General features: G+C 37.8%; 1 protein-coding gene and 1 pseudogene across 1 annotated transcript; one reads left to right on the top strand and one right to left on the bottom strand.

The window, feature by feature from the left end:
- Positions 1-30,328: 30,328 nt before the first annotated feature.
- On the bottom strand, positions 30,329-69,104 carry LOC108402594 (P2R1A-PPP2R2A-interacting phosphatase regulator 1-like). The gene is made up of 8 exons (XM_073228208.1): positions 68,914-69,104; positions 68,550-68,738; positions 63,670-63,745; positions 44,779-44,835; positions 36,244-36,287; positions 36,086-36,140; positions 33,311-33,403; positions 30,329-31,484 (listed from the first exon to the last, which is right to left on the bottom strand). The coding sequence occupies exons 2-8, from the start codon at positions 68,663-68,665 to the stop codon at positions 31,434-31,436; spliced, it is 492 nt and encodes a 163-aa protein (XP_073084309.1). The 5' UTR covers positions 68,666-68,738; positions 68,914-69,104; the 3' UTR covers positions 30,329-31,433.
- Positions 48,460-49,520, top strand: LOC140847508 (annexin A2-like; annotated as a pseudogene).
- Positions 69,105-72,089: the final 2,985 nt, after the last annotated feature.

The following is a 72,089-nucleotide window of genomic DNA, read 5'->3' as shown; positions in this document are numbered from 1 at the left end:
TACTATTTTTACATACAATTTTCTGTAAGTTGCAAGTATTTCCAATTACAAGTTTAAAAATGTATTATTTTGAGCATTTAAACCATGTACCCAGTGCTGTGCTAGGTGGGAGATATTCAAGGGAGAACCAGACACAATCTCCTTAACCGGAGAGCTCACAGCCTGGGCAGGTGGGACAAATAAAGGGGCCAGCACAATTCAGTGGGATAAAGGCAGCTGGGAGAGCACAGAGGCGGCATGCCAAACCCAGACTTCTTGGGAAAGGGGGCCAGAGGAGCTCTTTACATTAGAGGTAAAGGGGAAGCTTAGTCAGTGGAACTAATGAAGTTTGGGTTGCTGATTGTGGGATATAAGGAAGGTGCCCGGGCCTGTAGGCAGCAAGAGGAAGCCACCTGCTTCCTGGGGACAAACAACAGGCATGGATTAGCAGGTGCTGGGGGCCAGGCCAAAGTCACCATAGCCTCTGAAGTAACATAAGAAGTACAGATGTAAGCGAAACAACTTAAGGCCGAAAGGTTGAACACAATATGCTTACTGATGGCGGAGGATGGACTCCACGGTGCTGCGGTCTGCGTGTCCTAGAGACATCAGCTTCCAGATTGATAAATACTAGTAACTTGGGTAAGAGCATGGCCCAGATTAGTTAGGATTGCTAATAATAGACTGTGAGGCAAGACGAGAACATCAAGGGATTGTAAGGAAATAAAGAAGTGTTTTTTCAAGAACAGGATGAGCGTTACAAGCAATAAGGATAAGGTAGTACCCAATTAACACACAACAGGATGGGGAGAGATTGTTGTTAATAGGAAAAATTCCGAGAACAGTACCAGGTCCCGTAATAAAGGGAAATCAGCGAGGCAGTACTGCTGTTTCACAGGTTGATGGGGGAATGGGAATTTCCACTCAATTATGAGATACAAGAGCCAGGAAGACAAAATACATGAATGTTCCTAGCAAGGGCCTGGTGGGAGTTCATTTTTTTTCTTTCTCTGAAAAATTTTATATTATGGAAAAATTTACAAAAATAATGAGAACAGCATTAGCTTAAACCACACAAAATTGCTGAAATGTGACCATTTTTGACCTACAGAAATGGCCATTTCATGGTTCAAATGAAAATGAACCCCCATAGAAGGCAGTACTTCACGGAGAAGACAAGTAGTGACTCTGTAGCATCTTACTATGCTGATGGACAGTGACTGCAATGGGGTGTGTGGGGGGGACTTGATAATATGGGTGAATGTTGTAACCACAGTGTTGCTCACGTGAAACCTGATATAAGGTGATATATCAATGATACCTTAATTAGAAAAATAATGTCATTGCACACTTAATAGAATATAATATGGAACACATATAACTTTTCTATACACTGGGAAACCAATTCATTCGATTTGCTTTATTGTGGTGGTGTGGAACTGAACCCACAATATCTCTGAGGTGTGCCTACTAACAACCCAAAATGCCAGACTGTCCACTCCACATCTACAAATGTATTTATAAGAACAGTTTAAATGGCACAGAGAACAAATAAAGAAGTAAAACATTTCCCACAAGGAAAAGAAACTGAACCCCCATATACCCATCACCCAGCCTCAGCAATTACTGACACATGGTGAAATGCATGTCATCCAAATTCCCACCCATTAGCCAGGCAGACTGACTGGTTAAAGCAAACCTCTGGTGGGGGTTCTTGTTGTGCTTTCTGTTTAATGATTTAATATCCATAAGAGAGATTCAAATTATATATAGATATAGTATACATGTATATTTAATGTTTTTAGTTAATTATTTTCTCAGTAAGTAGTATATTCACATGGCTCAAAATTCACACTGTATACTTTTAATGTACACAATTTTTGCCAATTATACTTGCATAAAGCAAAAAAGAAAGGTAGAAAACAAAAGGACAAATGGAAAGTCCCCTTCCAAAAAAATCCAGTCACCTAGCCATCAGCTCTCCCTCCTTGGAAGCAACCAGTGTTAACAATTTTTTATGTATCCTTCTGCAGATGTTTTATGTATATGTTAGCAAATAGACTGCAAGCTATTCTTGTTGATATGCGCCTTGCTTTTTCCACTTAACAAAAGGAGCTTCTTCCTTTTTCCATCTAGCCAGCATTCCGTATGATGAACCACAATTATTTAACTAATCAAATCTCTATTCATGGACTTTTAGGCTGTTTTCAGTCTAGGACTGTTATAGACAATGCTGCAATGACTCACTTTACACATCATATTGCACAAAAGTGAGTAAGTGTATCTGTGTGAGAAACTCCTCAAAGCCCAACTGCTGGACGAAAGGGAACATGCGCTTGTAATTTTGATAGCTATTGTCAAATTGCCCTCCATCAGGTAGGAGTCATTTTAATGACATCGTCACCTTTTATCATGCATGGTGTCCTTGCTGCCCCTTTCCACTTACTCCCAGGGCCCCATCGGGACCACTTCAACATCTCAAACTCAGAAACAGCCCTCTCGTCCTGTAAGTCTCTGTCTACATTCTCTAGACCCCGTGGCCACCAGTCAGCCCTCCTTCCCCCCTCCTTTTCCAGAGGCCACCAGTAGCCTACTGGCTTCCTTCCTTCTAAGTCGGCTCCGTGATCACTCATTTCAGCCATGCTAGTGTTGACCCCCCGACTCACTCTTCCCTTGACCTTCTGCAGCACCTGCTCTGTCAATTCTCAGCCCTATGAAAACCGCACCATCCATTTTCTCCATCCCCCACTCCCAGACTGCTAACTATTGCTGGAGAAGGTCATGAAACTGGCTCCGCTACAAAGCCAGGCCAGCCAGCCTCAGCGGGGCCGAAGGGCTGCAAGGCAGTCCTTTTATATATCTGTATCAAATTTCTCTCAGTGGTTGTTCCAAATCCTCTCTCCCTCCTCCGATCCCCTACCCCACCCTCACGCTGATCCCTCAGTGGGGAGCCCAGCTTTGGATTTCAATGACAGGACACAGGTCATCAAGCAGGAAATCCCGCAGTTCTCCCCTCTTCAACTTGCTCTCCCCCAGTTCTCTGCATATTCACTTGTGCCTGTTCACCTCCCCATCCCCCGCCCAACCCCATGGAAGCAAGGGACTTCCTCTTCCGGGTTGCCTCTTCCATTTGTGTGTGCCCTTGACACTAGGTTCTCTTGTCTTCGGCAGTTGACCTCAGGAGCCATCCTCTCTCCCTTTGGGCAAGCTCTCCCTCCCCGCTAGATTTTTCCTCTCAGCCTAAAAACACTTCCCCCATATCTGTGTCATTGTTCCACACTACCACCAAACTTCTAAACTGTAGTTATCTTTAAAATTACACAAGTAATTCATGCCTTCTAGCTTCACTTTCTTCTTCCAAGTCAGCCCCAAAATTTAACAAAATCAGAAAATAATAAGCAAAAAAGAAAATATAAACTACTCATAGTCATAATCATCCAACTGTTAATATTTTAATGTATTTCTTCCCAAATTTTTTAAATGGACATACGTACATTTATATATCTATATGTATTTTTTCTTACAAAAGTGGATCATAGTACACTATTTTGTCAAATAGATCATGGATATCTCAGTTTTGCTACTTATTTGTGGTCTGACACTGAGTGAGTTAGCTTCCCTGAGACCGTTTCCTCCTGTGTAAAATGAGGACTATTATAGTAACTACCTCACAGGGCTGTTAGGTGGATTAAATGAGATAAAAATACATAAGAACACTTATTACAGGGCCTGACATATAGCAACTTGAATTATTGTTAGCTATTACAATCTTTCCACATCAATGAATATAGCTCCACACAATAATTTAATGAGTTCTATCACTGCTGCATCTAATAGGAGTGACAGAAGCACGCAGTGATTCACCAACACACATTCATTTGCCACACGAACAAGTATATCTGTGGGATAAACTTCTAAAAGCAGAAGTGCTGGTTCAAAGGCTATGTGTATTTATAATTTTGATAGCTATTGCCAAACTGCACTCCATTAAGGGGGAATTACCATGATCTCTGGATGGATATTGAGGCTGGAGGGAAGGGGGCAGCAGAGAGCAAAGTGGGAAGAAATGAAAGACAAACGGTATCAATTCCAGTTGTCTCTAATTCAAGTCCTTTGGGGGAAGAAGTGGAATATAAATACAATAATACCCTGGTAGAAAGACAGTGCCTAGATTCTGTTAACCTGCTTAGTCTCTCTCCGTACTACTGCTATTCAACTCCCTGAGAAGTGTACTTTGTTTCTTTAAAAAAAAAAAGCCATTTTCATTCACAGGAAACAATATGGACTGAACCATTCAAACAGAGAATCTGAACCACAGATATGTCTTTTCCTAATTTCAGCTACCATTGAATAATGAGAATTCCACAGTCACACAGATGAACCTGAAAGGCTTTTACAACCAAGAAAAGCTGAATCTAATGTAATAATCCTGGAATGTGAGCATTGGTGCAAACTTTCAATATTTGATTTACAAAGGGGAGATGAACACTGGTATAGAGTAAATGATAATATTTTCAACTGGCTTAGAGAAAAATTGAGACTAAAGAAAGCTCATGCAGACAAAAAAAGCAAGGAACAGAAGGAGTTAGATTTCTGGTGCAGAGCAGGCATTGTTTAATGACTCCAGACAGCCCACAAGTGTGATATGTTATGCGGGTTCTAAGCCACACTGGATCTGTTTAGTACAGACCCTCTATGGTGGGGTAGAAATCTCTAAAGGCAAGCACACTACCCCTGATTTGGTGTGTATGAAAGAAGACATCCTTTAGTTAATGGCCTGCTGAATGTGGCACATTTTCTTGTACACAAATGGCTTCTTCTTCTGCCCAACATCTGCAAAGTCCCAGACAAGATTCAGACCACCCTAGAATTTATGCTGGACTTCCTATTTGGTAAAGTGAGATTAGCGAAGTTTGTTGCTTGGTAACACATACTCTATAAAGCTTTGGGTCTTGGGTATGGTGAAATAGAACAAGTAATCTACTGTTTTGTTTCACTTTTTAGAATTTAAAAAAAATTTTCATTTATTTCTTGTTACCAAGATCCAGAGGCTGATACAATGCTTCTGAGCTTTCCAGGTACAAACTGCCCCTAACCAACAGGACACTGGCAAGTATCTATGAAGTCAGACTCTTCTCCTGCCAGCAAGTGAGGGAGTTCGGGAGGCTACATACTCGTTTGCTATGTCATTAGGATTTTAGCAAGCCACAGCTTCTCTTTCACTGAGTGTGATTTATCTACAACTTCATCCTGAGTCAACTAAAAGAAGTGGGCAGTCATATGAAGCTATTCCTACGAATTTTAGGAGCTTCTGGAGAAAGTCATGTCAGCTTATTTTCTAAATCAAATAAGATTATATTTTGAAGGAAATATGCTCTTTAGGGGATCACTTTAAATAGTAATAAATAATTGCATTTGGTCAAACACCAAAACCCAATATATATACAAGGTAAATTCTTTGAACACAAATATAATTTGAGGAATAATTTTGATAAGATAAACATATTTAAACATATTTCCTCACACTCATTGATGGCTTTTTAATTTGAAATAACATCTAACACAACAAATCCTTTTGAAAAGTAGGATCTCAAATTCACAATATTGTTTAAATGAACTACACACATGAGCTACATGTTTGAATATGCATTGCTGGTGGGACTACAAAATGGAAAAATCACTTTGGAAAATAGGCTGGCAAATTCTTATAAAGTTAAACATTTAAATGCACTCACCAGATAATATTATTAACGATTCTACTAGGTATTTACTGAAGAGAAATTAAAATGTATGTCCACACAAAATCTTTTTTTATTGAAATATAGTTGATATACAATCTTATATTGGTTTCAAGTATACAACACTGTGGTTGAAGAGTTACCCATATTATTAAATTCTCACCCCAACTAGTGCAGTTACTATCTGTTAATACAGGAAGATGTTACAGAACACACAAAATCTTAAACACAAATATTCATAGAAGCTTTATTTGTAATAGCCCCCAGTTGGAAACAACCCAAATGCCCTTCAAAAGATGAATGGATAACCAAACTGTACCATATACATACAATGAAATACAACACAGCAATAAAAAGTAATGAACTCTTGATACAGGAAGCAACATGGATCAATCTCAAGGATTTTCTACGCAAAAGCAACCAGATACACAAGAGTACATACTGTATGATTCCATGGGTGTATATATGAAATTCTGTAAAAGAGTAAACCTAATCTGTAGTGATGAGGTAAAGGAGATCAGTGGTAGTTGTGGGAGTGGAGGAAGATTAACTACAAAGGGGCAGTGGGCATTATCCGTGGTAATGGAGGTGGTCTATGTCTTGATTGCAGGCTTAAAATGAGTACAATTTGAAGTAAGTATGTAAATTATATCTTAATAAAGTTGACTTAAAAAATAGCATAAATGGAAAAGTTTTCAAAAGTTCTTTCTGCTTAGCAAGTATAAGTATTAAGCATCCCATGTAAATTGTGTACCAAGATACAGTCCCTACAATTAGGAAACTACTCTTTTGAAAAAAATAAGTACACAGGCATATATGCATAGTGGAAGGCATTGGGCTAGGTGCTGTTTGGAGCTTGAATATACAGTTTACCAGGTTCTTTTAAAGAGTGTCTACCATGTAGGACGAATAGCAAAAGGAATAAAAGCTAAAGGATTAATTAGGCTGGAAAGAAGACCAATGTATCCACCAGATTGGTCAGGAAAACTGGAATCAGAACAAGGACAAGAAGTGATATTCCATGTTACCACGAACCCTGGCTTGTCACTGTCATCTTGTAAGATGTCTCTCCACAGAGAGGCCAATCAATCTGGATTCAGCTTGACCTTCTCTAAAAACTGGCACCAATGACTGGGACAAAAAACAGAAAATGGTATAGAAGAAGAGGTTTTTCATATTCTTTGGCCAGACTGCAGGACATCCCTTTCTCTTCTCATCAGTATGGAAGGTCTCTCAGTCTCCTTTCAGTCTTTGGTAAAAAATTCTACTAAGGTTTTAATAAACGCAGGAGATTAGATGGGGAATTGATCTGGAATATTTTATTCATCTGTATCACTTTAGAAATTAAAAGATGGGAGAAATAGAAAATTGGGTCTCTCTTATATATAATCCTGGAATAGTATTCAGAGCACAGTCACACTGAACAGGGAGGTATTCTGAAATTACTTTTTTAATCAGAGGAATATAATAATATCACAGTTTTTTAAGAACTGATAATGATATGTGAAAAAAATAAGTGTGGAGTGTTGTGGTCACGTGAAGGATATTGACAAAATGGAAAATGTTCAAAGGCCAGTTGCCAGAATGGTAACAAGGTCTGGAAGCCATCTCGCAGAAAAAGGACTAGAATGGAAACCTAGAGGAGAAAGTGTTGGGGACATGGTAGCTGTTGCCAAATATCTAAAAGTCTGTATCTATGGGAGAGGAGATGGAGTTTGCTTGTTTTGTGGCATTTCTTACGACAAAGTAGGACCAAAGGATGGAAGGTAGATTTTAATTCAATATTAGAAGAATTTTTGAATGAGCAGAGCTTTCCAACAGTTGAAAGGCTCCTTGGCTTTCCTTCAGTTAAAGTACAAATAGAAGCAAGTGGAGAGTCCAGTAGTGGTAAGGAAGCCTTGATCCTCTCAACCCCTCCCTCATATAATTACTAGCTGCATATGAGTTTCTAAAGCATGTTTATTTTAACTTCTATTATTTCTTGATTATACAAGTAACAGATATTCTATGAGGAAAAATAAGAAAATACATATATGCAAAGAGAAAAGCAAACGAAAACAGGTTCATCCGTTTTCCCAACTACCAAGGACTTAAACATTTTGGCATAAGCCTTATAGACTTTTTTCTGTTATATATCCCTATAAAATATATACATATGTTTTAAAAACAAAATGAGATCCCATTAATCACACTTTTTTACTTTACAGTATAAACATCTTTCCATGTCAAGTGATATATGAGCATGTCATCATTCTTAATAGGTGCAGAGATTTCCATGAAATGAATGTACTGTAATTGGTTTAACCCAGTGTTTCACAAAGGTTATTCTACATAACAGCAATAGCAAAGATAACCTTCAAAAACAGAGAACTTCGGTGAAACAGTTTTAAAATGCTTCATAACATAGCCCCTTTCTTGTGCTTTCACGATGTTCCAGAAACAAGTTTAACTGAGTTGCCCAAACTTAATCAACCATAGATGCCCTGTGGCCTACCACTTCTTTAATTCTTCAGGACACTTATTCACATTTTATAAAACACCCTGAGAAATGATGGCTTAACTGATCATTTATTATTAGATACTAGATTTTTTGTTTTTTATATAAAACTTGTCACTGTAATGATTTTTAAGTACACAGTTTGGTGGCATTAATTATATTAACAATGTTGTATAAACATTCCCATTATCTATTTCCAAAACTTTTTCATTATCCCAAACAGAAACTCTACACCCATTAAGAATAACTCCCTATTTCCCCTCCCACCAGCCTCTGGTAACCTATAATCTACTTTCCGTGTCTATGAATTCATCTGTTCTAAATATCTCATGTAAGTGGAGTCATGCAAGGTTTGCTCTTTTGTGTCTAGCTTATTTCACTTAGCATAATGTTTTCAAGGTTCAACAATGTTGTTGCATATATCAGAACTTCCTTCCTTTTCGTAACTGAATAATAGTCCATTGTATGGATATATCACACTTTTACCCATTCATCTAGTGATGAACACTTGGGTTGTTTCCACATTTTGACTATTGTGAAAAATGCTGCAAGGAACACTGGCATATGAGTATCTGTGTGAATCATTTTGAAGTAGAATTGTTGTATCATATAATTCTATGTTTAAGATTTTAAGGAACTTCCAAACTTTTTTCCCTGGTCACTGTATCGTTTCACATTTGAACTAGCAATGTACTAGCATCCTATTCCTACACATCCTCACCAACAATTATTATCCGTATTTTTGATTATGGCCGCCGTAGTGGGTATGAAGTGATAACTCTTTGCAGTTTTTATTTGCATTTCCCTAGTGGCTAATAATGTTAAACATCTTTTCATGGTCTTGTAGGCCATTTGTATATCTTCTTTTGGAGAAATGTCTATTCATAAAGTCCTTTACCCCTATTTTAGTTGAGTGTCTTTTTGTTGTTGAGTTATAGTTATTTATTCTGGATTAAACCTTATTAGATAGGATTTACAAATATTTTTTCTTGGCAGGAAGGAAAAATGATATTGGAGTAGAAAGGCAAGGTGGAAACCTCCTCCCACACACACACACCAAGAAGCAACTACAGCAAATACAACTAATCCTGAAAACGACCTGAAGACTGCAGAACAGACCACCTACACCTGGGGAAGAAGAGCCCACACAGAGAAAGGTAAAGTGGCAGAGCCTCAGTTGAGTGGGACCCAAGCCTTTCCCGTATCCCAGACCACAAGCAGGAGGAAGAGGAACAGAGTAGGGAGGGGGATAGGTGCTCAGGAACTCTGCACACCTGGCCCTGGAGATCTTCCCTGGGAACATGAGTCCACATTTGCATCGCACTTTGGTGATTAGTGGGGATGGACACCAGGGAGAGCTGGAGCATTCTGGAGGCTGTGACTCCTACGACTTGTGGAGGAAAGGCATGCTCTGTCAGTCTCCCTGAAATGCAACACAGAGGCAGCAGTTTGAAAGATTTGCCAGCCATGGGAGGGGTGCCAGAGGAGTGAGGGTTGGACAGAACTCTCTCTGTAGGAGAAAAGGTAGGTAGACTATACTTCTCCAGCCCTCCCTTTGCCCCCACAGTTCAGGCATTCACAGGAACCCCAAATGCTCCATCTCCCTCACTGGCAGCTCAGCCCCAAGGTGTTTTCCTGTGCACCTACCCTTCCACCCACCCCCCCCCTCAGCCCATCAGTGTCATACTTTGCTGCCTGGGAGGCAGAAGGAGGCTTTAGCAGCTTTCTTAGCCCTGTCTCAGCCCAACTAGGGAGGTGCCTGTGGGAGCCAGCTCCAAGCACTCCTTCCTCCTCCTGGGAGGCCCAACCAGGTGCCCAGAGCCCCTCTGCCCACATGTGACTGCACGTCATTACACCCACTGCTGTGTGAACTATAGTAATTTGCCTCTGGGCACCGCCCCAGAGCTGAGTGCCTGCCCCACACACCCTGTTAGCCAGTAGCCCTGCCATCACTGCAGGACAGGCAGAGGGCAGCCTCACCTATGATAATCCCAGCAGAAGCTCTGCTGCTCTATTCACAAAGGACCAGCTGACACAAACTACCCTCTGTGGAGGACTGAGATAGACCACTGGAGGCAGACAGACAGAAAGGTGGCCCCACTCAGATCCCACCAATAGCAACTGGGACTCTACCATAAAGGAGAACCAGGCACTGGAGAGTAAAGAGTCTTGAGCTTCTGGGCAACACAGGAAACCCTCTTCATAAAGCCATTATTCTCTAGATCAGTAGACCAGGAAGCATAGAAGGTCTATCTAATAAAAAGTAAGAAACACAGAAACCCTGACAGAATGAGGAGGCAGAAGAATATGTTCCAAACAAAACTACATGATAAGACACCAGAAAGAGGGCTAAATGAAGTGGAGATCCCCAATCTTGATAAAGATTTCAAAGTAAAAGTCATAAAAATGCCCACTGACTTACAGAAAAATATTCAAGATCTCAGGGAGGACTTCAACAGAGATAGAAGAGCTGAAAAAGAGCCACTCAAAGCTGCAGGATATAGTAACTGAAATGAAATATGCAATGGAGGGAATGAATAATATTACTAGAGAGAGAAAAAAGATTACTTATAAGGGAAACCCCATAAGGCTATCAGCAGACTTCTCAGCAGAAACTTTACAGACCTGAAGGGAGTGGCATGAAATATTTAATGTACTGAAACAGAAGGACCTTCAACCAAGAATCCTCTACCTAGCAAGATTATCATTCAAATTTGAAGGAGAGATTAAATATTTCCCAGACAAATGAAAGCTGAAGGAATTTATAATGACTAAACCAGCATTACAGGATATGTTAAAGAGACTTCTGTAGGTGGAAATGTTCTCAAGCCTAAATAGTTTTTAGCAGTGAAAATTAACCCATGGTAAAGGTAGTTGACCAATTATTTACCAACTAAGTATGAAATTAAATCAAAACAAAAGTAGTAAGACCAACTATACACAAAATCAATCAAGGGATATGCAAAAAAATGTAGATATGACATCTAATACATAAAGTGTGAAGGAGAAAGAAGAATAAAAAAGAAGTACTTTTAAATTGTGTTTGAAATAGAGCAATCATCAACTTAACATAGACTGCTGTATAGTTAGGAAGCTATCCATGAACCTATGGTAACCACAAACATAAAGCCTATAATAGATACACAAAAATTTTAAAAAGAGAAATCCAATCACAACACTAAAGAAAAATCATCAAATAATGATAAGAGTGTAAAAGAGGAACTACAAAAACAACAAGAAAACAAATAATAAAATGCCAATAAGTACATAGCTATCAATAATTACCTTAAATGTAAATGGACTGAATGCATCAATGAAAAGACAAAGAGTGGCAGAATGGATGAAGAAACAAGACCCATCTATATGCTGCCTACAAGAGACTCATTTCAGACCCAAAGACATACACAGACTGAAAGTGAAGGGGTGGAAAAAGACATTTCATATAAGTAATAGGGAGAGAAAAGTAGGAATAGCAGTACTTACACTAGACAAAAGAGACTTCAAAACATAGGAAGTAACAAGATACAAAGACAGACATTATATAATGATAAAAAGGGGTGAGCACAACGAGAGGATATAACCATTATAAATATCTATGCACCCAACTTAGAAGCACCTCAATATGTAAAATAAATACTAATGAATTTAAGGGGGAAACAGATTGAAACTCATTCATACTACATTTTAACACACCACTGACATCAATGGACAAATCAACCAGACAGAAAATAATCAAGGAAACAGAAGTACTGAACAATACATTAGATCAGATGAACTTAATAGGTATCTACAGAACACTCCACTCCAAAGCAGCAGGATACACATTTTTCTCAAGGATACATGGAACATTTTCCAGAATACATCACATAATAGGCCACAAAAAGTGGTTCAATGAATTCAAAAGATTAAAATTTTATCAAAGCAGCTTTTCAGTCCACAATGGTATAAAACTAGAAATCAATTACACAAAGAAAAAAAAAGCTCACAAACACATGGAACTAAACAACATGCTTCTAAATAATCAATGGATCAATGAAAAAATCAAAATAAATCAAGTAATACATGGAGACAAATGAAAACAAAAATACAATAGTCCAAAATTTGTGGGACACCATGAAAGTGGCTCTGCAACAGAAGTACATAGTAATACAGGCTTACCTCTGGAAACAAGAATAATCCAAATAAACAGTCTAAACTCACAAGTAAAGAAACTAGAAAAAGAGCAAATAAAAGTCAAAGTTAGGAGGAGGGACATAATAAAGATCAGAGCAGAAATAAATAAAATAGAAAACAATAAAACAATAGAAAAAAATCAATAAAATCAAGAGCTGGTTCTTTGAGAAAATAAACAAAATAGACAAACCCCTAGACAGACTTAGGGAGAGAAAAAGAGTCCACAAATAAACAAAATTAGAAATGAAGAAGGAATAGTCACAATGGACACCACAGAAATAGAAAGAATTATTAGAGAACTCCATGAAAAATTATATACCAGTAAATTGAACAACCTAGAAGAAAAGGACAAATTCCTAGAAAAATACAATGTTCCAAGACTGACACAGGAAGAAACAGAAAATCTGAACAGACCAATTATCAGTAATGAAATTGAATTGGTAATCAAAAAAGTTCCCACAAAAAAAATTCCAGGACCATATGGCTTCATAGCTGAAATGTACCAAACATTTAAAGAAGAGTGAATACCCGTGCTTCTTAAAGTATTCCAAAAAGTAGAAAAGGAGGTAATACTTCCAAACTCATTCTATGAGGCCAGCATCACTCTAATACCAAAACCATAGGAAGATGCTACAAAAAAAGAAAATTACAGACTATATCCCTGATGAACACAGATGCAAAAATCCTGAACAAAATACTAGCAAACAGAATTAAAAAATACATCAAGAGGATCATCCATAATGACCAAGTGGGATTTATTCCAGGGAAGTAAGGATGGTCCAATATCTTAAATCAATCAACATCATATACCACATTAATGGAAAGATGGATAAAAACCACATGATAATTTCAGTAGATGCTGAAAAATTCAACATCCATTCATGAGAAAAACTCTCAGCAAAATGGGTGTAGAGGGTGCATATCTCACCATAACAGAGGCCATATATGACAAGCCCACAGCTAACATCATACTCAATGGTGAAAAGCTGACACATGAAAAGATGCCCCACATCACTAATCATAGGGAAATACCAACCAAAATCACAATGAGGTATCACCTTACACCAGTTAGAATGGCCACTATCCAAAAGACAAGAAATAACAAGTGGTGAGGATATGGAGAAAAGGGAACCCTCCTTTACTGTTTGTGGGAATGTAAATTGGTACAGTTCCTGTGGAAAACAGTATGGATGTTCCTCAAAAAATAAAAATAGAAATACCATACAACTCAGTAATTCCACTTCTAGGAATTTACCCAAAGAAAACAAAATCTCTGATTCAAAAAGATATATGCAACCCTATGTTTATTGCTTCATTATTTACAATAGTCAAGATATGGAAGCAACTAAAGTGTCCATCAATAGATTAATGGATAAAGAAGATGTGGTACATATACTCAATAGAATATTATTCAGTCATAAAAAAGAAAAGAAATCCTGCTATTGCAACAACATGGATAGGCCTAGAGGGTATAAGTGAAGTAAGCCAGCCAGAGAAAGACAAATACCACATGATTTCATTTATTTGTGGAATACAAAAACAAAACACAACAAAATGAACAAAAGAGCAGTAGACTCATAGACATGAGAAATGATTGGTGGTTATCATGGGGAAGGGTTGGGATATGTGGGTAGGGGGTGGATAAACGGGCACAAAAATTCCTAATCATAATATAAGTTGGTCACGGGGATTGTAGTACAGCATGGAGAATATAGCCAATGATTCGGTAACATCTTCCTATGTTGACAGATAGTAACTGCACTAGTGGGGGTGAGGATTCAATAATATGGGTAACTGTTGAACCTCTGTGCTGCATACTTGAAACCAACATAAGATTGTATATCAATGATACTTCAATTTAAAAAATTACCTTCTGAAAAAAGTATTTTTCTCATTCTATAGGTTATCTTTTCACTGCTTTGTTAATGTCCTTTGATGCACAAATGTTCTTAATTTTTATAATGCCCCATTTATCTATTTTTTTCTTTTGTTGCTCATGCTTTTGGTGCTATATCTAAGAATCCATTGTCAAATCTAAGGTAATAAAGATTTACCCCTGTTTATTTCCTAGGAGTTTAATTATTTTAGTTCATAACATTTGGGTCACTGATCCATTTTGAGTTAATTTTTGCATATGGTGTGAGGTAGGAGTCCAACTTCACTATGTGGCATATGGATATCCAGTTGCTCCAGCACCATTTGTTGAAAACATTAGGTTTTTACTATTACAAATAACACTAAATATCCTTTTTAACTCGTCCCATATTTTTTCCCTAAGAAAAATTCCTAGAAGAGTTGCTGTATCAAAAATGTATACATTTTGAAGGCTTTGATGCATACTATCAAATTTCTTCCAGAAAGGACATTAGGAGTCCACCACAGTGAATTCAAATCGCACTTTTCTCACACTCTCAACAGTCTTATATATTATAAAAAACTTTAAAATCTCTGCCAGTCAATGTGGCATGGGAATGTATTCCAAATCAAGCATAAGGGAGTTTAAGCTGAGGTTCCCTTAATAACCCCAACAGGCTAGGCTCAGCACCTTCCTTTCTAAAAACCTCACACTTATGAAAAGATTATCCAAGAATAGGGCTTGATATAAACCCTTGCAGAATATAACATAAGCCTGGATAAAGAAGCAAACTAAACCCTTCTTCTCAGAAGAGTGAGATTAGAAATGGAAAATATAATTAGGTTCCTCTTCTGGATAATGTAATTTCAAAATACTTCCTTCCACAGCGAAGTCCCAAACCAGCTGTTTGCAACTTCGAAGTGTGTCCTTTTTCTTTGTGCTCAATGGGGAGTTACCGAGCACAAGACCCATGCCAAGACATCAACTAAAGTTAGAGCAATTTTTCTTATAGCCTAGTGATGATTATCGTGGAAGAAGTAAAAGCTGTTTTGCTGATAGACTGCTTTTCAGTACTAGTTGAGCACTTCCAAATGTGTATTAGGACAGAGTTTTTATAGTTGATGCAGCTTTTGGCCTGTCTCCTTTGTTTCTCTGAAACAAACACACCAAGTACATCTTTATTTTGTTTTGTCTCAAGCTGTAGTTACAGAAGAAAGAACGTTTTATGGTGAATGCTTTGTCAGTGGGAACTTGTTATTAATATAGAAATCCAGAGAGGGCCATTTATCCATACAAAACAAGAAACCAGGGGGAAATTAGCTTTCCACATTTCATCATAAAGCATGAATAATTCATGGAAGAGAGGAAACTATTGGTGAGGCTGAACAAAATGAGTTTCTTGTCCCCAGAAAGAATAAAAATATTAGGTATCAAGCTTTCTAATTTCCTAAATATTTTCTTAAAGCCTTCTGAAGTTTAATGCTGTCATGACTTTCACTGTCATGCTAGCAAAGATGAAGGCAGATGTTTTTACAGAATCAACAAAATTTTAAGAGACAGGAAGGAACTTATAAGTATCTAGTCCAGCTCCATTTTACAGATTGCAAAGAGGTGAAGTGACCTACCCAAAGTCATACAGAGCTAGGGACAGAGCTGGAGCTACAAGTCAGGTCTCCAAACTCCTGTATTCACTAATAATGTAGTCTTGTCACTACCCTAAAAGGTTAGTATGAACAATTGTGTTACCAGTGTGCTTTGTTGTCAATAATGCCACAGAGAGCTCCAATTTCCTACATATACCTTATGGGTCAATTTATAGAATTCAGTTAATAATTTCATTAACTTAATGCATTTCTCTTTAGAGACTGTCATTAAGTCTCTCACTATTAAGAAAGTCTAGCAACTTCCCAAGATTTCTGTATGATGTATGATTCTCTTCACCTATGTATTATAAATATCAGTCTTATTTACTTTAGAGTTAAGAACCATATTTTTAAAAATCTGTGAGATATCACGGAATTTAAGGGAAGCAAAGCTACTTTTTTGCCAGAGTCCTTACTGTTCTCTGGCCTTTTCTATATGCACAATTTCAACTGACAGCAAAGTCTACCTCTGTGAAAGATTTTCAAGCACAATTTATTTATTTATTTATTTTTTTTCTACGGTCTTTTTTTTTTTTTTTTTTTTTTGAGAGGGCATCTCTCATATTTATTGATCAAATGGTTGTTAACAACAATAAAATTCAGTATAGGGGGGTCAATGCTCAATGTACAATCATTAATCCATCTCAAGCCTAATTCTCGTCAGTCTCCAATCTTCTGAAGCATAACGAACAAGTTCTTACATGGTGAACGAATTCTTACAGAGTGAATAAATTCTTACATGGTGAACAGTACAAGGGCAGTCATCACAGAAACTTTCGGTTTTGATCATGCAATATGACCTATAAGCCATCAGGTCAAATATGAATATTCATTTGATTTTTGTACTTGATTTATATGTTGATCCCACATTTCTCCTATTATTATTATTATTTTTATTTTTAATAAAATGCTGAAGTGGTAGGTAGATGCAAGATAAAGGTAGAAAACATAGTTTAGTGCTGTAAGAAGGCAAATGTAGATGATCAGATGATCAGGTGTGTGCCTATGGACTAAGTATTAATCCAGGCTAGACAAGGGCAGCAAGACATCCACAGATGCAGAAGATTTCTCTCAAAGCAGGGGGGGGTGAGGTTCTGAGCCTCACCTCTGTTGATCCCCAAATTCTCACCTGATGGCCCCCCTGCGACTGTGCCTGTCTTAGGTTGTTCCTCCCTTGAGGAATCTTACCCGTCTCTGGCTAACCAGTCATCTTCCGGGGCCATACAGGGAAATGTAAAGTTGGTAAGTGAGAGAGAAGCCATATTGTTTGCAAAGGTTAGCTTTTTACTTCTTTGCAGATTTATGCCCTGTGGCTTCTATGCCCAGCACTTGTCTCGAGGTATCTTTACCACCTGGAGGAATTATGATACTCGGTAAATTCGATATGAGGCACGAATTCTATTTAAAGTTTGTAATTAGGAAGGAAGAAGAAAAGCTATAGATGTAGCATATGGAGGAAACTTGGGAGGATTGATTATTTCTTTGACATATCTTCTTGTATAGTACCTTAAGTATGTATAGGTTTTAAACTACTAACTAATTTGCACACACATATTGACATAATAGGAATACAGTGACATAAACAAAGCAAATCTATAATTACCAGCCATCTCCAGTGAAGCCAAGAAAACCATTTAGGCACCCTAGGCATTTGTGAAAATTTATCTATGATATGATGGATATTTTCCAACTGTACTTGAACCATCAGACAAATTAAAGCAGCCCATTTCTGGGATCTGTTCACATCCCATATGTTCTTTTAACCATAGATAGTCTATAGTCATGAGATTTTGGGGTGCTACAACTTGCACCCCTCCCAACTCCTGGTTGAGTTCCAACAGTACAGATCCAGTCAAATTCGTTGTCTCACTGTATGCACATGCCAGCCTAGACATCTCCCTCCTCCTTCTTATGGCAAGTCCAGGAGATGGTGGGCTGGATGCAGCCACAACCGCAGCATCGTCCGGATCCCTGTGGAGGCTTTTTGATGATCATCCCCCGGCACGAGTCCTCCAGAGAGTGCTGATGCCGGAAGCTCCTCCTCATATCGTATCTTAGTTCATTTTCTGGGTATCCAAGCTAGGCCTTGATCTTCTGCGTAGAAACAAACAGACCCTTTGCCCACACTTTGACATGCCCTCTATACCACTGTGCAGAACTCATTGGAGGTCAGCACACAGTAACTGCTTTTTTTTTTTTTTTTTTTAATTAAGAGAAAGGAATATTATCAGAAAAGAGTACCTCCATAGCTGATCATCTGACACCCTTTAAGTGATCAACATTAAGGATATTTAAAGCATGCGTTGATCTTTGATTTACCAATAGTTTTATCCTGTTAAGGAGTAATCCCCCTTTTCTTTCTTTCTTTCTTTTATTTTTTTAAAATTTTTAATCTACACTTACCTGAAGAATACTATGTTTACTATGCTCTCCCCTATATCAGGTCCCCCCTAACAACCACATTACGGTTACTGTCCATCAGCTTAGCAAAATGTGGTAGAGTCACTACTTGTCCTCTCTGTGTTGTGCAGCCCACCCTCCCCTTTCTCCCTCCCCCCCATGCATGCTAATCTTAATACCCCCCTTCTTCTTCCCCCCCCTTATCCCTCCCTGCCCACCCATCCTCCCCAGTTCCTTTCCCTTTGGTACCTGTTAGTCCATTTTTGGGTTCTGTAATTCTGCTGCTGTTTTGTTCCTTCAGTTTTTCCTTTGTTCCTATACTCCTCAGATGAGTGAAATCATTTGGTATTTCTCTTTCTCCGCTTGGCTTATTTCACTGAGCATAATACTCTCCAGCTCCATCCATGTTGCTGCAAATGGTTGGATTTTTCCACTTCTTATGGCTGAGTAGTATTCCATTGTGTATATGTACCACATCTTCTTTATCCATTCATCTACAGATGGACATTTAGGTTGCTTCCAATTCTTGGCTATTGTAAATAGTGCTGCGATAAACATAGGAGTGCATCTGTCTTTCTCAAACTTGATTGCTGCGTTCTTAGGGTAAATTCCTAGGAGTGGAATTCCTGGGTCAAATGGTAGGTCTGTTTTGAGCATTTTGATGCACCTCCATACTGCTTTCCACAATGGTTGAACTAATTTACATTCCCACCAGCAGTGTAGGAGGGTTCCCCTTTCTCCACAGCCTCGCCAACATTTGTTGTTGTTTGTCTTTTGGATGGCAGCTATCCTTACTGGTGTGAGGTGATACCTCATTGTAGTTTTAATTTGCATTTCTCTGATAATTAGCGATGTGGAGCATCTTTTCATGTGTCTCTTGGCCATCTGTATTTCTTTTTTGGAGAACTGTCTGTTCAGTTCCTCTGCCCATTTTTTAATTGGGTTATTTGTTTTTTGTTTGTTGAGGCGTGTGAGCTCTTTATATATTCTGGACGTCAAGCCTTTATCAGATCTGTCATTTTCAAATATATTCTCCCATACTGTAGGGTTCCTTTTTGTTCTATTGATGGTGTCTTTCGCTGTACAGAAGCTTTTCAGCTTAATGTAGTCCCACTTGCTCATTTTTGCTGTTGTTTTCCTTGCCCGGGGAGATATGTTCAAGAAGAGATCACTCATGTTTATGTCTAAGAGGTTTTTGCCTATGTTTTTTTCCAAGAGTTTAATGGTTTCGTGACTTACATTCAGGTCTTTGATCCATTTTGAGTTTACCTTTGTATATGGGGTTAGACAATGGTCCAGTTTCATTCTCCTACATGTAGCTGTCCAGTTTTGCCAGCACCATCTGTTGAAGAGACTGTCATTTTGCCATTGTATGTCCATGGCTCCTTTATCAAATATTAATTGACCATATATGTTTGGGTTAATTTCTGGGGTCTCTAATCTGTTCCACTGGTCTGTGGCTCTGTTCTTGTGCCAGTACCAAATTGTCTTGATTACTATGGCTTTGTAGTAGAGCTTGAAGTTGGGGAGTGAGATCCCCCCTACTTTATTCTTCTTTTTCAGGATTGCTTTGGCTATTCGGGGTCTTTGGTGTTTCCATATGAATTTTTGAATTATTTGTTCCAATTCATTGAAGAATGTTGCTGGTAATTTGAGAGGGATTGCATCAAATCTGTATATTGCTTTCGGCAGGATGGCCATTTTGACGATATTAATTCTTCCTAGCCATGAGCATGGGATGAGTTTCCATTTATTAGTGTCCCCTTTAATTTCTCTTAAGAGTGACTTGTAGTTTTCAGAGTATAAGTCTTTCACTTCCTTGGTTAGGTTTATTCCTAGGTATTTTATTCTTTTTGATGCAATGGTGAATGGAATTGTTTTCCTGATTTCTCTTTCTATTGATTCGTTGTTAGTGTATAGGAAAGCTACAGATTTCTGTGTGTTGATTTTGTATCCTGCAACTTTGCTGTATTCCGATATCAGTTCTAGTAGTTTTGGAGTGGAGTCTTTAGGGTTTTTTATGTACAGTATCATATCATCTGCAAATAGTGACAGTTTAACTTCTTCTTTACCAATCTGGATTCCTTGTATTTCTTTGTTTTGTCTGATTGCCGTGGCTAGGACCTCCAGTACTATGTTAAATAACAGTGGGGAGAGTGGGCATCCCTGTCTGGTTCCCGATCTCAGTGGAAATGCTTTCAGCTTCTCGCTGTTCAGTATAATGCTGGCTGTGGGTTTATCATATATGGCCTTTATTATGTTGAGGTACTTGCCCTCTATTCCCATTTTGCTGAGAGTTTTTATCATGAATGGATGTTGAATTTTGTCAAATGCTTTTTCAGCATCTATGGAGATGATCATGTGGTTTTTGTCTTTCTTTTTGTTGATGTGGTGGATGATGTTGATGGATTTTCGAATGTTGTACCATCCTTGCATCCCTGGGATGAACCCCACTTGGTCATGGTGTATGATCCTTTTGATATACTGTTGAATTCTGTTTGCTAATATTTTATTGAGTATTTTTGCATCTACGTTCATCAGGGATATTGGTCTGTAATTTTCTTTTTTGGTGGGGTCTTTGCCTGGTTTTGGTATTAGGGTGATGTTGGCTTCATAGAATGAGTTTGGGAGTATTCCCTCTTCTTCTATTTTGTGGAACACTTTAAGGAGAATGGGTATTATGTCTTCTCTGTGTGTCTGATAAAATTCCGAGGTAAATCCGTCCGGCCCCGGGGTTTTGTTCTTGGGTAGTTTTTTGATTACTGTTTCAATTTCTTTGCTTGTAATTGGTTTGTTTAACTTTTGTGTTTCTTCCTTGGTCAGTCTTGGGAGGTTGTATTTTTCTAGGAAGTTGTCCATTTCTTCTAGGTTTTCCAGCTTGTTGGCATATAGGTTTTCATAGTAGTCTTTAATAATTCTTTGTATTTCTGTGGAGTCTGTCGTGATTTTTCCATTCTCATTTCTGATTATGTTGATTTGTGTTGACTCTCTTTTTCTCTTAATAAGTTGGGCTAGAGGCTTATCTATTTTGTTTATTTTCTCAAAGAACCAGCTCTTGGTTTCGTTGATTTTTGCTATTGTTTTATTCTTCTCAATTTTGTTTATTTCTTCTCTGATCTTTATTATGTCCCTCCTTCTGCTGACTTTAGGCCTCATTTGTTCTTCTTTTTCCAGTTTTAATAATTGTGATGTTAGACTATTCATTTGGGATTGTTCTTCCTTCTTCAAGTGAAGCACAATTTATTTTTATATTTTTATTTTGATATCATTAATGTACAATTACTTGAACAACATTATGGTTACTAGACTCCCTCCATTATCAAGTCCTCCTTACATACCCCATTACAGTCACTGTCCATCAGCGTAGTAAGATGCTATAGAATCATTACTTGTCTTCTCTGTATATACTGCCTTTCCCGTGTCCCCCCTGCTACATTATCAAGCACAACTTTTAAGATCTAAAATATTTAAAAATACTTCAGGCAAATCGTAATTAGTTTTCTCCATAGATACATAAAGTACCATACATGCATTTTCACCATGGGTATTTATATATAGTTGCTTCCAGGTAAATTTTAAAAATTCATTTAGGAAATGAGATTAAATATATCCTGCAGTGGGAGTACTAATAATTCAAGGAGCAGGGACAAAGATTAATGCAGAATTAGAATCCTAACTCATGTGCTTTTAATAGCTCATTTGATTTGCCTCAGTTCTAAAGAGCCAATGAAACAGGTTACCTAGATACAAGTTTTAACCCCATCCCCCCTTTTAATGTAAGAGCTTCCTAATAGTGAGAGTTGCCCAATGGTAGAATGAACTTTCATGTGAGGGAGTGAGTTCATTACTATAAGATTTTAAACAAAGGCTAAAAGATAATCTGTTTGGAATGCTTAAAAGGATTCCTGTATTGAGAGGTAGATTAAAAAATGTCTAAAATCCTCAAGGTCTAAGATTTTATGATTCCTATATTATCTTTCTCTTCTGCTTTTACAGCACAGAGGTCCTTTCATATGCGCATCCATAATTATATTATCTTAGACTGCTCTGTATCATTACTGTTTTGTTTGAAGTAATACGCTTATCCAACTGGGATTCATTAACTCAATTTTTAGTTAAAATATTATAGAGGGAAAAATAAGTCAAATGTATAGGATTTGTGCCACTGTGAGGACATTGGTAAATGGCTTAGAACACAACATCTACTGCCCCTCGTGTCACTATAGTCCCTGAGCTCCCAGATCTTGTAATGGTCTATGACAAGGTCGAGATGAAGTACAATTACTTCTGAACTTATGTTATCCTGCTTGAAGATAGAGGTGGTATCTCACTCATCTTCATATATTCTGTAATTTTAAGTATTGCTTCCTATACACAGAAAGTACTCAGTAGCTACTTATTAAATATACTTGAAATTACAGGCTTGATTGATTTAGTCATTATAAATTTTAAGAACCATATTTTCTTTTTCCTGATCTGAGAATATAACTTATTACAGCAGCGGGTTTTCATGTTAGGATGAATTTGGAGCACTGTTCTTTTATAAGGTTCTACGTAAAACAGCATCTGATTGAACATGAACACGTATTTAAGATTTAAAGATGCTTTAAAAATACATGAAAAACAATTTCCTCTTTCATGTATCCTTTTATTGACAATGTGAAAACTAGCATATATGTAATACATCCATATATATTTATAAGTACTTATATAAGGAGACATAACACTTATGCATAACATGATCACCTCTTGTTCTCATGTTTTTAAAAATGGATTATAAGGTAGATGATTTAAAAAACTAATATAAGAAAAATGAAACAAGCAACATAAAAATTCCAAAATTATCTTGTTATGGGTTGAGCTGCATCATCAAAAAGGATGATGTTGAAGTCCTAACCTACAGGACCGATGAATGTGAGTTTATCTAGAAAGAGGGTCTTTGCAGGTATAATGAAGTTAAGATGGGGTCGTACTGGAGTAGGGTGGGCCCTAAATGCAATGACTGGTGTCTTTATAAGAAGGCCATGTGAAAACACAGGGACCCAGGGAGAACCCCATGTAATAACCGAGACAGAGATTTCAGTGCTATGTCTACAAAGCAAGGCTTTCTGGCAACCACCAGAAGCGAGGAGTAAAACATTAACAGATTCTCCCTCAGAGCCTTCAGACAGAACTAACTCCACTGGCAGCTTGATCTTGGATTTTTAGCTTCCAAAAATGTGAGAGAATCCTTTTCTACTGCTTTAGGCTACCCAGTTTATGATACTTGGTTATGGCAGCTCTAGGAAACTAATACATGTCCTTCATTATGGAAAACTGACATGACAATTACTTGGCATGTTTAGGATGACAAACTCTAGGCTTACCATAATTTAAAAAAATCAGCCACAAAATACTAGCACGTAGAACTTAGAATTGCTTTGGTCTGAAAAATCAGTAAATGGAAAATCATTTAAGAACTGGATCCTCCCTATATGTAAGCTCAAAAGGCAATTGAATGAAAGCCAACTACAAAATCCTTAATTCTGAGCATAGTATATAGTGAGCTGTGGTATCCTAGGGTACAACCAAAACAATAAGGACTAACTGAATAGAGTAAAAGAAATTGTCTGAGTTGAGAGAAGTATTATTGAGATAATCAGGATTACCAAGATTTACGGATAAAAGATCCTTATGGAACTAAAGTAGTCTCACCCCTACTGGTCACGTTCTCTATTCTTAGTCTTTGCATTTAAACATTCTACAAAACTTTTTTTTCTCTAAATTGTCAATAGTACATGAGGACCTTTTGGTCCACACCTCATTCCATGAGGGCCTCCTTACATGTTCACAGTTGGGCCACTAAAAGTCTGACGAGTAAAGAAGCTCAGTAACAAAGGCAATTTGTTAGTTCACTTGTCCTTAGCCAATGTGTAGAATCCTGTCCCAGTTTCAGGAGACCATCATGATCCCAGTCATCTCACAAATATTCAATTTCATTTATTCATAGGTGAATAGAGTTTCCCCCCACACAAACAATCATTTTAATCAATTTCAAAAAAAAAAAAAAAATTCTTTGTGCTACCGTCTTCTTCCAACATGGGGCATACCGTCATCAGATTTTCCTCATTCTGATTATTTCCAATGACAAGGAAAAACTTTTAATAAATATTTTAAATGACCATTCTTATTTCATTAGCTGAGGAGATTTAAACTAATTTTCAACTTAATTTCATGAGGATACATTTCTATTTTTCAAAATGGTAATATTACTCTGTTACTTAAAGCACTTACTTAAGATTTAGAATTTTTAACACATGATTTTTCTTATTCAAAAACAACCCTTAAAGCTTTTGAATAGAAAATTAGGGTTTAAGCAAACATTTATAGTCCTTAGGGAACAACTAGAAGCTCATGATTCTTGCAGAAAAGTCCTAACATATTAAGCCTGTATTTAATCAAATCAGTAGTCATGTTGATGAATAAAGGGTGATTCATAGAAATGTAAAAGACCACAATTTATTGACATTGTCTTTTCCATGCTAATAATCAGGTTACATACAAATTGAATGATGCCCCGAATACATATTACTTTCCTATTATTCAATTAGCTTTTATTCATCTTGCTTCACCAGCCTATTCCTTCCCAACAAATTAAACACACAAGGATTCATGTACAAAACAGGCAATACTTGAATCAGTATGGTGTAACTAGCTTAGTTTTAAAAACTGGTTTTGATGGGTGATTTTTCCTTACCAAGTGGAAACTAACAATTACTGAAAATATTAAAAACTAGCATGGATATTCAGTATATAACTTTAAAAAATCATTTTACCTGTTGATTAATGGAACAATTACATTTCATCAGAACTTGTAATTTTATTTATTACATAGAATTCTCAATTATTTTCTTAAAAGTTAAGGTTCAGCAGGTTTCTATACATCAGCAGTTTGAAGATAATATGATTTTATCTTTGACACAGTTCTTATTTGGAAACATCTTTGAAAATATTACTATATTGCTTTTAAGGGAATATCCAGGAATTAGACATGCAAGTTCTGTAGATAAACATAATTTTAGGAAACTGAGAAAAAAAGCTAAGAAGGAAATAGTCTAAATTGTACAATTCTGTTATTGCTCCAACTTGTGTGTGTGAGGGAGAGAGAGAGAGAGAGAGAGCATTGGTGAGAAAGTATTGGATGGTTGAATCACTTATTGAAGGTTCATCTACTAGAAAAATGGAGAACCAGAATCAGAAAGCAACACAAGAGAGTTTGTGACAGTGCTGATTTTAGCTGGTGAATTATAAGAAAATCCTGCACCTCTCCAGTTTCTATCAAGAGCACCTGAAGATAGACTAGGAGAAGAAAATGCCCCTCATTGAGAATGGAATTCAGGAGATCACTGCACTCTCTCCTGTGTCTACAAATGAATGTAAAATATGTGAAGCAAAGAACTGGCACTAATTACAAGAGCAGTTTCACAAGAGGAGTGAAACAAAACCAACAGTAACAACAAAGAACAATCTATTCAGTCTACGACCCATTTTGATTATTAAACCATGCTTTCTTGGTATGAAGATGTTCAGCCTAACAAAGTACACAAAAATCCAAGGTAGAAAAGATGGGCAGAAGGTGACTTTTTTCCAAGCTTGCATTTTCATGTATTTTTCTAACACCTCTTAATCTAATGCCAAAACCTCACTTCTAAAAATCACACATCAATGTTAGGGAGAAAAACTAAAGTTATTAGTATCCACTTGGGATATTCATTTTATAACTTCCCAAAATATTTAATAATGTACAATACTTTTGAATATACACAATAGCTAAAGCAAATTGAAAAACCAAATGCTAAGTGGCCAATTAATGTTTAAAACCTCATATTAATACTCATCACACATTCATATCAGATGGTTGGGTAGTATCAGAACTAAGTATGTTGGTTGTACCTTGGAAAAATCTCTTTGGAGGATCTTCATTTGACATGCCACCTATGGCAAAAAAGCAGATCAAGATAGACATATTTTATTTAACATGTTTATTATGCTTTTAATTGCAAAAGCAAAGCTGGCCCATTTGCAATTAATTCATAAAATACATAAAAATACATGAAAAATTTTACATCATCATTACCTAGAAACAACCACTTTTTAGCAATTCCTGAATGTGTGTGTATACATGATTGTTTTAAACAAAATTGGATTTGTACTGTATATAATACTAGTATGTGATCCACTTCTTGCTTTTAATGATGACAATTTTCTGATATTTTTAAATAAATTCTACAACATGATACTATATAGCTACATAGTAAGGCTATACCATAATTTAATCTCATTCCTTATTTTATACCTTTGGGTTGTTGCCATCTTTATTTTGCTAAGCATTGATGAACTAAATAGATCAATTTTTTATAGTATACAATGAACAAAGAAAAATATTTTCAAAGGTTAAGGAGAAACAGTTAATTTCAAAATAGTGCATTGCTATAATCTTCATCACAAGTAAATGTTAAAATCTACACAATGTCACACATTCATGTGATAACCGTGTCTGGATGTGAGAAAAATGAATGTTCAAACCCATAACTTCAAGGGTGGAATATATTTGAATGATAAAACACTAAGGCTATCTATTCATTAAAAAATATCCCTAGGAATAGATTCCACAGACCTTCTTAGGAGTATAATCATAGCTCATAAAGCTCAAAAGAGGTCTGGGCATCCAGGATCCTGCCCCATGCCAGAGTATGCTTGAACAACTATGGAAAAACTACTCATCTGTCCTGTTTGGTTTACATTCAAAGCAAGACAAATCAAAACAAATTCATCATTGAATTAAAAATTTCTTTGCTAAAATCATTTTTACTGTAAAACAACATTTACACCTGCCCACTTTCTGCAGATATCTCAGAATTCCCACTTGAAACCTTATTTGCTCTTGCTTAATCCTAATGGAAGCAACTGCTGTTTATCCTCATAAAATATGTCTTCATATTCTTGGAGACTCTCAGCCTTTATCTCACACTCTCCTCTTCTTTACAGAGTCCTTGTTCTTTTTCCCTTTGTCTCTCCTGCCAGGACCTCTTTTTGATTTTTAATAACAATCTTCTCCTGCATTTCACTTGTATTAGTAGACTCCAAATAGGACACAATTTGTTGTTTCCCAAATGAATACTCATATTCCAAAACATAGAAATAAATTAAATTTTTATTTAATCTCTTATTGCATCTGAAAGGCCAGATAAATTTTGACCAAAATATATAGGCTATATTTGGGAGGGTCTGACTTAAAATACAGACTATGTAGTATATACAAAATTTGCTTTGGAATTCTTCAGGACACCTGGAAGAAATGAGGCAGTCATCCTCTAGAGCAGCTAAGAATCAGGAACAACAGGCTTGTGAGACATGCCACAACTGCTAAGATGCTGGACAGAACCTAAATCTGACCAAAATTGAAATATAAAAACAATTTTCCAAATCATAAATTCTAAGCAAATTCCGGGCATTTTCAATGTTATAAAACATTTTATGTGTAAATGTCTTAAAAGGAGAATTGTTTAAATTCAGTAAAACACTGTCTTCAATTTAAGCATATTTAAAGTACTCAGATGATCCCAATTTTCCTAACAGCTCTTAAACTGTTAATATATTTGAATGTTTTTTCAACACTAGTATAAATTCACTGCACAAGCAAAAGAGCCCTAAGCTAGGTCATTGATCCATTGTCATAAAACAACGTGCTTAGAAACTAGAAAAAGAAGAACAAATGAAGCCCAAAGTCAGTAGAAGGAGGGACATAATAAAGATTAGAGCAGAAACAAATACAATTGAGAAGAATAGAAAAATAGAAAAACTCAATGAAAGCAGGAGCTGGTTCTTTGAGAAAATAAACAAAATAGATAAACCCCTAGCCAGACTTACCAAGAAAAAAACAGCCTACACACATAAACAGAATCAGAAATGAAAATGGAAAAATCACTATGGACACCACAGAAATACAAAAAATTATTAGAGAATACTATGAAAAATTATATGCTAACAAACTGGATAACCTAGAAGAAATACACAACTTTCTAGAAAAATACAAATTCCCAAAGCTGACCCTGGAAGAAACAGAAAATCTGGACAGACTAATTACCAGCAATGAAATTGAATTGGTAATCAAAAAGCTACCTATGAACAAAACTCCTGGACCAGATGGCTTCACCACTGAATTTTGTCAAACATGTAGAGAAGACCTAATACCATTCCTCATCAAAGTTATCCAAAAAGAAGAAGAGGAGGGAGTACTTCCAGACTCATTCTATGAGGCCAGCATCACTCTAATACCAAAACCAGGCAAAGACACCACAAAAAAAGAAAATTACAGGCCAATACTCCTGATGAACATAGACGCAAAAATTCTCAACAAAATATTAGCAAACCAAATTAAAAAATACATCAAAAAGATCATCCATCATGGTGAAGTGGGATTTATTGCAGGGATGCAAGGATGGTACAATATTCGAAAATCCCATCAACATCATCCACCACATCAACAAAAAGAAGGACAAAAACCACAGGATCATCTCCATAAATGCTGAAAAAGCATTTGACCCAGTTCAACATCCATTCATGATAAAAACTCTCAGCAAAATGGGTATAGAGGGCAAGTACCTCAACATAATAAAGGCCATATATGATAAACCCACAGCCAACATCATACTTAACACTGAGAAGCTGAAAGCTTTTCCTTTAAGACTGGGAACAAGACAAGGATGCCCACTCTTCCCACTTTTATTCAACATAGCACTGGAGGTCCTAGACATGGCAATCAGACAACACAAAGAAATAAAAGGCACCCAGATTGGTAAAGAAGAAGTTAAAATATCACTGTTTGGAGATGACATGATACTATACATAAAAAGCCCTAAAGAATCCACTCCAAAACTACTAGATCTGATATCTGAATTCATCAAAGTTGTAGGATACAAAATTAATACACAGAAATCTGTTGCATTCCTATACACTAACGATGAACTAGCAGAAAGAGAAATCAGGAAAACAATCCCATTCACAATTGCATCAAAAAGAATGAAATACCTAGGAATAAACCTAACGAAGGAAGTGAAAGACATATACCCTGAAAACTACAAGACACTTATGAGAGAAATTAAAGAAGATACCAATAAATGGAAACACATCCCATGCTCATGGATAGGAATAATTAATATAATCAAAATGGCCATCCTGCCTAAAGCAATCTACAGATTCAATGCAATCCCTATCAAAATACCAACAGCATTCTTCAACAAACTAGAGCAAATTATTCTAAAATTCATAGGAACCACAAAAGACCCCAAATAGCCAAAGCAATCCTGAGAAGGAAGAATAAAACAGGGGGGATTATACTCCCCAACTTCAAGCTCTACTACAAAGCCGCAGTAATCAAGACAATTTGGTACTGGCACAAGAACAGCCCCACAGGCCAATGGAACAGACTAGAGAGCCCAGATATAAACACAAACATATATGGTCAATTAATATACAATTAAATAGCCATGGACATACAATGGGGAAATGACAGCCTCTTCAACAAGTGGTAACTAGACAGCTATATACAAGAGGATGAAACTGGATTATTCTGTAACTGCATACACAAAAGTAAACTCGAAATGGATCAAAGACCTGAATGTAAGTCATGAAATCATAAAACTCTTAGAAGACAACACAAGCAAAAATCTTCTGAATATAAACATGAGCAACTTTTTCCTGAACGCATCTCCTTGGGCAAGGGAAACAAAATCAAGAATGAACAAATGGGACTACATCAAGCTAAAAAGCTTCTGTACAGCAAAGGACACCATCAGCAGAACAAAAAGGCATCCTACAGTATGGGAGAATATATTTGTAAATGACATATCTGACAAGGGGTTAACATCCAAAATATATAAAGAACTCACATGCCTCAAACCCCAAAAGCAAATAACCAGATTAAAAAATGGGTGGAGGATATGAACAGACAATTTTCCAAAGAAGAATTTCAGATGGCCAACAGGCACATGAAAAGATGCTCCACATCGCTAATTATCAGGGAAATGCAAATTAAAACCACAATGAGATGTCATCCCACACCAGTTAGGATGGCCAGTATCAAAAAGACTAAGAACAACAAACGCTGGCAAGGATGTGGAGAAAGGGCAACCCTCCTACACTGCTGGTGGGAATGTAAACTAGTTCAACTATTGTGGAAAGCAATATGGAGGTTCCTCAAAAAACTAAAAATAGAAATACCATTTGACCCAGGAATTCCACTCCTAGGAATTTACCCAAGGAATATAATTTCTCAGATTCAAAAAGATGTATGCACCCCTATGTTTATTGCAGCACTATTTACAATAGCCAAGATATGGAAGCAACCTAAGTGTCCATCAGTAGATGAATGGATAAGGAAGATGTGGTACATATACACAATGGAATACTATTAAGTATAAGAAAGAAACAAATCCTACCATTTGCAACAACATGGATGGAGCTGGAGGGTATTATGCTCAGTGAAATAAGCCAGACAGAGAAAGACAAATACCAAAATGATTTCCCTCATTTGTGGAGTATAATCATGAAGCAAAACTGAAGGAACAAAATAGCAGCAAACTCACAGACTCCAAGGGATTAGTGGTTACCAAAGTGTAAGGGTTGGGAAGAGCAGGTGGGCAGGTAGGGAGAAGGGGATTGAGGGGTATTATGATTAGTACACATGGTGTGGGGGGGATCACAGGGAAGACAGTGTAGCACAGAGAAGACAAGTTGTGACTCTGTGGCATCTTATTTCACTGATGGACAGTGACTGCAATGGAGTATAGAGGGGGGACTCGATAATATGGGTGAATGTAATAACCACATTGTTTTTTCATGTGAAACCTTCATAAGAGTGTATATCAATAATACCTTTATTAAAAACTGTATATAAAAATAAATAAATAAATAAATAAATAAATAAATAAATAAATAAATAAATAAAACACACTTAGTTTGGAAAAGACTATTCTTGAGATCTGATCTAGTCTTACTCTTAGAATATAAGTGCCTGCTGAGTTGGGTATGTTGTTAGGATGACTGCCATTATTTAATCCAAAATACACAGGAAATTGAAGTACATTTCAACTTCTTTTCCTGTAGTTTTACTTTCCTTCTTCTTCTCCCAGCCCGTCTTCTCCTCCTCTTTTTCTTTCCTGTTTCAATGGATTTTTCACAAATAAACATTTTTAAAGTTTAATCTTTCCTATTTACCCATTTCCCTTCCCTATTATAGTTAAACTTGGTACTAAGCCTATAATTCAGCAGTGGTATTAACAAAAATGGAAGAATATCATAGCTTAGAGTTAAAAAAAATGTCTTTTTTTGACTGCCTTTTTATTACTGAGTACGTGGGTCATTATCCATATATTTAACCAAAAACAACCCCCATAAAGAAGTGAAACCTCAAAGAACATACACCTTACCATATATTTTTAGTATAGTAACTAGATTAATTTGTGTCAACTTCTTCATAGGCTATCACCATGTACGTGTGGTGGTGGTGCAGGACTGGGGTTGAGACTCAGCAGAACATTAGATGACGGACTCTATTTGTTCATTCATTCATTCATTCCCCACCTTGTTTCACAAAGTATTTAAGGTAGTTAGCTTGGTGAATTATACTTACGTGATCAAAATCATAACAGTTGACTACACTGGAATTAAATTTCTCAATTCATATTTATATGGCACTTTATAGCTTTTAGAATGTCTTTACATATAGTTTTGTTTGAGTAAAATGAAAGGTCTCTTGTACCTCAACAAATATATTTTAAACAAATCCTTTACAATGAATTTTTGTAGGACACTTGAGTTTATATGATAGTTTATTGAAATAATTCAGGGTTATATATATTTCTTCTGGTAGGTGAAAGAATGTTTTCTTTTTAGTGGTCCAAAACTGCTTGGTCTAATGGTGTATGTGGTGCTTTGATTTCTTCTAAAACAAAATTATCACAGCTATTACAAGAGAATTTTGAACAAAATCAGCTATGACTGTTCATTATAACAGATCTAAGGACATACACTAAAAGAAGGTTCTGTGTAGGATCCCACATCACATCACCTTATCACTTTTCTCTAAATCTAGGGAAAAACAGGAATTCCTCAGGACTGGAAACTGTCTTGCAATGTATAAGGATTCAGGATTTTTCCAAGCTGTGGGGAAAAAAGCTTGAAGGACCTGTAGTCCCAGCTGTGGCTTTCCTCGAATCATGAGTGAATCAATGAGCACGTACAGTTCTTTAAAGTTCAAGAGTTAGCTCTGATCAGAGGAACACTCTTGGTCAGAGGAAAATTATGGTCAACAGGGTTAATAAGCTACTGATTCTTCATAGGTTGACATGTTCTCACGTGTTCTTAGTCACTTGGTTCTTTTCAATACACAAAATGATAATGCAATAAAGTTTTAATTTAGTGAAAAAGTCATTACTTCTTTGGTTGTTACAGAATGTGGAGCTATAATTTCTTTTCCAAAAAGTCTCATTTTATAAGCGATTTGGTATTTTCATACAACATAAACTTAAATTGTAAATTGTTGTGTAGGACTGGAGGTAGGATTTGGACGAAAAGTGGTGCAACTCACACACGTTTGTGATGGAGAAAAATACTGCTAAAACCAAAATGGAACAAAGGTTTTAAAACCACCAGTTTTCTCAGAAAGCAGATCAGTGGCTTCCTAGGTTGGGGAGGGTTTTGGTGGGGGAAGGAGACTGAGTGCAAAAGATCACAAGGAAACTGTTAGTGTGAGAACTGTTCTATATCTTGATCATGGTTATAGTTACAGGACTGTGCACAATTTCCAAAAATCAGGTCATATACTTATAAGTTGCTGACTTTTGTTATATGTAAATAATAGTTTCAGAAATGGAAAGGAAGGGAAATCAGATATAGTATAGCAAAATATATCCCTCCAAAGACTCGGGTAGTGAAACACTAATAAATATTTCAAGGGAAAGCTATTTAGGCACTTCTTTCTTACCTGTCCAATCCCCATGGTGGGAGAAGCTGCTGGAGATATTGGAAAGGAATTAGTGAGCCGTGGAGAAATTGGTTCCTCTACATCGGTGTCACTCTGTGTAAACAGAAAGCAGAATACAGTCATAGCACCAACGGCTTACCTACCAAATACTTGAGGAGATAGCTGTTGCATGGTGAAGAGAAGCCTTGCTGAGTCAGTGGCTATGCCATGGTGAGGCGCTCTTACCATCTTAAAGCAAGCAGGGAACACAAGATTCACTTCAAAAGCAAAGGCACCCTTTACCTTTCGGGAAAGAGAGCTACATGGTGCTTGAGGGGCTTCCCTAGCACTCCAAAAGACCTAGAATGTGAGTACTCAATATTAAGCAATGTCTATTATGTATACAGAAATCCTAAATTAAAATTTTTCTCTTTGCGTTTGACATGTGCTTTGTTACTGAAAACTACAATACTATGCCCAGGAAATGATCAAAAAGGATTAGAACTAAGTTACAAATGGGACAGTAAAAATAACTACAGCTATAAAAAGTGCTTACAGATTTTATGCAGATAAAATCACTCCTACACAACAAAAAGCAAATAAGCCAATTAAAAAATGGGCAGAGTTGCTGAACAGACACTTCTCCAAAGAAATTCAGATGGCCAACAGGCACATGAAAAGATGCTCCACATCACTAATTATCAGGGAAATGCAAATTAAATCCACAATGAGATATCAGCTCACACCAGTTAGGATGGCCAACATCCAAAAGACTAGGAACAACAAATGCTGGCAAGGATGCAGAGAAAGGGGAACCCTCCTACACTGCTGGTGGGAATGTAAACTAGTTCAACCATTGTGGAAAGCAGTATGGAGGTTCCTCAAAAAACTAAAAATAGAAATACCATTTGACTGAGGAATTCACTCCTAGGAATTTATCCAAAGAAAACAAGATCGCAGATTCAAAAAGACATATGCACCCCTATGTTTATCACAGCATTATTTACAATAGCCAAGAAATGGAAACAACCTAAATGTCCATCAGTAGATGAATGGATAAAGAAGAAGTGGTACATATACACAATGGGGGCCATAAGAAGAAAACAAATCCTACCATTTGCAACAACATGGATGGAGCTAGAGGGTATTATGCTCAGTGAAATAAGCCAAGCAGAGAAAGAGAAATACCAAATGATTTGACTCATCTGTGGAGTATAAGAACAAAGGAAAAACTGAAGGAACAAAACAGCAGCAGAATCACAGAACCCAAGAATGGACTAACAGGTACCAAAGGGAAAGGGACTGGGGAGGATGGGTGGGTAGGGAGGGACAAGGTGGGGGGAGAAGAAAGGGGGTATTATAATTAGCATGCATAATGGGGGGGTGGGAGAAAGGGGAGGGCTGTACAACACAGAGAAGACAAGTAGCGATTCTACAACATTTTGCTATGCTGATAAATAGTGACTGTAAAGGGGTTTGTTGGGGAGACCTGGTATAGGGGAGAGCCTAGTAAACATAATATTCTTCATGTAATTGTAGATTAATGATAACAAAAAAAAAAGAAAGAAAAGGGGGATTACTCCCTGATAGGATAAAACTAGCTGCAAATCACCGATTAATGCATGCTTTAAATATCCTTAATTTTGATCATTTAAAGGGTGTCAGATGATCAGCTATGGAAGTACATTTTTCTGATAATATTCCTTTCTCTTAAAAAAAAGCAGTTCCTGTGTGGTGATCTCCAATAAATTCTTCACAATGGTATGAAGGGCATATCAAAGGGTGGGCAAAGGGTTTGTTTGTGTTTATACAGAGGACCAAAGCCTAATTTGGCTACCTAGAAAACGAATTAGGATACAATATGAAGAAGAACTTCCAACATCAACATTCTCTGGAAAAGTCATTCCAGAAGATGATCATCAAAAAACTTCAACAAAGATCCTGGCACTGTTGCAGTTGTAGCTGCAGTCATCCCACAGGTTCCTGGACTTGCCATGGGAATGAAGAAGGAGATATCTAAGCTGGCCTGTGCATACAGTAAAACAACAAATTTGACTGGATCTATACTGTTGGAACTCAACCAAGAATTAGGAGAAGTGCAAGTTGCAGTGCTCCAAAATCTTGCAACTATAGACTATCTACTGTTAAAAGAACATATGCGATGTGAACAGTTCCCAGGAATGTGTTGTTTTAATATGTATGATTTTTCTCCAAGTATTCAAATTCAGTTAGACAATATCCATCATATCATTGATAAGTTTTCACAAATGCCTAGGGTGCCTAACTGGTTTTCTTGGTTTCACTGGATACGGCTGGTAATTGTAGGTCTGCTTTGGTTATGTAGCTGTATTCCTATTATGTTAATGTGTGCACTCAATTTAATTAGTAGTCTAAAACCTATACATGCTTATGTTACCCTACAAGAAGATAAGTCAAAGAAATAATCAATCTTCTCATGTTTTCTTCCGTCTGCTACTTCTATAGCTTTTCTTCTTCTTTCCTAATTACAAACCTTAAGTAGAATTCATGCCTCATATCGAAATTACCGAGTATCATAATTCTTCCAAGTGGTAAAGATACCTCAAGACAAATGCTGGGCACAATGCTAGCTATTTTTATGGGTAAATCATAAACTGTTTCTCAAGAGCAATTAAAAATTATTTATGCAGTATATATAGTTTTTGTTTCAAAAGAGAGCTTAGATTTCCAGAAATTACAGCAAAAGTCGGTAGCAACAACATTGAAAATCAGTATAAATTCCAAATTTTCTACAAAATTAGATTGTTAGTACCATACCAGTTTCAGTTTTGCTTCCCAAGCATGATTTATTTGTATTGCAGAATGTAATTTCCTATAAAAGAAGAGACATCAGTACTGCAGTTTGACTATCTAGAAGAAAAGATGTAACTGCATATGCAAATGATCAGAATAGTAATTCAAAGTCCACTAGTCACCATTCATGCATTGCTTCTCCACATCTTAAATCCATGGTTTCTTCCTGAAAGGCAAGAACATGAGAGTAAACTGAATACCAGTTCCTATGCTTTTATGAAGGGATTTTATTTGGCTTCACCTTTATTATTATTCACTGGGCTGTACAAGAGCTAGAGTATAAGAAAATCTCTAAAGAAGTGTCTGGTTCCCTACTTTTCATTGTTGTACCTACCACACCAAAGATCTCTTACTTATACATTACAGTATATCACATATGTAAGAACTGATGAGAATGAAGTACCTTTCTTCATTTAAAAGAGAAATCAAACATTCAATATTACATGATTTTTCCAACCATTACTACCATGATATTAATAAATATTACTCATAGTTCAAAGCAAACTAAATGTCTATCAGTACAAGTCTGCTTAAGTAAATGATGGTACTATCATGATTTAAATCTCATCACTGACACTGGAAAACATGTATTACATATTAAGTAGGACAAAAAATAGATACTATTTAGGTAAAATTGGAAATGAAAGGTGTTCAAAGGATATTTACCACCAAGTTAACAGTACTTAGTTATCAATGAGCAGTGAGATTTGGGGTAATTTGTTCCATATTGTTTGGCCTTTTTATAATATGCAAGTACCACTTTCATATAAATAGTTATTTCTTTAAATAATCCACATATGGAAAGACATCCTGTGTTTGTGGATTGGAAGCCTTGATATCGTTAAGATGGTATTAACACCCAAAGTGATCTACAGATGTAATGCAAGTGCTTTCAAAATCCCAATGACATTTTTTGCAGAAATAGAAAAACGCATTCTAAAATTCACATAGAATCTCAAGGGGTCCTGAATACCAAAACAATCTCCAAAAAGAAGAATAAACTTAGAGGGCTCTTACTTCCCAATTTCAAAACTTACTATAAAGCTACAAGTAATCAAAACAGTATGGTACTGGCATAAGGACAAACATACAGATCAATGGAATAGATTAGAGAGCTCAGCAACAAACCTTCACATATATATACAGGGAAAGGACAGTCTTTTCAACAAATGATGCTGGGAAAACTGACACTGGAAAACATGTATTACATATTAAGGAAGACAAAAAACAGATACTATTTAGGTAAAATTGGATATGAAAGGTGTTTAGAAGGATATTACAGCAAAAGAATGAAGTCAAACCCTTTCCTAAAATCATATACAAAAATTAACTCAAAATGGATGAAAGGCCTAAAACTACAAAATTCTTAGAAGAAAACAGGGAAAAGCTTTATGACATTGGATCTGGCAGTGCTTTTTTAAATATGATACCAAAAGCATAGATAACAAAAGAAAAAATAGATAAACTGGACTTCATAAAAAGTTAAAACTTCTGTGCATCAAAATACACTGTCAAGAGAGTGAAGACAATCAAAGAATTAGAGAAGCTGTTTCTAAATCAAATATCTAAGAAAGGATTAATATCCAGACTATATAAAGAACTCCTACAATTCAATAACAATAACAAAGCAAACAACTCAATTAAAACATGGGCAAAGGACTTGAATAGACATTTCTTCAAAGAAGATATGTAAATGGTCAATAGGCACATAAAACAATGCTCAACATCATTTGTCATTAGGCAGATGAAGATCAAAACCACAATGAGCTACTACTTCATACTCATTAGGATAGCTATCACTTAAGATATGGAAAATAAAAAGTGTTGGTGAGATTGTGGAGAAATTGGAATCCTCACACACTGCTGGTAGGAATGTAAAATGGTATAGACTCTGTGGAAAACAGTTTGGCAGTGCCTCAAAAAGCTGAACATTGAATTAAAATATGATCCAGCAATCCCACTCCTAGGTGTATACCCAAAATAACTGAAAGCAAGGACTCAAACAGATACTTTTATACTAATGTTCATAGCAGCAGTATTCATAATAGCCAAAAGATGGACAACCCAAGTGTCCATCACCAGATAAATGTATAAAAAATGTGGTATATTCATGCAATGGAATGGAATATTATTCCATTCCATGCATGCATGGAATATTATTCATCCAGATAAAAGAATGAAGTTCTGACACATGCTACAACATGGATGAACTTGAAAACATTAGGCTAAGTGAAAGAAGTCAGACACAAAAGAAACAATATTATATGATTCCACTTACATGAGGTACCTAGAGTAGTCAAATTCAGAGAGACTGAAAGTAGAATAGAGGTTACAGGAGATGAGGGTAAAGTGGGGAGTTATTGCTGAATGGGGACAAAGTTTCTGTTTGGCATGATGAAAAAGTTCTAGAAATGGAGAGTGATGATGGTTGCCCAACACTGTGAATGTACTCTGTGCCACTGAATTATCCTTAACTTTCAACCTTATAGTATCTAAGGTAAAAATGAAAATACTAAAAATGGTTAAAAAAAAGACACCATAATCCAAATTCATCCTGTCATTCATAAAATCGTATTTCACATATATTAAAGAACCTAGGATAGTTCTGGGACAATATGGTGCTAAATATTATAAGGAACATGAAATAAGCAGATGAGCTTTCCCTAAAGAAGCCTAGAATCATATTTGAGAGTCAAGCTTTAAATACATTAGGTCAGTGCTCTTCAAGGTAAGCATGATCACAGCCAAGGAGGTGTACAAGATGATCCACTGAGAAGCAAAAGGAATAAATGGAAATTCAATTTATATATTTTAAAATCGGAGAAAGTAAGCAATGAAGGCTTGCTGATATTAGATATCCAGATTGATGCAGGTACCCTCACTCAGTCCACAGGATCCAAAGATCTTGTGAGAGAAGAGACTTTTTCTTTGGCCTTTTGATAGTTACAACTAGTTTCAGTTCACCTGCCAAGTTAGGTGAACATATGGATATATCGCCTAGTTTTAACTAAACTAAGTTCCACAAAATGGACAAGTGCCTTAATAAGTGGACATACAGAGACCTTGGGCAAAAGATTAGGAATGCAAGTCTAAGCAAATAACGGAAATGGCAAAAATGAAACAGACGCTACTCTGAGCACAGCTCATCATATGCCACATTACTGTGAAAACATAATGCTGAGCTAATATGTTCTATTAAGGAGGTGGCTAAAATAATTTTAAATCATGAAGGTTATTGGAAATATAAGTTCATATTCACTCTCAATAATGATATATAGTTAACAAAATAAAATCTAAACTTTTCTGAAAATATCAATTCAACTTTATCTCATCCTTTTTGTTTTTCTATTTTGTGTATATTCTATAATTCACATTATATACTACTGCAGGACTACATGTCCGTAATGTAAATACAATATACATATATTGGAAGCATGTGCTCACTTCTTACTGATGCAGTGTGTGATCAAAAGTGTTTAAATATTATTGCCCATGGTATAAACAATAAACGTTATGGGTAGTCTGTGATAGAAGAGTGATGTGAGTTACATGAATTAAAATTTGATGCAGGCCTTGAAAGATGTTTAAAATCTGGACAAGAAGAGGGTGGAAGGGAGGGTATTCCGAGCAGAAGGAACCATATAAAGAAGTTTATGGGAGGTAAAGAATATGGTAAAGACTAGCTTGACTGACAGAGTTTGTGCTATGAAGTCATGAGAGAGAAACTGGAGAGCAAAACAGGGCCAGATTTATAGGCTCTTAGGTAAAGAGTTTGAATGTAAGGAGTTTCGGCAGAATAGCATAGTTGTTAGGAACATAGGCTTTGAAGCCAAACAGAACTGAGTTAAACCCCAGTTCTGAAACTTACTACGTGTACAACCTTAGGCAGGTAACTTAACCTGCACCTCAGTTTCTTCATCCATATGAAGCTGATGGTAATCATGCGGATAATGAGGTGGTTGTACTATTCTTATCACAGCACATGGCAACCTATGTAAGTGCTCAATATAGTCCGGCTATTGTGCTTATTTAGTAGGTAATGGGGAAGCCATTGCCAACTTTTTGCACAGGAGAGGAAAAGGTGAAAACAACGTTTAGAAAAGTTACCTTGGTGTTGGTTGTGGGAGTCAGAGTAAACTGGGGCAGAGAGAGGAAATCTACTAGAGTGCTATTACAGTAATCTGGATCCAAGGGACAGAAGGAAGTAGCAGTAGGAACAGAGAGGATGTTGTCACGGAAGAATTAATAGGATTACATGCCTAATAAGATACAGTAGAAAAATAAGGACAAACTGAAGATGAATCTAGAACTTTGAGTCTTAAAACTGTATGATTGTGACTATTTTGATGCCATTGCAGAAAACGAGGGAAATTGGGAAAGGCAGTTTAAGAAGTTAATCAGTCTTTTAAAACAATGGAATAACCACATATCTTTTCAGTAAAATATAATTGTTAGTGCAATTCTTACATTTAATATTTACACAGATGTTTTCTCTAATGAGGAGCTCAAAGTATTTTGTAACTCACTTAATTCACAAAAGCAAGTTTCCCAGAACTAGAATAGAATTTTGCTTATTGTTCCTCTCATTGAAAGTTGGAGCATTAACCAATATCAGCAATTGTGAGGGTATTAGTAACAGTGAGTGGACTCTTATGATTTGCATCTTGCCTATTTCCAAAACAGATATGAAATAATAATACTGTTAAAATAAGGATAAAAGGCCAGGAGCCATGTAACTGTCAAGGGCAAAGAGGAAGGTATGCTAGAAACCTAGGTTAAGGAGAGTTGCTGCATTTGAGCACTAAACTTAGCTTTCAACCTTACAGTGTCTAAGGTAAAAATGGAAATAGTAAAGTTGTCCACTTCTGCTGTCTGAAGAAGAGTATGCCTGAAAGATTTTAGTTGCCCAGTACCAGCACAGTGCTCAATAAATGCTTGTTGAAAGAATGAAATGATTTATAAACTAAGATCAAATTACATCTCTTTTAAAACAAGCTAGGCTATTCCCTTAAGGAATGTCTCTTCATAAGAGACTGGGTACTTAATAGGTTCCACGGAAAACTCAAAAACATATCATAGAAATCTAATGTTGCTGCTTTATTAGATTAGAAAATGGTAGCAAGGTCCATTAGACAGATTAACTGTGAAACCTGGCCAGCAGAAGATAAAGCTCGCAGACACACCTTATGTAACAGATGAAATCTAAATTGTCCCAATCATAATCATGCCCTGTACTCCAGCTGGCATAATCTATTTTAAAGGGCTTCACCCCATAAAGTTCCCTTACATCTGTGTCTAAATCCATTTTTAATTTATCCAAACCTGGTAAGATAAAAAGAAGACTGTACTATGTGTTGCTGAAGTTTACATTTGTGAAGATGTAAATACAAGGGATGCTAGAAATGCAGAGGTAGTATAGTAAGGAGACAACTGACTTTACTTAAGACACTGCAAATAAAGTCAAGTTTTTACTGGGTACCAGTGATTTTTTTTTCCCCCACGCAAGAGATTTTAATGGCTGTCTCTAGGTGGAGAGCAGCCACTTGTGGGTGAGGAAGCACGTTTTTAAGGAGTAGGGGTAGGGTGTGTTCTGCGTTGGTGATTGGATCTTAAGGAGTGGGGGTCTCAGCACGCCAGAATTTGCCTTCATTCCCATTTTTTCTTTTTCTTAATAGGGCCTCTGGGGAACTGGGCGTAGAATTTCATTCTCTAGCTACTTTCTGTCGGAAGGGGGAGAGATCATTAGGGTAGGTCCTAATCCAAAACGACTGATGTCCTTATAAAGAGGAGAAATTTGGAGACCGACACGTGTACAGGGAAAATACCATGCGAACAGGAAGATAGTCATCTAGGAGCCAAGGACAGAGGCCAGGAACAGATCCTTCTCCCATGGCCTTCAGAAAAAAGCAACCCTGCCAACATCTTGATCTCAGACTTCTGGCCCCCAGAACTGGGAGACAATAAATTTCTGTTACTTAAACCCCCCAGTTTGTGGTACTTTGTTATGGCAGCCCTAGCAAATTAATACAAGAACTATTTCTGCAGGGCAGTTATTTATGGTTAGGGCATTGGGAGATAGGGACCTAAAAGCTGGGTGCCTTCAAGCCTCTTGAAATACAAGCTCAATTGTTATTAGGAAAGGAAAACTACATAAAAAGAATAATTCATGAATACTTAGGAATTACTATGTTTAGAAAATTTACTTCCATGGTAATCATCTCACTATATATACAAAAAATCATTACATTGCACACCTTATGCTAACCCCATGTTATACATCAATTATATCTCAGTAAAGCTGGCGGGGGAGTGGGTGGTGGTGGTGGAGAAAAGTTACTTCCAGCTTGATGTGCTCAAGCTCTCAATTACCGAGAAAACAGCTAACAATCACAGTCAAGAAGAAATTGTCCATTAAGTGCCTTAATAGGAAAGGGGCAACTTAAACCCTACACTTACTTAAATGTTGACCCAGAACCTCTTATTGACTTGGGCTGTGTGCTTATTTAAAAGTAAAAGCAAATTTAATCAATTCAGTTTATAGGAAATGCAGGGAATAAAAGAATGTATTAAACAACACCACATGGAAGCAGAGGCACAATGTGGGGCATTCTACAGGACAAGTGGCCTGGCTTCTTCGATAAATAAGTGGAACAACAGCAGGAGGGGAAGCCTGTGTTTAATAAAAGAGACCTAAGAGATCATGGTTAGAACATGTTTGAATCAGCAAAACAGGCATTTTTGAGAATCAGGAAAAATTTAACATGGAGTGGTTATTAGATGACATTAAGAAATAACTTAATTTTGTTAGATGTAATGATGGCATTGTGATTATATATATATTTTTAAAAGTCCTTGTCAGAAATTCATACTGAATGTTTATGGGTAAAAAGATATAAGGGATTTACTGAAAAGCATCCTTCTCCCCCCTGACTAGAAGGAGATAGATGAAAATTGATGTACAAAATGTGGGTAATAATTAAAGCTTGGTACTGAGTACGTGGAGGTTCTATTCTGTGTGTTTTGAAATGTTTTCTTTTTCCATGTAGTGAGCCAGGCACCATGCCTATATTAATTCCTTTCATCCTTGCCACAGTCTCATGAGGGAACTGCTGTTATTTCTCCCATTTTACTGAAAAATGAAATAAAATTAAATAAATGCCTTAATTAATGTTATTAGTGTGAACGTTCAGAATGTAATGAGGTGAGAACCAGACATTTTTGTTTTGTCCTTAGCAGGTTATGTCCAATAGCTAAAAAGAAGGCATGGTTAAAGAATGCATGTAAATAGGCAGCTTCAGACAGTTATCAGCCATTAAACTGCTGAAAATAAGTCTTAAATTTCCATTCAATCAGTACCCAAATTGAAAGTTAACGTTATTTCTGATTACCCATTTCATTCACTTTCTACTTGTGTTTCATGTTAAATGTTTTAAATATATATTCTGTCACTATGGAAACACATGACATTACAATGTATATTACTAACCAGTTAAACTGATCCCAAGCTTCATAATCAAATAACAACATGCAATCAATTTTCAAATGTTGGTCTAATTTAGAGGAAGCAAAAAACAAATTGACTGCTAAACCAGAGGTCACCTTATCTACTAGTTTTAGGCTCTAAGAATTTCTAAAATAGCTGCATACTAACCAAGTCAAAGAGTAAAACAATGTTTTATTTTTAAAAAGTAAAATAAATTTTTTTGCCATACTTCTTGCTAGTGGATGATAAGCTGGACCATCAGGGAGTCATGGGGTGAAAGGGAAGAGGGAAAAGAAGTAGGAGGAAACGAGGCTCACAAGGTACTATGGGTTTGTGTTACTACAACAGGGGAAGGGCAGCTGGAAAAGAATCCCGTAATCTGGGGCTAAATCTTGCATCTGACGCTCAGTAACTGTAGACATTGGGTAAATTCCTAAATTTCTCCCATCTAGTTTCTGACCTTATATAGTTGTTGTGAGATGAAATGAGACCACAGATGTAGAGTACCTATTACAGTGTTAAGTGAATAAAAACTGCTTCGTAACAGTTAAGCCCCTCCTTGAATAAAGTCTGCTTGCAGTTGGGTTAAAAAATCCTACCACCTGTGGTGGAGTGGTGATTTGATCTTTCAGGTTCTGTGGCTAATCCTTGGATAATTAAAAGGTTTAATTCTGTATTAGGTTTTTGCTATTAAACACACATGCATGTACACACACACACACATACACAAACATAAGCCAGTGAGGTACAATGTGTCCCTGAACTCAGATTAGTACGGAATGAACACAAAATGATAGCATAAAGGCCACTTTATCTGTCCAAAAAAAACCTTCATCTGAGGGTTAAAAAACAAACATGATAATTATGGTTACTGTGAACCTGAAAGTTAATTTTTACATATAACATTCTTCCTTTCTGAAATCCCTGAAAGAAGCTAGATTCAAGGTACAAGAGTATGTAGTCTTTCTGGAAATGATCAACATTAAAGTAGTTAATAACCCAAATAAATATAGGACTCCTTAGTTTGCTTTTGTTTTAGAGAAAGCATTCCTGGAATTAAAAACTTAATCATATGTGACCTCATGTAGAATTCCTGAACCATAGGTATTTTGTTTAAAGAAAAACAAAATTTTCTTTTTCAATGAACAGCTGTCAGTTTTGAAAGTTTTCTTACCTGCTTGATTTGTTGAACGCGAGTCATGGAAATGTGAACTGGAAAATGTGGCAAAAACTGAAATTTAAAATATAAAAGTGAAGCTTGCTTTAATGTTTCTGATTGTTTCTAAACATTAAGTCAATGTTGAATTATCTGAAGTATTTCTTGACTGTCTAATGCATGCTAACAGTAGGATTCATTCAGCTTAAAATTTTAAAAACTCAGTTGAATTTTGACTGAAAATTATACTCACCAAAAGTCTAAATATATCAGAATAGAACAAGATAACCATTAACATAAGAAGTATAGGGCAGAGACCATCAAGAGAACATCTTATCTCTTTCCTTTCCCAAGGCACTAGATCTTAGAATCACCTCATTTTTTTCTTGTCAGTTTTAGCCCACTATTAAAGCTTAGTGACAGGCATTACCCAGAAAAAGCTGAAACAGTCATTAAATCACAGCTAACTGACCAAACATACAAAAGAAACATAAACAAAACCCCATCAAATATCTTGGAATCTAGATGGGGAAACGAAAATTTCACAATATGGAATGACTTAAGGCAATCACTTGTATGTAGTTAAGCACATTTTACTTTCTCCTCTTAGGTCTTTTCTCAAAGCTTATGAGGACCCACACAAGAAGGAAATGAAAGAATGGAGGGATTTAAAGCTAAGCGCAAAAATGAAGTTTGAAAATCACCTTTAGAATTCATTTATCCATCCTAGCTGTATCCTGGTTAGTTCTTGAAATGCCAGGCAATTTACCATCTTACTTTCATATTATATCTTAAGAGCATATTGAGTTGTGCATTCAAAAATGTTTAATGAGCACCTACTAGATGCTAATGCACAGTGCTAGGCCCTGAGGATCCAAAGATAAATAAGACATTTTCCTGTCCTTGAGAGATTCACAGTCTAGGTAGGGAAAACTAGGTCACAGGTAAGTGCCAGAAGGAGTTTTATTTTGTGGGACTTTAAGGAATACAATATTACTGTGCCTGGGGTGTGGGTGAAGGTTTCACAGGGAAGGGTAGGAATTCATTAGAGAGAGAAGAGGATGGAGGGTATTTCAGGGAGTGGGAAGAGATGTTCGGGCAGAGAGGTATGTTTGGGGATCAGAGAGGTTCAGTGTGGCTGAAATTTGGCACATGATAGGGCATGGCAGGAAGCAGCTCTGGGGAAATCTGGCTGAAATCAGATTGTGGTTTTTGGGCTTTAGACTTTGAGCTTAGTAGGAAACCCAAAGCATAGGTCCTTCTGAGTTCTTAAATCTCAAAGATATTTTAAACAAGAAGATCATACCTGTTTTAGAAAGGCAGCACCAGTAGCACATGCAGAACACATTGAGGGTGGACAGAAGAGCGACTAGAAGCAGGGTCACAGGCTAGGGTAAAGATGATGAGGATCTGAATGATGAAGAGAGGGAAGAAGAGGAGGCAGATTGGAGAAATGATCAGAAACTGAAAAGATCTAACGATTGGCCAGGAGTTCCCAGCTGAAACCTATAGGTGAGTGGTGGCCAAGAAAGGCAGTAAGTAGAGCAGGTTGGTGGGTGGGACAAGATGAGTGCTCATAAAATGTGTGTTGGACAAATAAATGTTTTTATGAAGTAGAGTCTTGAATTTTTTTAGGTTTTAAAAATGTCTCACATGACTTTTTGAGGAGTGTATTGTCTCACTAATTATATTTTGTTTAAGAGTGTTCAAAAAACAAAACAGAATGAACAAAACAGTAGTAGACTCATAGGCACTGAGAAGTGTCTGGTGGTTACCATGGGGGAGGGGCTGGGGTGGGTTGGTGGGAAGTGTGAGGGGGATAAAGGGACACAGATTCTCAATCATAATATAAGTTGGTCACAGGGATGTAAGTGCAAGATGGAGAATATAGCCAATGATTCTATAACATTTTCCTAGGTTGACAGTAAGTGCCCTAGTGGGGGTTAGGATTTAATAATATGGGTAACTGTGGAACCACTGTGTTGTATACTTGAAAGCAGTAAAAATTGTATATCAACAATACTTCAATAAAAAAAAGAAAGTGTTCAAATCAGTTTGTTTTTGCTAATCATCTGCTGTAAGGTAGAGGAGACAGCCATGTTTGTAAAAGTAACAATAGAAAATCCGTATGTGGATAATTGAAAATTCACTACATATAAATTATATTTGAAAATTAGTGACAATTACTTCATCATAATAATTCACTATCAGAAAAAATAGGTCTAACTCCTCAGTATTTTAATACTTATTGAGCCTTTATTATGTGTCAGGAAATGTTTTTCTGCTCAGTGGGGAAGGGAAGATTTTTTTAAAACCTAATAAGCCATAGTTATTACCTTCAGAGACATTACAAACCAGACATGAAAGCAAATATTACATAGTAGACAAGGAAATGGGTGTTAAATGGAGGCAAAGCTGTGTGGGAATAAAAAGCAAAGCTTAAGTGAATGGGCACAGGGGTTGCGAGTTTGGAGACAGGCATTTGAGTTGGGCCTTGTAAGCCGAGGCGTTTGACAGCATAAGCAACAGAAAAGTGAAAGTGCTTGGCATGATTTAGGAAAGGCTACTAGTCTTGTGTGAGTGGAAAGCCAGGTGACTGTGGAACGATAGAAGATTCTGAAGCCAAGAGGGTGAAGATGCTGGAAAGCCTTGAATGCCATACTCAAAAAAGTTTGAACTGTGGAAAACTTACCTATTTTGGTTGCTATTTCAAGAAAATTCTTAATTCAAATCAATAAGACTACTGTCTAACCATTGTCACAGAAGTCAGGAAACTCCGTGATAAAACTTGCCCAAAAGGGAGACATTGGACATATGATTTGTTGCTATATGGAAGTGTTATGAAAAGAGCTCATAACAGAGTTTCTCTTTCAAGCATCTATTTACACTAAATGTGATAATGGAACTAATGCTATAATATGCTGAATAGTGCCTGTCACATAGTATGTGTTCAATAAATGGCAAATGACTCTATCACAACCACGATTATCACCACCATCATCAAATACTTCTAGAAGTCAATGTTTAATGATATATAAACAACTACAGTATCTGTTCCCTGCTGCCAAGCATTCTTCATTCTTTTTCCCATCTGATCTTTTATTTAATTTTTAATATACTTTATTTATTATAGCAGTTTTAGGTTCATAGCCAAATTGAGTAGAAGGTACGGAGATTTCCCCTATCCTCATAGAAGCACAGCCTCCCCCACTATCAAAAGCCAAACAAAAGTGGTAAATTCTTTTAATAGGTGAACCTACACTGACACATCATTATGACTCACAGTTGATAGTTTACACTAGAGTTCACTTTTGCTGTTATACATTCTATGGGTTTAGACAAATGTATAATGACCCATATCCATCATTAGAGAATTGTACCAAGTAATTTCAATGTCCTATAAAAATCCTCTTTGCTTTACCTATTCATCCTGATCTCTTATTTTTTTCAACAGAAATTCACTTTCTTTTCTTCTCTTTATAAAGCAATAAATGATCAGTATAAAACATAATTAATGGGGGAAAAACAGCATCACCCACCATCCAGAGATGACCACAGTAAATATCTCTGTATTTATTTTTCCAGACCTGGATCCTACTGTACGTACTATTTTACAGTTTTAAAAAAATAACAATACATTCTGGCTTTGCATCTTGGAGACACTTGCAGTTCTCAGCCCCTGGGCCAGCTTCTATCAAAATGCCTATTGTTCATGAAATTCTGTGCAAGCTCAGCTTGGAGGGTGACCACTCTACACCCCCAAGCGCATGTGGGTCAGTCAAGGTGTACATCAACTTTGATGCTGAGTGGGATGCTTTGAACACTGAAACATCCATCAAGACCAAGGGTATGGATGAGATCACCATTGCCAATATGATCAACCACAGCAATGAACAGATATGATACTGCCTTTGCCCACCAGAGAAAGACCAAAAAGGAACCTGCCTCACCACTGAGGTCAGCCCTTGTGCAGCCACCTGGATAAGGTGATTAGGAGCCTACTGAACACACCTGCTCAGTATGAGGCTTCCAAGCTGAAAGTCTCCTCCACGAAGGGGCAGCAGACTGATGGGGACTCCCTCAGTGAGATCATCGATTCAAGGACCAACCAGGCACTGCAGGAAATCTACAGTCTACAAGGAAATGTACAAGACTGATCTTGAAAAGAACGTTGTCTTGGACACATCTGCTGACTTCCACAAGCTGATGGTTGCCCTTGCAAAGGGCAGAAGGGCAAAGGATGGCGCTGTCACTGATTATGAACTGATTGACCCAAGATACCCGGGCTCCTGATGCTGGAGTGAAGAGGAAAGGAACTGATGTTTCCAAGAGGATCAGCATCATGACTGAGCAGAGTGTGCATCCTTTCCAGAAAGCATTTGAAGGTACAAGAGCTACAGCTGTTACGATCAAGAAGGAGGTCAAAGGGGACCTGGAAAATGCTTTCCAGAACCTGGTCCAGGGTATTCAGAACAAGCCCCTGTCTTTTGCTGACTGACTATATGACTATGAAGGGCAAGGGAGCTAATTATAAGGTCCTGATTAGAATCCTGGTCCCCAGCAGTGAAAGGGACATGTGGAAAACTGCAGCTGAGTCCCTGCTCTACCACATCCAGGGAGACAGTACCGGCAACTACCAGAAAGCACTGCTGTGCCTGTGCACTGGGGCTGATGGAAGCCTGAGTCAGCACAAGCACCCCAATAGTGGTGTTCCTCTGCTTCCAGCTAACAGTTTTAGAAAAAAGTCGGCCTGTGACTAACAGCCCCTTGTGTCCATCCCTGAGGATGATGTTAGTATTGCCCCCCCATCCCAGAGGGAGGAGAGGATTGAGAGGGTACTGGGTGACCTGATGCCCAAGAATTACCTCCAGTAACGTAACTCAAATAAGAAAGATCAACCTAAGTTTCATTTAAGAGAGACCACAGAAAACTAATATTGTGAAGACATTGTTCTTTAAAAATAAATTTTAACTTTAGTATAGTTGCTATTTTTAACCCATTTCCTACCATAGTTATTAGAGATAAAACACATAGAGAATCCTGAACAAGAGTCATATGCTATGCTTATGAATGTCCTGAAATGATTTAAGGTGGTTTACAACGATACTGAACACAAATTGAACGTAGGCTAGAAGGACAGAGCATAAAGCAGGGCCAGGGATGTATTACACACTCACAACTGGGTGGGCCACAAATTGAATTTAGAGTTTGCAGTTGCCAACGTGAAAAGCAAAACCTAATCAGCTAAATATCAGTAGCCATAAAATTAAAATGGACAAATTGTTCTAGAAAAGCCTGTTACCGATAGAAAGATGAAACATTCTCCTGCTTGTTTTAGAGTAGGAGGGGGCCGAGATGGAGAAAAGACACAGCTGCACCAGCACAACAGAGGTGCCAGGAAAAGAATTCCTACTGGAAGAGCGGGGAACAGGCCTGCCAACCTCAGAGCTCTAGGGAGATTCAACAAAGGGGTAATTAAGGGGGAAGTCACAGTCCCCATGGTCAGAAGAGGGCCTTGGGTTTCTGCTCATCAGAAGTGGGGTGGGGTGACATTCTGAGAGTGGTGAAGAAAATATTTGAGCTTAATTAAGAAAATAATTGTGAGAAAGCTGATTTTTACCAGGTTTGGAACTATGCATCTTTGTGTGTTAAACAGCACCCACAGTTCTTCAATGCCCTCTGCCACCACAATTTTTTCTAAAACACTGTTTCACCTCCACTGAAATACAGAAAAACCAGCACCAAATAAAAAAAATTTAATTGTGGGAAAATATATATCAAAATTTACCATCTTACCCATTTTCAAGGGTACAGTTTAGTAGTGTGAAGTCCATTCTCACTGCTGTGCAACCAATCTCCAGAGTTCTTTTCATCTTGCAAAACTAAAATTCTATACTCATTAAACATCACCTCCCCATCACCCACTCCCCACAGTCTCTGGCAACCGCCATTCAACTTTCTGTCTCTATGACTTGGTTACTCTAAGTTCCTGCAGCAGCAATTTTAAGGGCAGTCCAGTGTAGAATCAAACCCTTAAACTTATGGTTCATGATTATCCCTCAGCAATACTTGTGTTTTTTCAAGAATGATGCTACTATTTTGTAATGCAATATATCAGGTAGAAATGAAAACAGCTGTATTGTTTGGTGAAAAACATTCAAATAGTATAGAAATGCTATGAATGAAGTAAAATCTTCCTCTAATTCGATGCTCCAGTGATAACTACTAACAATAGATTGATGCATATCCTCCTCAACATCTGTATATGTAAGACCATGAGAAACATATGGTTCTGAATGCTGCGTCCATTATTAGGCACAGAGGTTAGTGAGACCACTGAGGATGGTAGAGTTAAAAGATGGAAGGAACCTGGGTCTCTGATGACATCACTGAGTCACTGCATTAACCAACCCTGGAACCTCCTTTCCTCAAGGCTTTTTGTTATTTGAGGTAATAAATATCCCTTATTGTTTAAGTCGCTTATAATTGGATTTTATTACCTCTGCTAAAAGCATTCTAATTATCCTGTCATTCTCCTAGATAACTCAGCATATCTATACTGAAGGCAAGTATACACCTACAGAAGTCCTAGAATAATAACAAAGTGATACTTTGAACAAAATAAAAGTATGCGCGTAATGCTGTTCTAGCAACCTAAACCAATCAGCCTTGAAGTGCCCATCATCTAATAAGGTTAAATGATGTCAGTTCTGCCTTACATAAGGTGGTTTGTTTTAAATATGTGTCATATTAAATGGAACCTTCTGCAAATTAAGAGCCTAGAATTCCTAAGGAAAATGATGCATTTAAAAAAACGCCAGGTACATGGTTGCTCCACATATGTACTATTACTAATACAAACATCCAATATTTACCAAACATTTAGTATGTGCCAGTGCTGTGCTGAGTGCTTTACAGTGATTTTTTTTACATGCTATAAGCATTTTTTCTTTAAATTACAGTAAAATACCCATAAAATTTACCATTTTAACCATGTTCAAGTACACCAATTCAGTGGTATTAAGTACATTCACATTTTTGTGCTATGTACTCTAAGTCTTTTTACCTTCCAGTTTTCTTGAGATGTTACACTGGTTAATGTAATCAATTCAACAGACCTATGAGGCAGATACTACTACACTCCCATTTTACAGATGAGGGAATTAAGGCATAGAAAGGGTAATTTGCCCCCATACCCAAGCTAGTATTGGTGCTATTCATAGGTCCTCATCACTCAGTCATTCTTCAACTCTATCTATACAATGGCTTCATCCCCACCACCTCTCTCTCCACTGAACTTGCTTTTAATATAAGAAATTCATGAATTGCCTCCATAATTCAAAGGACATCTTTCAGTCTTTGTCATGTTTGACCACTTGACAGCTTTTCTTGGTTCTTCTGCGTCTCCTCCCACCTCTCTGACCATTCCATTTTAGTTTTCTTTGGCAGAGTGCTGGTAGTTTTTAAAGCCTTTTCCTATGCTCTCTTCTCCTTTTATACTCTCTCATATCATTCATTCTCGTGGCTTTAAATAATGATCTATTGATGACTCCTAAATGTGTGTGTCTAGCCTAGATCTCAACCCTGAGTTTCAAACTAGTATATCTAACATCTCTCCGTAGAGCTCCCAGAGAACCTCAAACTTAACATGTCCAAAATTAAACTTGTCTTCCCTTCTAAAGCTACTCCTCTTCCAATGTTCCCTTTTCCTGTGGTACCATCATCCCATCAGTTGCCCAAGCCAGAGACCTAGTAGTCATCTTTGCCTCTACCATTTCCACTGTCCCTCAGATCTATCATCAATTGATTCTGCCTTTCAATTATCTCATGACTCTGCCACTTTTCTCCATGCTCACTGCCATCCCATTAGTCCAAGTTACTATTAGCTCTTTGCCAGGGTTATTGCAGTTGCCTCCTATATGATCTTCCTGTATCTACCTCTGCCCTATTCCAATCCACTTTCCACTCTGCAGCCAGGGTAGTCTTTCAAAAATGCAAATCTGATCATATCAATTACAGACTTAGAACCCTTCAGTGGCTTCCCACTGACTTTAGCATAAAGTGCAAAATCTTTAGTATGATTTAGAAGGCCCTACAGATCTTGCACTACTCTACATCTTCAACTTCATCTCTCACCACTTCATCTTTACTTTCACTAGAGCTAGAATGTACTTCTTTCAAATTATCTGCATACTCTGTTCTCTACACACCACATTTCTTTTCACTTCTAGGCTTTCAGACATCCTATTTTTTACCTAGAATATTGTCTTCTCCTCCAACCAATATCCCAAACTAGATAACTCTTACACATTAGTAAGATCTCAGCTAAGATGTCCTTTCCTCCCTAACACCCTCAGACTAGGACAGATATCCCTGGCAACAAGATCAGGGCTTAATACATAATAGATTCCCAAAAATGCATTGACTTTCCTGAGTAGAAAACAAGACTGGATAGGGCTTTGATAGATAAGCAAGAGCTCAATAAATATTGAATGAATGAGTAAACGGTGAGGGGCTGGAAGAGGGGAGATTTATTTAATGAACAATTCTATTTTTTCCCAATATAACATTAGTGCATGTGGAAGAATAATATTGAATATCATTCTATGAAGAGGAAAATGTCCACTTTTAAGAGTAGGAAGGCAATAATTTTAAAATGGGTTCCAAGCTATAACATTTTCCTCAGATATGTTCTATGGAGTCCATCATATAAAAAAATCATGTAAAATAAATCTATGAACAATGTATGTCAGCAAATCAGACAATCTAGATGAAATGGGCAAATTCTTCTAAAAAAACACAGATTACCAAACTGACTCAAAAGGAAATAGAGAATCTCAACAGACCTATAAACAAGTAAAGACACAGAATTTGTTTTAGAAACCTCCCAACAAAGTAAAGTTTAGGCCCAGATGGCTTCCCTGGTGAATTCTACCCAAAATTTAAGTAAGAATCAACATCAATCCTACTCAAACTCTTCTAAAAATAGAAGAGGAAAAACATTTCCTAACACATTCTATGAGATCAACATTACTGTGACACCAAAGTCAGCAAAGATATTCCATGAAAAGAAAACTATAGACAAATATCCCTTACGAATACAGATGGGAAAATCCCCAACAAAATAACAGCAAATAGAATCCAATAGTACATTAAAATAATTATACACCAGGACCAAGTGAGATTTATCCCAGGAATGTAAAGGTGGTTCAACATAAGAAAGTCAATGTAATACATTATATTAACAGAATGGAGGAGGAGAAAACCATATGGTTGTTTCTATAGACACAGAAAAAGCATTTGAAACAATTTGACACCCTTTCATGATAAAAATAGTATGTAAGAGTAGAAAAGAACTTTTCTAATAATAAAGGGCATTTACCAAAACCTACAGTTAGGATCATACTAATAATGAAAGACTGAATGCTTACAGCCTTTCAGCAGGAATAAGACAAAGATGTGTACTTTTTGAAACAAGAGTGACATGGTGGTTGAATGACATTGTGAGTGCACTGAATGCCCCTAAATTGTATACTTGAAAATTGTTAACTATATGTTATACGAATTTTACCCTCAATAAAAAGATTCATACAGTGAATCAATTATTCACTTGCCTTACTGATCTATAAGCATATTTCCTATGTTTACAGAACAATTAGTAGATAAGAATTATAATTTAGAGATTGTATTATAACACCATGAAAAACAAACTTTATTTCCAATTCATGATAAATGCAAAATAAAAGCCGAACTAAAAGCCTGAAAACTACTCTTAGGAGAGACTGCAAAATTTCCTCTCAAAATTAGAATGTTCTTTTAAAAATGAAGCCAGAGGCGGAGCCAAGATGGCGGCATGAGTAGAGCAGTGGAAATCTCCTCCCAAAACCACATAGATCTATGAAAATATAACGAAGAAAACTCTTCCTAAAATAGAGACCAGAGGACACAGGACAACATCCAGACCACATCCACACCTGCAAGAACCCAGCACCTCGTGAAGGGGGTAAGATACAAGCGCCGGCCCGGCGGGACCCGAGCGCACCTCCCCCCAGCTCCCAGTGGGTGGAAAGAAACCGGAGCGGTTTTTTTTTTTTTTTTTTTTTTTTTTTTTGGCGAGTGCTTTTTGGAAGCCTTAAAGGGACAGGGACCCCAATACCAGTGAAACAGGGCAGCAAGACCGGTGAGCGGGTGCCTGAGACCAGCGCCTGAGGACAAAGAAAATCGCACGTTTTTCCCAGTACTGGGGAGGCAGGGCGGCAGGAACGGTGAGCCAGTGCCTGAGACCGGCGCCTGGGGACAGGGAAAATCATGCATTTTTCCCTTTTTTTTTCTTTTTGGCGAGTGCTTTTTGGAAGCCTTAAAGGGACAGGGACCCCAATACCAGGGAAACAAGGCAGCAAGACTGGTGAGTGGGTGCCTGAGACCAGCGCCTGGGGACAAAGAAAATCGCGCATTTTTCCCAATACTAGGGAGGCAGGGCGGCGGGACCGGTGGGCGGGTGCCTGGGGCCAGTGCCTGAGGACAAAGAATATTGCGCGTTTTTCCCATTTTTTTCTCTTTTTTTTGTCAAGGGCTTTTTGGAAGCCTTAAAGGGACAGGGATCCCAATGCCAGGGAGGCGGGGCGGCAGGACCGGTGAGCGGGTGCCTGGGACCGGTGCCTGAGGACAAAGAAAATCGTGCGTTTTTCCCTTTTTTTTGACGAGTGCTTTTTGGAAGCCTTGGACGGATGGGGACCCCAATACCAGGGAGGCAGGGCAGCAAGACTGGTGGGCGGGTGCCTGGCGGACAAAGAAAATCGGGTGTTTCTCCCTTTTTTTTTCTTTTTGGCTAGTGCTTTTTGGAGGCCTTAGGGGGACAGGGACCCCAGTGCTAGGGAGGCAGGGCAGCAGGGCCGGCGAGCAGGTGCCTGGGACCGGCGTCTGAGGACAAACAATATCGTGCGTTCCCCCTTTTTTTTTTGGCGGGTGCTTATTGGAAGCCATGAAGGGACAGGGACCCCGGTGCTAGGGAAGCAGGGCAGCAGGACCGGTGAGTGGGTGCCTGGGACCGGCGCCTGAGGACAAAGAAAATCGCGTGTTTTTTCCTTTTTTTTTTTCCTCTTCCATTGTTGCTGTTGTTGTTTTGGTTTGGAGAGTGCTTTTTGGAAGTCGTAAAGGGGCAGGACAGGACACTTAGACCAGAGGCACAGAATATGGGGATCTCTGGGCACTCTAACCCCCTGGGCAACAGGGAGCACAGAGGCCCCTTACAGAGATAAATAGCCTCCCGGCCACTCCCCCTCCAACAGGGCCCCACCATTTTGGAGGAGCATCCCCAGCCAGACCACGCCCACAGCAACAGCGGAGATTAACTCCATAGCAAACGGGCAGGTAGCAGAAGTCCTGTCTGCGGACAGCTGCCAAGCATAGGCCACTAGAGGTCGCTATTCTCCCAGGAGAGGAAGGCCACAAACCAACAAGAAGGGAAGCTCCTCCAGCTGTCACTCCTACCAGCTCTGCAAACTATCTCTATCACCATGAAAAGGCAAAACTACAGGCAGACAAAGATCACAGAGACAACACCTGAGAAGGAGACAGACCTAACCAGTCCTCCTCAAAAAGAATTCAAAATAAAAATCATGAACATGCTGACAGAGATGCAGAGAAAAATGCAAGAGCAAGGAGATGAGATGCAGAGAAAAATGCAAGAGCAATGGGATGAAGTCCGGAGGGAGATGACAGATGTCAGGAAGGAGATCACAGAAGTGAAACAATCCCTGGAAGGATTTATAAGCAGAATGGATAAGATGCAAGAGGCCATTGAAGGAATAGAAACCAGAGAACAGGAACGTATAGAAGCTGACATAGAGAGAGATAAAAGGATCTCCAGGAATGAAACAACACTAAGAGAACTATGTGACCATTCCAAAAGGAATAATATTCGTATTATGGGGTACCAGAAGGAGAAGAAAGAGAAAAAGGGATAGAAAGTCTCTTTGAAGAAATAATTGCTAAAAATGTCCCCAAACTGGGGGAGGAAATAATTGAACAGACCACGGAAATACACAGAACCCCCAATAGAAAGGATCCAAGGAAGACAACACCAAGACACATAATAATTAAAATGGCAAGGATCAAGGACAAGGAAAGAGCTTTAAAGGCAGCTAGAGAGAAAAAGGTCACCTATAAAGGAAAACCCATCAGGCTAACAACAGACTTCTCGACAGAAACCCTACAGGCCAGAAGAGAATGGCATGATATACTTAATGCAATGAAACAGAAGGGCCTTGAACCAAGAATACTGTATCCAGCACGACTATCATTTAAATATGATGGCGGGATTAAACAATTCCCAGACAAGCAAAAGCTGAGGGAATTTGCTTCCAACAAACCACCTCTACAGGGCATCCTACAGGGACTGCTCTAGATGGGAGCACCCCTAAAAAGAGCACAGAACAAAACGCACAACATATGAAGAATGGAGGAGGAGGAATAAGAAGGGAGAGAAGAAAAGAATCTCCAGACAGTGTATATAACAGCTCAATAAGCGAGCTAAGTTAGGCAGTAAGATACTAAAGAAGCTAACCTTGAACCTTTGGTAATCACGAACCTAAAGCCTGCAATGGCAATAAGTACATATCTCTCAATAGTCATCCTAAATGTAAATGGACTTAATGCACCAATCAAAAGACACTGAGTAATAGAATGGATAAAAAAGCAAGACCCATCTATATGCTGCTTACAAGAAACTCACCTCAAACTCAAAGACAAGCACAGACTAAAAGTAAAGGGATGGAAAAACATATTTCAGGCAAACAACAGTGAGAAGAAAGCAGGGGTTGCAGTACTAATATCAGACAAAATAGACTTCAAAACAAAGAAAGTAACAAGAGATAAAGAAGGACACTACATAATGATAAAGGGCTCAGTCCAACAAGAGGATATAACCATTCTAAATATATATGCACCCAACACAGGAGCACCAGCATTTGTGAAACAAATACTAACAGAACTAAAGAGGGAAATAGACTGCAATACATTCATTTTAGGAGACTTCAACACACCACTCACCCCAAAGGATAGATCCACCGGGCAGAAAATAAGTAAGGACACACAGGCATTGAACAACACACTAGAACAGATGGACCTAACAGACATCTATAGAACTCTACATCCAAAAGCAACAGGATATACATTCTTCTCAACTGCACATGGAACATTGTCCAGAATAGGCCACATACTAGCTCACAAAAAGAGCCTCAGTAAATTCCAAAATATTGAAATTATACCAACCAATTTTTCAGACCACAAAGGTATAAAAGTAGAAATAAATTCTACAAAGAAAACAAAAAGGCTCACAAACATGGAGGCTTAACAACATGCTTCTAAATAATCAATGGATCAATGAACAAATCAAAATAGAGATCAAGGAATATATAGAAACAAATGACAACAACAACACAAAGCCCCAACTTCTGTGGGATGCAGTGAAAGCAGTCTTAAGAGGAAAGTATATAGCAATCCAGGCACACCTGAAGAAGGAAGAACAATCCCAAATGAATAGTCTAACATCACAATTATCGAAACTGGAAAAGGAAGAACAAATGAGGCCTAAAGTCAGCAGAAGGAGGGACATAATAAAGATCAGAGAAGAAATAAACAAAATTGAGAAGAATAAAATAATAGCAAAAATCAATGAAACCAAGAGCTGGTTCTTTGAGAACATAAACAAAATAGATAGGCCTCTAGCCAAACTTATTAAGAGCAAAAGAGAATCAACACAAATCAACATAATCAGAAATGAGAATGGAAAGGTCACGACAGACTCCACAGAAATGCAAAGAATTATTGGAGACTACTATGAGGACCTATATGCCAACAAGCTGGAAAACCTAGAAGAAATGGACAACTTCCTAGAAAAATACAACCTCCCAAGACTGACCAAGGAAGAAACACAAAAGTTAAACAAACCAATTACGAGCAAAGAAATTGAAATGGTAATCAAAAAACTACCCAAGAACAAAACCCCGGGGCCGGACGGATTTACCTCGGAATTTTATCAAACACACCGAGAAGACATAATACCCATTCTCCTTAAAGTGTTCCAAAAAATAGAAGAAGAGGGAATACTCCCAAACTCATTCTATGAAGCCAACATCACCCTAATACCAGGCAAAGACCCCACCAAAAAAGAAAATTACAGACCAATATCCCTGATGAATGTAGATGCAAAAATACTCAATAAAATGTTAGCAAACAGAATTCAACAGTATATCAAAAGGATCATACACCATGACCAAGTGGGATTCATCCCAGGGATGCAAGGATGGTACAACATTCGAAAATCCATCAACATCATCCACCACATCAACAAAAAGAAAGACAAAAACCACATGATTATCTCCATAGATGCTAAAAAAGCATTTGACAAAATTCAACATCCATTCGTGATAAAAACTCTCAGCAAAATGGGAATAGAGGGCAAGTACCTCAACATAATAAAGGCCATATATGATAAACCCACAGCCAGCATTATACTGAACAGCGAGAAGCTGAAAGCATTTCCTCTGAGATCGGGAACCAGACAGGGATGTCCACTCTCCCCACTGTTATTTAACATAGTACTGGAGGTCCTAGCCATGGCAATCAGACAAAACAAAGAAATACAAGGAATCCAGATTGGTAAAGAAGAAGTTAAACTGTCACTATTTGCACATGATATGATACTGTACATAAAAAACCCTAAAGACTCCACTCCAAAACTACTAGAACTGATATCGGAATACAGCAAAGTTGCAGGATACAAAATTAATACACAGAAATCTGTAGCTTTCCTATACACTAACAATGAACCAATAGAAAGAGAAATCAGGAAAACAATTCCATTCAACATTGCATCAAAAAGAATAAAATACCTAGGAATAAACCTAACCAAAGAAGTGAAAGACTTATACTCTGAAAACTACAAGTCACTCTTAAGAGAAATTAAAGGGGACACTAATAAATGGAAACTCATCCCATGCTCATGGCTAGGAAGAATTAATATCGTCAAAATGGCCATCCTGCCCAAAGCAATATACAGATTTGATGCAATCCCTCTCAAATTACCAGCAACATTCTTCAATGAATTGGAACAAATAATTCAAAAATTCATATGGAAACACCAAAGATCCTGAATAGCCAAAGCAATCCTGAAAAAGAAGAATAAAGTAGGGGGGATCTCACTCCCCAACTTCAAGCTCTACTACAAAGCCATAGTAATCAAGACAGTCTGGTACTGGCACAAGAACAGAGCCACAGATCAGTGGAACAGATTAGATACTCCAGAAATTAACCCAAACATATATGGTCAATTAATATTTGATAAAGGAGCCATGGACATACAATGGCAAAATGACAGTCTCTTCAACAGATGGTGCTGGCAAAACTGGACAGCTACATGTAGGAGAATGAAACTGGACCATTGTCTCACCCCATATACAAAGGTAAACTCAAAATGGATCAAAGACCTGAATGTAAGTCATGAAACCATTAAACTCTTGGAAAAAAACATAGGCAAAAACCTCTTAGACATAAACATGAGTGACCACTTCTTGAACATATCTCCCCGGGCAAGGAAAACAACAGCAAAAATGAGCAAGTGGGACTACATTAAGCTGAAAAGCTTCTGTACAGCGAAGGACACCATCAATAGAACAAAAAGGAACCCTGCAGTATGGGAGAATATTTTCATAAATGCCTCAGATCCGATAAAGGCTTGACATCCAAAATATATAAAGAGCTCACATGCCTCAACAAACAAAAAACAAATAACCCAATTAAAAAATGGGCAGAGGAACTGAACAGACAGTTCTCCAAAAGAGAAATACAGATGGCCAACAGACACATGAAAAGATGCTCCACATCGCTAATTATCAGAGAAATGCAAATTAAAACTACAATGAGGTATCACCTCACACCAGTAAGGATAGCTGCCATCCAAAAGACAAACAACAACAAATGTTGGCGAGGCTGTGGAGAAAGGGGAACCCTCCTACACTGCTGGTGGGAATGTAAATTAGTTCAACCATTGTGGAAAGCAGTATGGAGGTTCATCAAAATGCTCAAAACAGACCTACCATTTGACCCAGGAATTCCACTCCTAGGAATTTACCCTAAGAACACAGCAATCAAGTTTGAGAAAGACAGCTGCACCCCTATGTTTATCGCAGCAGTATTTACAATAGCCAAGAATTGGAAGCAACCTAAATGTCCATCGGTAGATGAATGGATAAAGAAGAAGTGGTACATATACACAATGGAACACTACTCAGCCATAAGAAGCGGAAAAATCCTACCATTTGCAGCAACATGGATGGAGGTGGAGAGTATTATGCTCAGTGAAATAAGCCAAGCGGTGAAAGAGAAATACCAAATGATTTCACTCATCGGAGGAGTATAGGAACAAAGGAAAAACTGAAGGAATAAAACAGCAGCGGAATTACAGAACCCAAAAATGGACTAACAGGTACCAAAGGGAAAGGAACTGGGGAGGATGGGTAGGCAGGGAGGGATAAGGGGGAGAAGAAGAAGGGGGATATTAAGATTAGCATGCATGGGGGGGAGGGAGAAAGGGGAGGGAGGGCTATACAACACAGAGTGGACAAGTAGTGATTCTACAACATTTTGCTATGCTGATGGACAGTAACCGTAATGTGGTTTTTAGGGGGGACCTGATATAGGGGAGAGCATAGTAAACATAGTACTCTTCATGTAACTGTAGATTAAAGATTAAAAAAAAATAGAAAGAAAGAAAGAAAAGGGGGATTACTCCTTGATAGGATAAAACTATTGGTAAATCAAAGATTAACACATGCTTTAAATATCCTTAATGTTGATCACTTAAAGGGTGTCAGATGATCAGCTATGGAGGTACTCTTTTCTGATAATATTCCTTTCTCTTAATAAAAAAAAAAAAAGGCAGTTCCTGTGTGCTGACCTCCAATGAGTTCTACACAGTGGTATAGACGGCATGTCAAAGTGTGGGCAAAGGGTCTGTTTGTTTCTATGCAGAATATCAAGGCCTAGTTTGGCTACCCAGAAAATGAACTAAGATACAATATGAGGAGGAGCTTCCGGCTTCAGCACTCTCTGGAGGACTTGTGCCGGGGGATGATCATCAAAAAGCCTCCACATGGATCCGGGCGATGCTGCGGTTGTGGCTGCGTCCACCCCACCGTTTCCTGGACTTGCCATTGGAATGAGGAGGGAGATGTCTAGGCTGGCATGTTCATACAGTGAGCCAACGAATTTGACCGGATCTGTACTGTTGGAACTCAACCAGGAGTTGGGAGGGGTGCACGTTGTAGCGCTCCAAAATCTTATGACTATAGACTATCTACGGTTAAAAGAACATATGGGATGTGAACAGATCCCAGAAATGGGTTGCTTTAATTTGTCTGATTTCTCTCAGACTGTTCAAGTACATTCGGACAATATCCATCATATCATAGACAAATTTTCACAAATGCCTAGGGTGCCTAAATGGTTTTCTTGGCTTCACTGGAGATGGATGGTAATTACAGATTTGCTTTGTTTATGTTACCGTATTCCTATTATGTTAATATGTGTGTGCAAGTTAGTTAGTAGTTTAAAACCTATACATGCTTAAGGTACTCTACAAGAAGATATGTCAAGGAAATAATCAATCCTCCCATGTTTTCTTCCATATGCTACCTCTACAGCTTTTCTTCTTCCTTCCTAATTACAACCCTTAAATAGAATTCGTGCCTCATATCAAATTTACCGAGTACCATAATTCCTCCAGGTGGTAAAGCTCGAGACAAGTGCTGGGCATAGAAGCCACAGGGTATAAATCTGCAAAGAAGTAAAAAGCTAACCTTTTCAAACAATATGGCTTCTCTCTCACTTACCAACTTTACATTTCCCTGTATGGCCCCAGAAGATGACTGGTTAGCCAGAGATGGGTAAGATTCCTCAAGGGAGGAACAACCTAAGACAGGCACAGTCGCAGGGGAGCCATCAGGTGAGAAATCGGGGAACAATAGTGGTGAAGCTTAGAACCTCACCCCACCCTGTTTTGAGAGAAAGCTTCTGCATCCGTGGATGTTTTATTGCCCTTGTCTAGCTCGGATTAGCACATAGTCTACAGGCACACACCTGATCATCTACAATTGCTCTCTTACAACACTAACCTATGTTTTCTACCTTTATCTCGCATCTACCTACCATCTATTTAAAAATAATAATAATAATAATAATAAAGGGAGAAATGTGGGATTCACATATAAATCAAGTATAAAAATCAAATGAATATTCATATTTGACCTGATTGTTTATAGTTCATGATGTGTGACCAAAACCGAAAGTTTCTGTGATGACTGCCCTTGTACTGTTCACCATGTAAGAATTTACTCACTATGTAAGAATTCGTTCACCATGTAAGAACTTGTTCGTTATGCTTCAGAAGATTGGAGACTGACAAGAATTAGGCTTGAGATGGATTAATGATTGTGCATTGAGCATTGACCCCCCTATACAGAATTTTATCGTTGTTAACAACCATTTGATCAATAAATATGAGAGATGCCCTCTTAAAAAAAAAATGAATCCAGATGGTCTTATACATAAAAACAAATCTCGATGTTATATACATATGGGATTTAAAAGTTAATTCTGCTGCAGCTGCCGCAATCACAATTGTAATCAATGTGTTTGTTTCTCCCTCAATACTGTTTCTCAAAGCAAGAACTTGTTAGAAATTCAAATTCTCAGGCCCTGCCCCAGACCTCCTGAATCAGAAACTCTGGGGTTAAGGGCCAGTAGTCTGTTTTAACAAGTCTTCCAGGTACACACTCAAGTTTGAGGACCAGGGATTAAGACCAGTAGCACAAGTCTTGGCCAGTGAGGCTGCTATAAGCATTTTCTTACCAGACAGTGTCCTGTTGTAGCTGTACTGTTTGTTCTAGTTCTTAATTTGTCAGCTTGGAACACCTGTGAATTATTACTAAGAAGAAAAAGAAAATGTGTCATTTAAAACTTGCTACAAAATTTTTTAAAAGAAATAAGATTTCAAATACTTAAACAGTAGTGCTATTAATGTAAATGGCTTCTTCATGGAGACAGCCATGCAGATGTAGAAATTAAAAAACACACACATGCACACACACATTAAACAAAGCCTTAGTTGGCTGAGCCTACACAAGTGTCCATGTAAGGTAAGGAATTCTCAAGCATAACACTTTACTGCTAATCATGCTACCAAGAGTAAGTGTAAATTATTGTGGCCTCGGAAATACATCGTTTTGTGTAAACCTGTAATTGATTTAAATTTATGATTGGAGCTACAATGTGTTACTAACAATTCCATCTCAGCTTCAAAATTTTCACATGCCAACAGGGATAATCAGTAACAGGGGTCGACAGAACTGACATTTCCATAGATATGTTTTGTTTGGCCTACTTGGTGTTAAAGACGTTTTTGAATTAGTCGCACACACTTGAAACACTGACAGATTTCACATAAAGAATCCAGATTCCAGACGCCCGGCTTCTATTGAACATTTGCAAGATGGTGCTACAACTGGGCCACATTCCCACATGGCAACAACAAACTAAAGCTGAGCAGCCACTGTCCCCTGAAGATGGGGCTGTCTCCTCAGCTTTGACAGTGCCCACCCAGCTGTCCCCAGCCCTGTTTGAGCTTGGGACCCTAAAGAAGTCGTCTTTTCCTCTTTATGTCATTTAAGACTCACAAGTTGCAAACAGAATACAGAGGGTTCCCATGGACGTTTCATCCAGGCTTTCCCAATGACAGTAAGAAGTCATCTTTAACATTTTCTTTCTGGCCACCTATATCCAGTCAGGTGCCAGGTCTTTTAGATTTCACCTCTGTGATCTCTCTTATATTCACCTTATTCTTTTCGGGCTTCTAGCCACAAAACCAATTGAAAGCCTTTTTGCTTTTCCACAGACTCTGCAATAGTTTAGTTGGTCACCTCCCCTCTGTTCTCTCCCTATTGCAATGTTTGACAGGCAGATCACCTTCCTAAAAAACAGCTTGCTCTCCTGCTCACAATTTCAGTAACTCTCTTCATACTCTGCAGAATTCAGTTCCATTCTTCTCTCTGACATTCAAAGCCCTCCCCCGTTAAGCTCTATACTTTTGGATTTTATGGGATAGTAAACAATTTCAGAACAAAATCTTGGAACAATCATACATTTGCTGCCATTTTCTTTTGCCAAGTAAGGTCATTAAAAAAAAATTGGGGGGAGTCTAGTAAACATAATGTTGCCCATGTAATTGTAGATTAATGATACCAAAAATATATATATATATCACCACCTCCCAACACCATCATTTCATTTATAAAAGGTCATTTTGGTATTTGAAAAAATTAGGTCTAACAATCTCAGAATAAAGTACAATCTTGCCCAGGAAAGGATGACTGGCAACTTCATAACAATATATTTACGTATGCTGCACCGAACTTTTTCAAAGTCCATGGACTAGTGAAATGCCACTTGTAATCAGCACTGGTCAGGAGATCCACGCTTGGGAGCCAGTGATCCAAAGCTGACTAACTCTCCAGGATACACCTATGCTTTTCTGCCTCCGAGCCTGCTCTGTACACTTGGAATGCTGTTCCAGCTCTTTAATCCCATCTTCCAGGCTGCATCCTATCAATCCATTAGCACCCATCTCAAATGCCAACACTCCAAGAACTTTTACCTTATCCCTCGCCAATCCCCCTGTCATTTCTCACTCCCTTAGAATTTCCCTAGGACTTTCTTTCTCTCCGTGAGCACAGATCTTACTCTACCATACATTTAAGTCTTTTCAATAGAGTAGATCTTACTCTACCATACATTCAAGTCTTATTAAAAGCTGAGCCTTGAGATACATCTTTGTAGCATGGTAATTTGTATGTAACAGGTAGTAACTCAATATTTTATGAGGATGTATGTATGGGTTTAATTTCTACTTCTTTTCCCAGTCATTTTCCCCATACGAGAACAGAAATATATCCTGTCAATTTTATTTAATAAGACCATAACTGAAAGAAACCATTGAGGCAGCATAAACTTCAATTGGTATGAGTCACTCAACATTAATTCATAAAATCCTAGGTGGTATCTACAACTGAGTTAAATGCTACTTACAACTTGGAAAAAAGTGAAGATAATACAACTAGATAGATGTTCAATGCTCCACATCAAATGATCAGTAAGCTGTTCTGTTTAAACTACAGTTTATGTCAGTGATATTCCCAAAGCAATCATTCTTCATGGCCACTATTCTCCCAGGATCGTAAGAGTTCAATAAACCAGATGATTGGCAAGCTTTTTCTGCAAAGGGCCAGATAGTAAATATTTTGGGCTTTGTCGGCCTTACAATCTCTGCTGCAATTACTTTGCCATTGTAGTGGGAAAGAGGCCATGTTCCAATAAGTAAACAAACGGGGTTACCATGTTCCAATAAAACAATTTACAAAACCAAGTGGTGGGCTGGATTTGGCTCCAGGGCAGTAGTTGGGTATATAAAGTTATTGACACCGGTAGTAAAGTCAGCCAACTTAGAAGGCTAACGAGTAAAAAGAACTAAGAGGTTCAAAACTTTTAACATTGGTATTTTTATTAATTCAAGATGTATACAAAATAGTGCAGGGACTTCTTAAAAACAGTAATAGTTGTATTAAAGAGTTAACATTTAAGGAACAAACCCTGCAAATGCTGGTGCAAAAGAGATTGAGAGTCTTTATATGCAAGAAGCATCAAGCAAAATTGGAAAATTACTTGAAAATGCAACAATATTTAGTGAGCTGTGAAAGAGGCACTGCAACAAGTAGTAGAGGCCCAATAAAGGGAAAGTGAGCAGTGTGCATATGCAGCTGAGAAGAACTGAGGAGAATATGAACTTAAATAAGGGTCAGGATAATTCTACTCTAAACTTTTCTTGCTTCAGTGTAACTTCTCTGGCTATATCCTAAATTTGCCACAACAGCACAAATATGCTCTCAGGGAATCATATGGACAAGTTCCGTGTTCCAGGCATGTCATACATCATTCCTGTGTTACATCTTTTTGATTAACAAGAGTGCCTGGACTTGGTCTGCTTTGTGGTTTCTTTATCTTTAACTCCTACTAGATAAGTATAAAATTGACCCTCCCTGTTCTGTACCAGTTTCACTTCATGCCTCAGGACCTTAAGCTATGGAACTGGACACATAAAAATTTCAAATCCTTTGCAGAACCAAGCAAAGTGTGGAGGGATCACGGTGATCACTCTCTTTGCTTTCAAGACTTTGGGGATTGGGGAACGGGGCCTGCCTGCCCGGCCCTCCCCAACACTTAATGTATTAAACAGGATCCATGGTGTTCCTTCAAGTATATACCCCCCATCATTTGCAACTTGTTTTTTCATTTCATGAAGGCTTCCAACAAAACCAACATTCTCCCCAAGGGTATTCTTCTACTAGCAGAGTGGGTCCATAACAATTCATGTATTCACACAACAGGGTTAGACTAAAATCCTGAAACGTTTTTGTTCTCAGCACAACATGCAAAACCCCTACTTTTATTTTTCTATCTGCCTTTTAATTAAAACAGGTAATGTATTATTTTTTGGTCAATCTTAGTTTGCTTTTCATTTGTTGACAATATATTCTCCCTTACTGCAAATGACCAGAAAGCTGCATTTCTTTAGAGTTAATCAGCTTAGCTGATGTCGACTCTTGGTGGACAAAGCACTGCCTTAGGAGTCAGGAGACACAGGTTCCTTGTACTGGCTCTGCTACTATGTCATTTTGGAGATTTATAAGGCTCACTTTCCTCATATGTTAAACAAAGGGGGTAGATCTGGTCTCTGAGTTCACTTCTAACAGTGTGATTTACCACTATCAATTAGTATGAAGCCAGAAAAACAGGAGGAAAAAAGTTTATAACATTTGTAGTGAATGCATTTCTCAGACATTTTTACAATACTGATAAAACTTTATGATACTGGAATGTGAGATGCAAGATCTCACTTTAAAATTCTAAGAAATAATAAGCAACAGTCATGCCAGACCTTTGGATATGTTCAGGAAGTACTGTTGACCATCAGTGTTTCTAAATCTTATCTTTGTCATTATCAGCCCTCTAAGGAGCTTTTCTTAGTCATTCTTCCCTGCTAATAGCTCTCTCCTGAAAATTCCCATGAAACTTGAATACGTGTATCTGTGCTTTACACATAAAATGCGTAGGATTTTTTGCAAAACCCCCAAGGAACAAGTTAGGGCAATACTGGCCATTGATGATGCAAAATTTAGATCACATTTCTGTGGTACCTAAACTTTTTGTTAAAATAAAAACCAGGTGTAAAACAGGCCCAAGCTTATTTACTTGACAGTTTCCATTTGCTGGAGGTGAAGGTCAGAGGTGACAAAGCAGAGAGAATGACAAAAATTACAGTCATCACAAAAGGTTTGGAGGCAAGGGTGAGAGTGCTTGGTTTCTTCAAAGGAATGGGTAAGAGTTGGGGTGAAGTTAGAAAAAGTTGTGCTCCACACCAATTGGTAGCTGCTTTAAGGTTCTGGTGGACCGTCAGTAGAGGACGTTCAGGTTCCCTCCAGCAGCCAGCGCCCCCCCCCCGCCCCCCCGCCCCCGCCAGGCTGAGGGTGTGATCTCTGGGCTCCAGGAACACGGGAGAATGAATACCTGCAGAACCTTGATGAGTAAAGGGATGGGAACGCTGTCGGAAGTCACTTTCTCCAGCTCTTGCCGCCCACCCCACCCCTGCTTGCCTCCTCCAGTTTCTCAGTCCTGCTCACCCAAGCTCATTGATCAAGAGGACGCTGTTGGATCTTCTCAGGATATTGCCGTCTGTGGTGGTGGAATTCGGCAGCAGCTCCAAGTCTAATTCCATTTTCTCCTGTGCCAGGTCCATGTCGGGGAAGAAGCCACTGCTTAGTTCGAAGTTCCCGAGGTTTCTGACTCCAGTTCACATAAATTCAACTCGACTTGGTGACGAGATGATGTAGGGAGAGAGGAAAAGGGGAAAAAGAGAAAAGAGGAGGAAGCTTTTAGATGAGTGGAGTGCTCTCCTTGGCAGCCCTACCATCCCTAACATCAGAGGACACAAAGTGGGACTGGGCTGGCCCCGAACCTCCTACTCCACAAATTCGGGGATCCCACCTCTGAGATTCTCCACCTCCAAGCCTATATTGAAAGTGGGAAATTTATCTTGGTCACCTCCGCGAATCCTTCTCCTTTTTCTCTCTTAGCCAAAGCAACCGCTGGTAAGCCTTCCCTGATAAAATAGAAACTACAACCTGCCTCCTTCAGGAATCAGAACACCTCCCCTCTGAGCATGCGCCCCGTGTCCAGCTTGCCAACTCAGGCTTATTATGTACACAGTGATTGTTGCGCAAGCCTTCGCACGCTTTGCTAGGGGCGCACGCGCAAAGAAACCCCCCGACCCCCACCCAACTGGGTCCTCCCTTCTCTCTTCGGAATGCAGATTCACTAAAGATGTCTCTGTTGTCTGTTAACCCAAAAATGGTTTTTGTTAACTATTATTTGGAAAGAAATGGTGGGCAGAAGTATATGGTGGATGGGGGCGCCATCCTTTCTGCCCTATGTCTAATACTGAATTTTCTGTTTTGCTTAGCCCGTTTGGTCAGCGTTATGACTGAGACAACAAGCTTGTTACCACACACATGAGGAATGCTTCCATCCTGGTACAACAGACAGACTACACCTTTGTAATTTTAAAACGCTAAAGCCTGGTTAAGAAACCCCAAACCATTCCTAAGTACTTAGAGGCTACCTGCTCCCAAAGGGTTTTGGTAAAGCGCTAACCCAACTCAATCAGTTGCATGCAGGCAAATAATTGTTTTCCATGTGGTTGCATTTTATTTTTTCTATAATTGTACTATGTATTTTTTACACTAAATAAAATCTAGCCCTTCAAAGCTATTCATCTAAGAAAAAGACTTGAGTTAAAGCAGTAAGGCTTGTTTTCTTAAAACAAATATCTCAGAATTTACTATCCATCCAAATCAGTGTTTCCATTGAACAATACTATCATGGCTCAAAATATTTTAAGAACTGATCTTTTAGAATTTTTTACCACCAGTTAATGAGCCACAGTGAGTTCTGAAACCTGAACTCCACGTTATTAAATTTTGTAAAATCCCACATTTTAGGAACCATATAGGAACTGAACTGGCAGAGAAGGCAAGTGAAACTACTGAAATGAGTTATTAATTAAAATAGTCATATAATGGTGCATCATTTTACAGTTGAAAAAATACTTTGACATATCTGAATTCATGCAATCATTAACCCTACTCAGGTAATCAGTGGTGAACTTAAAATAATGGGATTATCTTGAAATGGTTCATGACAAGTTATGGCATGAAAGATCATAATCATTATTCATTCTAAAAATAGAATAAGAAAAGCTTACTTATATTACGCAGAATTAAGTTACCTAAATCCCAAACGTGAAGACAATTTGGAGTCTCCATTCCTGATATAAGACAGGTTAACAATAACTACCATTTTGGGGGCACTGCGTGCCAGGTACTGTACTACACACTTTAAATATGTGATCACATTTAAGGCTTACAATAACTCTGTGAAATAGGCATCATCACCACACCCATTTTTCAAAGGAGTAAACCAGAGCCCAGAGAGCTTACTCAAATGACAAGTACTAACTGGCAAAGCCAAGATGCCACTGCTCCTCTATTTAAGTCAAAAGACAGGGTGCCTCCAGATATTACTCTGGACACTATTTCTGTAGTCATAAGCACTTGATAAATACTTACTAAATTATTTTATGGATAAAGGCAGGCTTAAAGAAAGAATTCTGTATACTATAGTGGCAAGCACATTTAAAGAAATTATTTTTCCTGCTTCCCATTTCTATCCACCAGCAGATTATTACATCAACGTAGCTGTGTTTCATGATCAGCTCTTGCTGTTCCATACTCATTAAACCATGCTCTCTGATCACTGGTTTGCTTAGAGTTTGACAATTAGGCTCCTCCTTTTTGTAAGTCCCAGTCTACCGCCCTCTGCCCAGGCCTCTCACCTATAAAAGGTGTTCCACGAACACATCATAATCAGACCTTTGTTTTACCAGTTGTCATGGCAACTTTTAAGCAACATGCTAAACCTTTAGTTACCAAAAGACAAGTCAAATACAAGTTCACAAACCACAAACACCCCAAAAGATTTACATGAAGGGTAAAAGAAAGGAGGCAAGAATAATATGAATAAAACCTGGCAATGATGGCCAAGGTAGCATCTGTTTTCTCAGACATCCTTGTGTTTCTTCTAGTTGTTAAAATCCTGAAAGTTAGGGATTCTACTAAATTGTTTGATTTATCAGAGTTAGGGATTATGCCAAATGGTCAACAAATTGTTTAGTAGCTATTGGGAAAATAGAATGTGCTATAATTATCTGAGCAGATAGGGGGTGTGGGTTGCTGACACCTTGAGATATAAAGATAACATAAATTGATCAAACACAGAGCTTGAGTTTCTAATCCAGCTGACAGAGTATAGACAATTTAAAGGAAACTATCCAAAAGTGCTTTAAAAACTCGTATCACAGCAGAAAACAAAAACAGGAATAAAACGACTATTGGGCTTGGCAAATTTAACATGGGACAACTGAATTGAAGAGGCAGGTAAAACTACTTTTGCTAAATCTTGAAACGAACTTGATAATTGTTAAATTTCCTGTACTTTCTAGGTATGTATAATTAACATAATGAAATGACCATCTTCTTCCCAGGGTCATTCAAGTGGGGGAGAACTGAGTTACTATTTCTAAAGCTCTTAGAATAGTGCCTAACACACAGTAACTGCTATGCATGTGTTTGTTAAATAAAATAAATAATTCCAGGTGTCACATATGCCGAATACTGATTGTTAGGGTCTCCACAAATCTTAGGAAGAAAAGAAAATTCTGGTTTTGTTACTTGGTCTTCAGGACGTTTTCTAATATCGTTGAACCCAAGTGTTTGTAAAATGGAGGTGAGTGCTTCTCACTAGTCATATGAACTCTCATTTGATTCTCTTTGTTTTTACATCATTCCCTTGTCTTTTACACTTACCTTTGGTCTAGGGCATCCAAATCGGTGACCTGAAAAAGAAATCGGCCACTCCAGACAAAACCCAACAAAATCCAGATTTAAGAAATGATTGGGAATCACAGAGGTAAGAAATTGGGAACAAAAGAATCGCGGAAACCACGTTATTATTTTTCTTGAATATCGGCGAAACGCCTCTGGAAAGATGATGCTCCAATGTCTCCGAACTATTGGTTCTTTTCAAAATCGGGCGCCAGGGTCTCC

Source organism: Manis javanica, chromosome X (assembly GCF_040802235.1).
Source record: "Manis javanica isolate MJ-LG chromosome X, MJ_LKY, whole genome shotgun sequence".
Taxonomy (NCBI): Eukaryota; Metazoa; Chordata; class Mammalia; order Pholidota; family Manidae; genus Manis; species Manis javanica.
This window is presented reverse-complemented; position numbering and strand designations above follow the sequence as displayed.

Bases quoted from the DNA above. Each gene is read 5' to 3' on its own strand.
- LOC108402594 (XM_073228208.1), bottom strand. From the start codon at position 68,665: ATGGACCTGGCACAGGAGAAAATGGAATTAGACTTGGAGCTGCTGCCG. The intron at 63,746-68,549 runs GTGAGCAGGACT...TTTTCTTCTTAG, and splicing joins CTCTTGATCAATGAGCTTGG to TAATAATTCACAGGTGTTCC. The intron at 36,288-44,778 runs GTAAGAAAACTT...CTTGCCTTTCAG, and splicing joins GCGTTCAACAAATCAAGCAG to GAAGAAACCATGGATTTAAG.